This window comes from Zingiber officinale, chromosome 2B (genome assembly GCF_018446385.1).
Source record: "Zingiber officinale cultivar Zhangliang chromosome 2B, Zo_v1.1, whole genome shotgun sequence".
In the NCBI taxonomy this organism is placed as follows: Eukaryota; Viridiplantae; Streptophyta; class Magnoliopsida; order Zingiberales; family Zingiberaceae; genus Zingiber; species Zingiber officinale.
Genome location: NC_055989.1, coordinates 71,975,628 through 72,047,716, shown reverse-complemented (window position 1 = coordinate 72,047,716; position 72,089 = coordinate 71,975,628). Strand labels below are relative to the sequence as shown.

Below are 72,089 nucleotides of genomic sequence, written 5' to 3'. Positions count from 1 at the left end.
TGCAGCTCGATCAGTTTGTCCCACAGCTCTTTAGCGTCTTTATGTGGTCTGGCCCGGTTCAGTTCTTCTCTTGTTAATCCGCATTGTAAGGTGTTGATTGCCTTGTTCTCTGTTGATGCCTTCTTCTTTAAGTCTGTTGTCCATTCTTCAGGATCCAGTAGATTCCCGGAACTATCTACTGGTATTTTGTAGGCTCTTGTGACGCTCAGCCACTGGTCGAAATCCGTCTTGGGATATACTTCCATTCGCTTCTTCCAGTACGGGAAATCATTCCCGTTGAAAAGGGGAGGTCGCAATGTGCTGAATCCCTCGATCTGTGACATTTTTAATCTGCACACAAAAAAAACAAATAGAGAGGTTCCAAGACTTGGTCTTGGATTAGTAGTGCGGGAAGAATTAAATAAAAATAACTAAATTGGTGTTGCACCAATTTAGATGTGATTACGACGGAAGGAGATTTCCAAAAAGGTAATTATACCAGTTTGGAATTTTATGAAAAAAAACTAAAATCCGAAAATAGAAAAAAAATTTAAAAACAAATCACCCCCTTGCCTGATTGGTGGTTGCACCAAATCAGAGCGGTACCTGCTCTAATACCACTTGTTGGACCGCGATGTTTCGATAGAGGGGGGGGGGGGTGAATATCGATTACAAAAATTCTTTCGAAAAGAGTTAAACGCAGCGGAAAAATTAAGCAATGCTAACACAGACCAATTTTACTTGGTTCGGAGCCTGTGTCGACTCCTACTCCAAGGCCCGCACTCATTGAGTGCTTTCGGTGGGCAATCACTAGCAATTCGAAATTTATTACAAATTAAGTACAGAAAATGCTAATGAAAATAAAAGAAATACTGACAAAGGAATAAATCGAAAAGGAAAAGTGTGTTGTCGGAGCTTCGTTAGCGTCGCAGAAGCGTAGAGCAACAGAGCAAGCAGTAGAAGATCTTCTTGTCAGTTGTTGTTTTGAGCTCCACCCCTGACCCTCCTTTTATATGAGGCTCGGGGCGCCCGGATCCCTTCCGGGTGCCCTGGTGAGATGTGGCAGGTCCAACCAGCGAGCTCCATGTGGCGACGACGCTATCAGGATAAAATTGCCTCCCGGGCGCCCGAACCTCCGGGTGCCCGGACCACCTTTCTCTAGAGATTCCTTCTCCTACAAGACAAGGTTAGTCTGAGATAAATATATAATATGTTTCCTGCAAAACAAAGTGTTAGCACAGTTTTATAAATTCAATATCAATAGTATGACTTAAATTCCGTCTTTCCGAGACCGGAATCTAGTCACGATCTCGACTTAGATATCCGAAATGGATCTAAGCCAGATCGACGCCTAATGTTCCCTTCCCGGGAACGCGTCCTCACAGTCACTCCCTTCCAGTGACTTACCTTTACTCACCTGTCAAACGTCCGGTCAGCCCTTCGACCCATCTGGACTTCTCGCCAGCTATCCGGTCAGCCTGTCGACCTAGCTGGACTTCTCGCCAAGCGTCCAGTCAGCCCGTCGGCCCGCTTGGACTTCTTGCCAGCTATCCGGTCAGTCTGTCGACCTAGTTAGACTTCTCGCCAAGCGTCCGGTCAGTACGTCGACCCGCTTGGACTTCGTGCCAGACATTCGGTCAGCCCGTCGACCTGCCTGGACTTAGCCTGCACACTCGATCAGAGTGTTAGATAACGACACACCTAACTTAACCAAATTTGTCATTCATCAAAACCTGAGTTAGACCGTTAGTGCTAACCGCACCAACACTTACATTACCAAGACTACATACTTGGACTTACACCGCCAAGACTCACCCTTGGACTTTCACCTTTGCCAAGATCTCACTTAGACTTTCCTTATTGTACTTGCATTCTGCATACTTACAACGCATATCAAATAGACAACAAATAACCTAACTTAAATCTTTTCCCAAAGATCAAAACCTAGGATCACACTGATTGCTCCAACACCTTACACTATCTGTGTCTACTATACCAATCCCAACTTAAAAATTCTATACCAATCCTGTAATCATAACCCGGTGACAAGCCAAAACTCTTCGGGATTTCCTACTCAAAGCACATTAGCTTTCCATGGATAATAGTTAATGGTGCAGCCATAATCCTTTAATAATTTCATTCATCTTCTCTGTCTAAGGTTCAACTCCTTCTGAGTGAACAAGTTCTTAAGTTTCTTATGATCTGCAAAAAATCTGATCTCGTATAAATAATGTCTCTAAATTTTTAGCGCGAAAATGATAGCTGCTAACTCCAAATCATGAACTGGATAATTCTTCTCATGAGCTTTCAACTGATGAGAAGCACATGATTCTACTCATTCATGTTGTATCAAAACTACACATAATCCTTGATACGATACATCTATAAAGAATACAAATATGTCTTCACCAAAAGATAATACCAAAACGGGTGCAGTTATCAGCTTTTGCTTAAGCTCCTAGAAATTGGCCTTGCAAGCCTCTATTCAAGTAAATTTCATTCCTTTCCTGATTAGTCGAGTCAACGACATAACAATGCTGGAAAACCCCTCAACAAGTCTCCGGTAATAAATATCTAGCTAATCCAGAAAACTATAAACTTCTTGTACTGATTTCGACTATTCCTAGCTAGTAACAGCCTCTATTTTCTGTGAGTCCACTAATATACCTCTACTAGAGACAATGTGTTTCAGAACTCATAGAAGATGGCCAGAAGTGCATTTACCAAACTTCAAATAGAGATGTTCTCGTCGAAGCATCTCCAGAATTATGTAAAGATATTGTTTGTAATCCACCCTGGAGCGGAAATTTATCAAGATATCGTCAATGATGAACTAATCCAAATACCCTAGGAATACATATTTCATCAAATCTATAAACACAACTGGGACATTGGTATGCCCAAATGGCATTACCAAGAACTCATAATGTTCATACAATGGGCATACTCAATCGTATATTCACTGGAAATGAGTTTATAATCTGATCACCAACTGTAAATCACCAACTGTAAATCACCAAATCTATAAATATCACAGACATGCTACTACCCATGTCACTATTAACAATAAATATTAAATAATAGACCATCAAGCCAAATATCGACTAATAAATTATCAGAAAATAACATATCACAATATCAGATCCCACAATATCCATCAATCTCAAACCATCCTCAACATCAATCAACCTTATAGCTTCATGAGCAATAATAAAGAAAATGGAAGGCATCCAACCTTCAACTCTCACTTCCAACAAATTTCAAGATTACCATGGTTCAACATCATGTGTATATGTTGTACCACTACAGGGATTATATCGAGTAGGGGAATTTATTACCGTATATTTTTTTATGAGGCAGGCCAGTCATATGCTCACAAATTTAACTTCTAATGACCAATTCTCTTCATTTCAAGTACTCAAATATCCATAATAAGGAAATAACAATCCAAAATTTAAAGGGTCACTTAACCTCTTGACTGAGAGTTAACCCATTAAGAGGGTATCTCCACAACTCTCATAATAGTGCCTATAAATGTCCTTCGACAAATGTCAATAAAAGGTCAAACACTCTGTGTGAGTACCCCGTGGAGATTTTGATGTGATCAACTAAGTCAAGTTAGATCCTATTGTGGTTTGATACCTTGTGTCTAAGTGTGCAGGAACTTAAGATCATAAGAAGTCAAGTGAAAGGCGCAGCTAGCGAGAAGGACAACACGGGAGAGAGTCGACGGGCTCGATGCGTCCGAGGGACGAGGTGGTGCAGAAGAGTACGCTGGTGGACGAGAAGGAAGCGCACGACGTTTCTGAGGGACGAGAAGTCGGAGCGGAAGACTGTTCGAAAAGGTCGGAAACTGGGTTCGGGTGAGCCCTATTCCGGATGGCCAAAATCACCCAAGCAAGCGGAACTGGAGCAAGAGCCTGAACCAATAAGTCAACTAGGAAGTTGACTTCGGTAAATGGCAAAGGGTTCAGTCGACCGAACGACTTGATCGGTCAATCGAACCCCAGTACAAAGAGAATCAGAATCCAGCTCTCGGTGAAGGCTTGATCAGAGGGATCGGTCGACCAAACCGAAGATAGACTGAGACCTAGTCGAGCGAGTTGATCGGATTAGATGAGGAAGAGACCATCGGCTGATCGGTCGACCGAACAGAGAGATTGGTCGACCGAATGCAGGCGCTATCCAGAGAGGCTGCATCTGGACGGAAGGTCGGGCAAGTTCAGCAGGTTCGATCAACTGAACTAGGGGATTGGTTGACTGATCCCGATCGAGTCAAAGCTTGATCCCGAAGATCAGGGGATCTAGATCAGGCTTGAACTGCTATATAAAAGGGGCTCAGTTAGCTACTTCGATAACAACTTGTAATTCCTTTCTTTCTGTTCTACTATTGAATGTGAAATGTTAACGTTGTAAGAGGTTACTCCGCCCGAAGGAGATCTTCATAAGTGTGCTTTATGTTCTTTGGAATAGCAATCTTCTGATTGCAAACCAAGTAATTCTTTTTGTGTCTTTGTCATTCTAATTAGTCTCTTAACTTTTATTACAAGTGTTCTTAATTTAGCTATAAGTCGAGAAAGAGTTGAGTTTGCTTGTGCAGGACAATTCACTCTCCTCTTGCTAGCCACCAAGGGACCAACGATTGGTATTAGAGCAAGGATATTTCAGAAGGACTAACCGCCGACCGAAACAAAGAAACCAATGGTCGGACCAAACCTCGTTCCACCAAAATTTGAGGGAGAATTCGCACATTGGAAACGCCGAATGGAGGTATTTCTACAAACTGATTTTGAGATTTGTTTAATAATCAAGTATGGTTTTGTAGTTCCCATGGATCAACATGGAGAGGAGAAGGAGGAGAGTCTTTGGACAAAGAAAGAACAAAATGATTCTGTAACAAATAACATAGTGTAATATCACTTGCTGAGTGTGCTGCCACCTCAAGAAGTCAACTATATCAGGAGCTGCTCGTCAGCCAAAGATCTCTGGGAGAAATTCCTGGAACTCTATGAAGGCACATCCAAAGCAAAGCTCACAAATGAGACATACTTCGGAACAAACTAACGAATATCTGACTGGAAAGAGGTGAGAAGGTAGCCAATCTACACACAAAGATCAAAGAATTAATCACCGGACTCGAAATCCTCGGTGAAACGGTAACCAACCGAGACTTGGTACGCTACGCACTCAATGTCTTTCCCAAGACTCCAGAATGGGCCTCCATTATCGACGCCTACTACATCTCAAAAGACCTGGAGGTAAGTACCCTAGAGGAACTCTTTTCTACTTTAGAATTACATAAAACCAGATGTGCAGGTACAACAAAAGAGTCAAGCTAGATTATGACACTAAATGCAATCAAAAAGGATGATCCTGAGTCAGACTCAGAAGGTGATCAAGAAGTTTACATGGTAAGAAAATTTAGGAAATTTTTTAGATCAAACAAATTTAAAGAAATGCATAACATAAAAAATCCAAGAAATAGGAGAGTTCGATGCTACCCATGTCAAAAGGAAGGACACATAAAAGAGAACTGCCCAGAACTCAAAAAGGAAAAAAGGCCAGATGCCCAAGTAAAACAAGCACAGGAATCTGAAAGCTACTTGGGACGAAAGCTCATCATCCGACTCAAAAATAGAAGAATATGTCAGACTAGCACTGATGGCGAGCCATGAAAAGCAAAGCACTTCAGAATCCAACATCAATGAAGGGGGAGCAACTTCATATGAATGTAGCGAAGTAGGGGGAGAGTCAGGCTTCAAGTTTCAAGTCTGATATGGTAAGTGAGGTATGCCTCTTACCTCCCGATCAACTTTATTTTGGTATTAAATCTATAGCAAAATAAATGTGCAAATTAAAATGTAAAAATGATAACTTGAAAAAGGAAAATGCAGAAATAAAAAGTATTTTAGCAAAATCATGTCTAATAGAAGACTTTGAAAAAAAAAGTAAAACTTGAAAATGCTAAATTAAAGGAACAAATAGAAAACTTAAAAAATTCTGCATGTTCAAATGTTTCTGCTTCAAATTTTAGAAACTATAAAGGATTGAGTTGGTACTATAGATTTCACAAAGGTCAAATCAGAAAAGTGACAAAAACTTATATCCCTAAAAAATACTTAATTAACCCAGTAGGAAGGAACCTATATTGAATTTCGAAATCATGCCTAAATTAAATTATTCGCATGCTCTAATTTTTATCTAATATTGTTAAATAAATTTCTTAGCATGTTTTCTGTTAGAAATTAATTATGATTTAATTATTCCAAGAAATAAGATGTTATTACACAGCATCAAAAAATTTAATGTTTTTCCATATACTTTTTCTATGAATTTCTGAAGAAAAAACATAATTCTTCAATTTATAAAATATTTTTCTGTACTTACAAAATTTATTTTTCTGTAAAAGGTTGTAATACTCTCTATCCAAGAAAAATAATATCAAATTTTGTGAATTATTTATCCATATACCAATTTTTAATATTTAAAATTCTCGTCACTAAGTTTCTAAAAGTTTAATTTTTCTACACAACTACTTAAATTTTATTTTAACTAAAAAAATTAATTTTTTTAAGTTTTTTATTTACTCGTGCAAATTTTTTCTCTCTTATAAATGACTCTGATTAATCGTTTTCATAATTAATTAAATTTTTTACCAACTAGACTTTCTTTTAAATTTATTTCTTAATCATTTTAAGTTTACCCCTATTTTTAATGTGATCAAAGGGGAAGAATTAGAAGTTAAGTTTAAGGGGAAGATATATTTTTCACAAACTATTGTCTTAAAACTTGAATATTTATTTCATGTCTTATTTTACCCTAACTTAACTTGGGTTGATTCACATCAAAAAGGGAGAGATTGTAAGTACCCCGTGAAAGTTTTGATGTGATCAACCAAGTCAAATTGGGTCCTGTTGTGCTTTGATACCTTGTGTCTAAGTGTGTAGGAACATAGGAGCACAAGAAGTTGAGCGAAAGACGCAACTAACGAAAATGACAGTATGGGAGAGAGTCGACGAGCTCAGTGCGTCCGAGGGATGAGGTGCTACAGAAGAGTACGCTGGCGGACGAGAAGAAAGCGTGCGACGTTCCCGAGGGATGAGAAGCCGGAGTGAAAGATTGCTCGAGAAGGCCGAAAACTGGGTTCAGATAAGCCCTATTCTGGATGGCCGAAATCACCCAAGTAAGTGGGTGATCGGTCGACCGAACCCCAGTACAAAGAGAATCAGAATCCATCTCTCGGTGAAGGCTTGACCAGAGGGATCGGTCAACCGAACCTTGGGATTGGTCGACCGAACCTTGGGATCGGTCGACCGAATCAAAGATAGACTGAAGACCTGGTTGAGCGAGTTGATCGGATCAGATGAGGCAGAGACCATCGGTCGATCGAACAGAGAGATCAATCGACCGAACGCAGGTGCTATCCAGAGAGGCTGCATCTGGACGGAAGGTCGGGCAAATTCAGCAGGTTCGGTCGACCAAACTAGGGGATCGATCAACCGATCCCAAAGATCAGGGGATCTGGATCAGGCTTGAACTGCTATATAAAAGGGTCTCAGTCAGCTACTTCGATAACAACTTGTAATTCCTTTCTTTATGTTCTACTATTGATTGTGAGCTGTTAACGTTGTAAGAGGTTACTCCGCCCGAAGGAGATCTTCGTAAGTGTGTTTTATTTTCCTTAGATTAGCAATTTTCTGATTGCAAACCAAGTAATTCTTTTTGTGTCTTTGTCATTATAATTAGTGCCTTAACTTTTATTACAAGTGTTCTTAATTTAGCTTTGAGTCGAGAAAGGGTTGAGTTTGCTTGTGTAGGACAATTCACCCCCCCCCCTCTTGCCGACCACAAAGGAACCAACACTCTGATTTGAGATATAAACTTCAAGATCTTGGGTAAATGATCATGAGATCAAGGTCTTGAACTACTTGATGGAGACAATGTTAGAGAGTTGACTAACCATTTTCTTGTAACCCATTTTACTACCATTTCTCTAACTAAGGTTCAGGAACCTCTAGTGATGAGCCATGCACACAAGGATAGAAGAGTATTATCATTAAATAGCTTGTCGAAATAACTATCAATCGACGTTCTGCCCCTTGAAGATCATCATCTGATATTTCCTACTCAGTGACGGTTGAACCTCATAAGTGTTGAGTAACTAACACCACCTTCTCCGCATCATTGCGAATCATATATCCGAATATGCCTTCTAAATTATCCAACCATGTACATACAATCTCTGGTCAAAGATCTCATGGAATAGTATACGTCGATCCTCTATAGATTGGAATGGTATGCAGCTAATTCATCCTTTTCTACATCAATGCTAAGTCATGTACTCAATCATGCCTTCCAGGTTATCTAACTAAGCACGAGTAACCCAAGGGTCAGAATCTCCATGTAATAGTATAAGTTGGCCCTTCACTAGCCAAGCTAATAATAAGATCTGTCCCTCACCCAGCTAGTAGTAGCAAGAGCTGATATCACTGGTGGTATGGTAGGAGCAGGTGATGGTATGGTTAGAGGACCTGCATATAAGGCCATAGATCCCAATAATATACATATATGATAAATGAACATGTATCACTAATATCTGGTATACGCAACAACCATAGCTAAACAAATATGGCATATCACAGGCATATACACAATAGTATCTTCAAAAATATGCAACATGCATCATACATGCAAATGATCATATATGTGTGACTCATATACACCACTCTAGCTACCACAACATTTGTGTGGTTGAGTGAGAAGGACTATGATAACTACATACGACTCTAATTACCACTCGATCGGGCAGGATGTAAAGTAGCTATTTAGTTACATAACAAGGAGGTCACTATCTACACCCAATTCTAACTACCACTACTCCTAAGTGGCCGATTGGGCACTTAGGGCATGCTGCACCCAACTCTAGCTACCACTACCCCTAAGTGGCCTTGTGGGCAGTAAATATGACTAACAGCTCTCTCGCCTACAAGGGAGACATAGTCTATCAGCATGCAAGCAATGCAAAGAGGTGCACGATGTTAATATCCATGACTCAAACACAGTCATCATCAATGCATCGGCATGATAACTATAGGTACATCCATAAACATGATCCATCAAGCATATGTATCTGTATGTATAACAAGATCCAACAGGTATCTACCAAACAACATATATACCTATAGTTCAGCTCATACACGAGTGTATAATTACAACATATGAATATATAAAGTATGAGACTGTATCCCTTTGACCTCTAATAAATATTTGACGGACTCGACCCCTGATTTTCAACTCAATATCAGTTGGTGCCATAGAAAAAAAAAATTATATTCTCTATGTTAGGTTCGGGTCATGTACTGTCAACTTGTCATGTCCATGGACATCCTCGACCACGACTGCAAATAAGGTTGACTCTCTAAGTGTCATCATGATAACACCAAGTCAGTGCGTACCCACTAGACATTCAACTAGCCTAATAGTAAACTAAACAAGGTAGTGAATCCAAAAGGTATAACAACACTAGAAATATACCTCATTTTCTATAGCTCGGAGATGTCTTGCCGCTACTTGATCCCAAAATTTGAAAAGGCACATCAAGGAAACAAATCATGGAATTCGAAACATAGAAAATAGTTATCGTAAACCTATGGATCTGATACCAATAAATTGTCACCCCGAGAGAGTCCCTTCCCAATAAATGGGCAGCATCTCCCCTCTTATGATAACATATGGAACCTAGATACAATGTCACAAGGTAGTACAAGAATAATATCAATAGCCCATATGGCTAGAAATAATCATAACCATGCAGTTGTATATGTAGCCTACACAGACAGAAATACAATGGAAGTCAATGAGATAACACAGCGTAAAGCACAAAACTACTGACCTGCGAGTCAGCTCAGCTTACACAATGATAACAAAGCGAATACAAGAAACCACATAGCTAAACTCCAAAATCAAGCCGAATTACTACAATGTCAAATCCACAAATTCAAAATACAAGTAAAGCAAGAAACACGACAAAAGAACCATCCTCGGATGTGACATGGGACTGGTAGTCAGGATACTCCAAGTGGCCTTGTACCATCTACCTATTACTTAGGGAAAAGAAAAGTACAAATGGGGTGGTGAGTCCAAATAACTCAATGGGTATAAGACAAATAGTGGATGAATACAATAAATATCTAGAGATTTAAATGTATACAGTCTTATAGGGAATAATCAACAAGCATAATAGTAATACAACAGAACTACTCGTATCTACTAAAACATCATATATGGCCTATCCAACTAATAATAAATAGGCTAATGCCAAGTACATACAGTAGCATACATATCTCAACCATATGTAAACATATCACAGACATATGGATATAGTTAATCACAAGCATATGCAAACACAATATCATATACATATGCACAGCATGATCACTCCCGCCCACCCCTCAGCACCACGACCCTTGTATGGTCGAGAGGTCGGGACAATGACAATTGTACACACTGCCAACAACCACTACTCTTGAGTGGTGTGAGTGGACAGTTTGCATAGTATCTATCTAGCTACATAGCAATGGAGTCTCTGCTGCTAGCAACTCCAGCAACCACTACCCCTGAGTGATGCGAGTTGGGCACAATAGGACAAGCTACACTCACTCCAAGCACACTACCCCGAGCGACCAAGTGAGGTCAATGACTCTCTCAACTATAGGACCGAAAAGATGCTAGAGGGGGGTGAATATTCATCACTTTTTCTAAAATTACAAGTTAAAATAAATACAGCGGAAAAGAGAAAGAAAATGAAACAAGCACTAACACAAGTAATTTTTTAATTGGTTTGAAGTCTTCGATAACTCTTACTCCAAATTTCACACTCGTTGAGTGCTTTCGTTGGACAATCATTATAATATCGAAAGGATTACAGGAATTTAAGTACAATGTTATAAACAAAAATATTACCGACAACAAGTAGAGTAAAAGCTTGAGTATCAGTTATCGGAGTAGACTTTCGGTGTCATAGGAGTCTTCTCGGAGCAGCGCGCAAGAACAAAAGTCGTAGCAGATGATCTTTTTAAGATTCTGGTCAAACCCTCCTTTTATAGCCCTATCCAGGCACCTAGATCCACCCTCGAACACTTAGGGTGCGTTTGGTTCAAGTCATCATGTATAACCTTGGTTATGTGATTACCAGGTAATCACATAACCAAGGTTATAGGGAATAAAACATAACCAAATGTTGTTTGGTTCAACTAAGGTAATGCAATAAAAACTTGTTTGTTTTGAAAGTTTTAATGGATACCCTACTTTAGTATTTTACCGTATTACCCTCAGTTACAAAACTAACTATACATAATATTATTATTATTATTATTATTATTATTATTATTTTTTTTTTTTTTTTTTTAATGTTTTTTTACTTTTCTTTTTCTTGTATATTTTTTTACTTTTTATGTGTTTTTTTATTTTTTAATGTTTTTATATTATTTATATTTATATTTTTTATTTTTTTACATTTTTTTAATTTTAATTTTTATTTATTTATTTTATTTTTAAATTTTTAAATTTTTATAATTTTTTTAAAAAAATTTTTAAAATTTTTAAAAAAAATTTTAAAATTTTTAAAAAAATTTAAATTTTTTTAACATTTTTAAAAATTTTATTTTTAAAATTTTTATTTTTTATTTTTTTAAAAAATTATTTATTTTTTAAAAAAAATAAATTTTTAAATTTTTTAAAACATTTTTTTTATTTTTTTACATCTTTTTATATTTTTTTACATTTTTTCTCTTTTTTTCATGTTTTTTCTTATCGGAGGGTATTTTTGGTAAAAAAAATTCGTTAACCCCGGAATCAAGAAAAACCTTAGTTTTCTAAGGTTTTCCGATTCCGGGCTGCATGACCCTTTTGCTGACGTGTCGGGCATGAAACATTACTTGGGAATCATCAAATACCTAAACCAAACAAGGTTTTTGTTGATAACCTTGGATGGATAACCAAGGTTATCAAGAATAACCCCGAACCAAACGCACCCTTAGAGTGTGCTGAAATGGTTGCACCTCGTCGAAAGTCTATCCCGCAGACTTTATCCACCTACGAGCACCCAAATCGGTCCGGGCCCCCGGACTGGTGATGTGTGTTGGCTAGTCGACGCCTCCAACTTAGTCACTTACCTGGGCACGTATCCACTTGTCTGGGCACCTAGAGCAACTCTGAGCGCTTGGACAAGCTCCGGGCACCTGGATATCCCTTTTCCAAGAATTGACTTTCTGCAATACCAGGTTAGCACAAGAAACACTAATATAATTTTTGACAGTCTCCGGATTGTCCGATCCTAACTTTGAGTTTTACTGAAACTCTAAGTCGAACCGACACATTTTGTTCCCTCAACCAGAAACGTGTCCTCACTGGATCTCTCCTCCAGTTGCTTACCTCCACTTATCAATTGCAAACTTCCTTGATATTAAGTCCCTTGACCCACCAGGACTTCCTTTCAGATCTCAACCAATCTGGACTTCAGCCAATCGTCTGTAGGATCGAAAAGAATTTAAATATCTCCACAATAGCATGATATTGTCCACTTTGGGCCTAGACCCTCATGGCTTTGCTCTTGGGCTCTCCCCAAAAGGCCTCATGCCAATGGAGATATCTTTTCTCTTATAAACCCATGATCTTTCCTTGCAACCCCAACAATCCCCCCTCAAATAAAGGACCATAGGCTTCCCACATCCGATCCTCGACCCACCAGGTCTTCCTGAACATAGGAGCCCCCACTTTCTTTGTTCGAGGTCAATATTGTACAGACCATAGCTCTTGTGCACAGTCGGCGATTAAACCTTCTGGCAATCCGGGCTCTGATACCAATTGCAGGATCGAAAAGAATTTAAATATCTCCACAATAGCATGATATTGTCCACTTTGGGCCTAGACCCTCATGGCTTTGCTCTTGGGCTCTCCCCAAAAGGCCTCATGCCAATGGAGATATCTTTTCTCTTATAAACCCATGATCTTTCCCATGTGTTTCCAATATGGGACTATGTTTGCAACCTTGCAACCCCAACATCGTCTAGTCCTCCCCGACCCGATTAGACTTTCTGCCAACTATCTAGTTCTCTCTGACTCAGCTGGACTTCCTGCTAATCATCTGGTCCTCCTGACCCGACTGAACTTCAGTCTGGTGTCTAGTTCTCTAGACCCATCAAGTTCATATCCTGCATAATTGGTAAAAGGATTAGATCATAACATAATCTAACTTTAACCTTTATCATACATTAAAATATGAGTTTGATCATTAGCGTAACCTGCACTAATAATCTCTCCCTTTTTGATGTAATAATAACTTAGGTTAAAGTTAAGAAAATAAAACCTGTTTTGACTAATTTAAAATACTATACATTAAGTCTAAAAAATATGCATTAAGTTCTAAATCCTATGCGCTAAGTCTAAGAAATATGTAATTTAATCCCCCGGTCATATGTTAAAAAAAAATAAAGTAAAATTTAAGTGTTACATTTAGAAAATCAATAAGAGGGTTGAGTGTAATATATAGTTTTACAAATATATTAAAAATTTACAAATAAGTATTAAAATTCTGGCATATAAATCTTGTAAATATTTTTTAAATGAATTTTCAATGTTTTAACTTTACAAAAGTGCTTTTAGGGAAAAATATTTCCAATATATTTTTCAACATTTTCAAAAATATTTACAAAATAATTTTTAATTTCTTTCAAAATAAAGTTTCTCAATAAATATAAATTTTCAACTCTAATGAAGATAAGATTTTTAAAATATTTTGTAACACAAATTTCAAAACATTTTTTAAAAAATAAATTTTCAAGCATTTCTTACATTATTTTTCAAACAAAATAAATTTTAAAGTAATTTTAAAAATATTTTTAAGGCAATTTTCAAAGTAATTTTTAAAAGAGTTTGTAAAGTAATTTTCAAAACACTTTTAAAAATAAGTAATTTTTAAAAAAATGTTTAAGGGGCACTCCCCCTTAATTACGTTGAAGTTAGTACAAAGTTAAATAAAGTTGAGATTTAATTAGAATTATTCTTTGAAGAAAAGATAATTTTTAATTAGCACTAGTTTTTCAAATTAGGACTTAAATAAAGCAGAGTTAAGATTTTAATTAACGTTGAAGTCGAGGTTTTAATTAAGTTTACAATTGAAATTTGATTAGATTATAAGTTATGATAATTGATAAAACAATTCAATTGAGATAAATTAAATTTAGATTAAAGTTTTAATTAGGTTAAATTAAATTAAATTAAATTATATTAAGGTATTAATTAAAGTTAAAATAATTTTCAATTAATACTAACCCAAATTATTAATTAAGATTAAATTATTAATTAAATTTAAATGTATGTTAAATTTTAAATAAATTTAATTGAATTTAGTTTATCATTTTAATTAAATTGAGTCAATGTTATATCTTTAATTAAATTAAATTTTTAATTACGTTAGATAAAGGTTTTAATTAATATATTAAGTCAAATTCAATTAAGTTTTAATTGTTTACTTATTATTTGTTTAATTATTTAAATTAAGTTTTTATTTTCCATTAATTAATTTTACGTTTGTTTTTAAGATAAAATATTTTAAAAAATATATATGAAATAAATTATAAAATATTTTTTTAATAATTTTCAAAATAATTTGAAGAATTTTTGAAAGATTGTTTTTTAAAACATTTATCAAATCATTTCTAAAAGGATTTTTAAAAAGGTTATTAAAATAATTTTTAAAAGATTTTTAAACTAAGTTTTAAAATAATTTTTAAAATATTTTAAAAAGAGTCTACAAAAATAATTATTAAAAGATTATATTAAATAGTTTTTAAAAGATTTTTAAAAAAGCATTTAAAGGATCTTTTTAAAATAATTTTTAAAAGGGTAATTAAAATATTTTTAAAAATATTTTTAAAATAATTTTAAAAAGTTTATTAAAATATTATTTACAAGGATTTTGAACAAAAATTTATTTTATTTTTACATAAAATTAAATTAATTTTTAAAAGGGTTTAATTTTAAAAATAAATAATTTTTAAAGGGTTTTATTTAAATAATTTTTAAAATATTTTTTAAAAAGATATTTTATTATTATTTTTAAAATGATTTTCATAAAATAATTTTTAAAAATATTTTTAAACTAACTTTTAAAAATATTTTTAAAATAATTTTTAAAATGATTTTTTTAAAAAAATATATTTTTAAAGAATTTATTTAAATAATTTTAAAAATACTTTTTTAAAATAATTTTTATAAAAGTGTTTTTTTAATAATTTTTAAACTAATTTTTATAAAATATTTTTTAAATGGGCTTAAAATAATTTTTAAAAACGTTTTTAAACTAAGTTTTAAAAGGATTTTTTTTTAAAAAAATATTTTTTAAGGTTTTTTAAAATAAAATTTTAAAAGGGTTTTTTATATAATTTTTAATGATTTTGAATATAATTTTTTAAATCTTTTTTAAATTAAATTAAATTAATTTAAAATGTGTTTTTAAAGTTATAGTTTAAGTTTAATTACGTTAATTAAGTTTACACTTAATTTAATTTTAAAGTTTGATTTAATGTTTTCGTTGATTTTTTAAATTAATTAATTTAATTAGAGAATTAAGGCAATTTAATTTAATGGTTATGTTTAATTAAATTTTAATTCATCTCCCCCAATTTTCATTTTTAATCAAGGGCATCCTATAATTTTATATGATGATTAGTTATAAATTTTATTTTACAAATAGTTTGACTTTATGTTAGATTTAGATTTAACCGGATTAGTTAATTAGACATTTCAAAAATTGACTTCTAAGTTATAACAAGACATAAGGACCTTCTTGGGCATTAGAGCAATGATTATTTCTAGACAAAACATTTTTTAGAATTATATATTAACCTTTTATTGAAAAACTTTGATCTAACTAGTCCACTTAGCTAAGTGATTTACTTAGCATTACTTGGTTTTATTGAAAAACAAACGCTAACTAGTCCACTTAGCAGGCTTTGGTCTTAAAAACAAACGTAAAATTAATTAATGGAAAATAAAAACTTAATTTAAATAATTAAACAAATAATAAGTAAACAATTAAAACTTAATTGAATTTGACTTAATATATTAATTAAAACCTTAATCTAACGTAATTAAAAATTTAATTTAATTAAAGATATAACATTGACTCAATTTAATTAAAATGATAAACTAAATTCAACTAAATTTATTTAAAATTTAACATAAATTTAAATTTAATTAATAATATAATCTTAATTAAGAATTTCGGTTAGTATTAATTGAAAACTATTTTAACTTTAATTAATACCTTAATATAATTTAATTTAATTTAACCTAATTAAAACTTTAATCTAAATTTAATTTATCTCAATTGAATTGTTTTATCAATTATCATAACTTATAATCTAATCAAATTTCAATTGTAAACTTAATTAAAACCTCGATTTTAACGTTAATTAAAATCTTAACTCAGCTTTATTTAAGTCCTAATTTGAAAAACTAGTCCTAATTAAAAATTAACTTTTCTTAAAAGAATAATTTTAATTAAATCTCAACTTTATTTAACTTTATACTAACTTCAACGTAATTAAGGGGGGTGCCCCTTAAACATTGCTTTAAAAATTACTTATTTTGAAAAGTGTTTTGAAAATTACTTTACAAACTCTTTTAAAAATTACTTTGAAAATTGCCTTAAAAATATTTTGAAAATTACTTTAAAATTTATTTTGTTTGAAAAATATGGTAAGAAATGCTTGAAAATTTATTTTTTAAAAAATGTTTTGAAATTTGTGTTACAAAATATTTTAAAAATCTTATCTTCATTAGAGTTGAAAATTTATATTTATTGAGAAACTTTATTTTGAAAGAAATTAAAAATTATTTTGTAAATATTTTTGAAAATGTTGAAAAATGTATTGGAAATATTTTTCCCTAAAAGCACTTTTGTAAAGTTAAAACATTGAAAATTCATTTAAAAAAAATATTTACAAGATTTATATGCCAGATTTTTAATACTTATTTATAAATTTTTAATATATTTGTAAAATTATATATTATACTGAGTCCTCTTATTGATTTTCTAAATGTAACACTTAAATTTTACTTTATTTTTAAAAAAAAATATGACCGGGGGATTAAATTACATATTTCTTAGACTTAGCGCATAGGGTCTAGAACTTAATGCATATTTTTAGACTTAATGTATAGTATTTTAACTTAGTCAAAACGGGCTTTATTTTTTTAACTTTAACCTAAGTTGTTATTACATCAAAAAGGAGGAGATTAGTAGTGCAGGTTACGCTATTGATCAAACTCATATTTTAATGTATGATAAAGGTTAAAGTTAGATTATGTTATGATTTAATCCTTTTATCAATTATGCAAGATATGAACTTGATGGGTCTAGAGAACTAGACACCAGACTGAAGTTCAGTCGGGTCAGGAGGACCAGATGATTAGCAGGAAGTCCAGCTGAGTCAGAGAGAACTAGATAGTTGGCAGGAAGTCCAATCGGGTCGGGGAGGACCAGACGATTGGCTGAAGTCCAGATTGGTTGAGATCTGAAAGGAAGTCCTGGTGGGTCAAGGGACTTAATATCAAGGAAGTTTGCAATTGATAAGTGGAGGTAAGCAACTGGAGGAGATATCCAGTGAGGGCACGTTTTTGGTTGAGGGAACAATATGTGTCGGTTCGACTTAGAGTTTCAGTAAAATTCAAAATTAGGACCGGACAATCCGGAGACTGTCAAAAATTATATTATTGTTCCTTGTGCTAACCTGGTATTGCAGAAAGTCAATTCCTAGAAAAGGGATATCCAGGTGCCTGGAGCTTGTCCAAGCGCTCAGAGTTGCTCTAGGTGCTCAGACAAGTGGATAGGTGCCCAGGTAAGTGACTAAGTTGGAGGCGTCGACTAGCCAACACACGTCACCAATCCGGGGGCCCGGACAGATTTGGGCGCTCGTAGGTGGATAAAGTCTACGGGATAGACTTTCTGTTGGAGCAATCTTGCTCAAGACATTACTCATTGTTGATGTTTGATTAAATTAGTTTAAGTTGGGCATTAATTATGATCTAACATAAGTATTGAGTGAGCAGATATAAAGAGAAGACCAAGTATGAAGACTGGGCAAGGAAAGTTCCGGAAGTGCGATCTGTTGGCAAGATAGAGACTTAGCATGACAAAGCCAAAGGTAGCCCTTGAAGGCAAGCGCAAGGATGAGGAGTCATGGAGACGGAAGCATCCTAAGGGCGCAAGGCTGAGGGAAGGTGCTTGGAGGCATGAAGTCTAAGCTAAGGAAGTATTCCAAATGTGTAAAATAATGTATGTCTTAAACTAGACGTTTGCTGTAAATTTCAAAGATATAAGGTACCAGTCGACTGGTACCCACACCAGTCGACTGATACCAAGATACAGAATGGACAGAAGGTCGGCAGATAGATTGGAGTCAAGCACCAGTCGACTGTTGCTAGTATCAGTCGACTGGTAGACGACCGTTATGAAGTAGCGGCTCAAAATCTCATCAAATCTTTAGTGTCATTGAAGCCCATCAGTCGACTGATATGTATACCAGTCGACTGATGTCGGGAAAACTATAAAAGCTACTATCAGAGCTTGAAGAAAGACAACTGTTCAACGATTGGAAAAAGTGCTCATCAAGTAATCTTCAAGTCTACAAATATTCACTCTCTTCCTTCTGATTCTAATCTTCATTTTTGTAAAGAGGAAGAGGAAATTGTGCAAGGGTTTCTCCACCTTCGATTGTGATTCGAGAAGGAGAAGTTTATAGTGGAGCTTGATTGTGTGGGTGTGTGCCTTGGATTAGTCACCTCAAGGAGGTGGAGACCAAGTAAACCAAGGAGTTAGCATTGTTCTCTTGTTTTCTTGTATTTTCTTTATTTCTATTTGCTTCCGCTAACAAGATTGTAGGCAAAATCGAAGAAAGGCTATTCCCCCCCCCCCCCCCCCCTCTAGCCAATAGTAAAGGTCCTATCAATTGGTATCAGAGCTCGGTTCGCATCGGAAGACCTCACCGTCAACCGAAGCATCAAAATGGCATTTCAAGAGGGATATAGCACCGCAAGGCCACCCTTCTTCGATGGGAACGACTCTGCATATTGGAAATGTAAGATGGAGTATTATTTAATGAATGACATTGAAAATTGGTTTAGTGTTGTAGATGGATTCGAGATGCCAAAGGATGGGTCAGGAGCTCCTCTTTCAACCAAGGATTGGACAAAAGAGATGGCAAAGAAGGCTCAAGCAAATGCAAAGGCTACAACAACCCTACAATGTGGACTCTCAAAGGAGTAACTAAGCAAAGTAGGACCATTCAACTTCACCAAAGAGCTTTGGGAAAAAGCTCATTGAGTTAAATGAAGGATCAAGAGAATCAAGGAGAGCCAAGAGAGATCTCTTGTTGGGGCAACTTCAAACTTTCACTATGAAGTCCAATGAGACCGTGAGTCAAATGCACGGTAGATTCAAGAAGATAGTGAATGGACTTCATGTAATAGGTGAGAAAATTGACAATCGAGACTTAGTAAGGTATGTTCTCCAATCCTTTCCTAGAACCACCTTATGGGCATCAATGGTTGATGCATATAAGGTTTCTAGAGATCTTTCTTTAGTTAAGCTTGATGAATTGTTTTGTGAGTTTGAACTACATGAACAAGCTAATGTGGTTTCAAAAGAGAAAGGTATGGCTCTTGTTGTAGAAAAGAAGGAAAAGAAAAAGAAGAAAGAAAAGGTGGAATCCTCATCATCCGAATCTGAGCAAGAATCATCGGATAGTGATGATGAAATGTTGGCAAGTGAAGTGGCACATTATGTTAAGAAGATGATGGGAAGATCAAGGAAATTCACAAGAAAGGATGTGAAGAGAATGTTCCAACCCTCAAAAGGTAAAAGTAATCAAAGTTCAAATTTTAACCCTAATGTCATTTGTTATGGATGTAATAAGAAAGGACATATCAAGCCAAATTGCCCGGAATTAAAGAAGAAAGAAGAAAAGGAGAAGAAGAAGGAGAAAAAGAAGAAGGAAGCCATGGTGGCCCAAGCTACATGGGATACACCAAGCATTGACTCATCGGATGAAGATGAGCTATGCCATGTTACTCGACATATGACATTTATGGCTTTTGAAGATGACAAAGAAGAGTCAAGTCAAGAAGAAGTGTCAAGTGAAGAGGATTCATCAAATGAAGAGTCATCAAGTGAGAAATCATCGTCAAGTGATGATGATGAGGTAAAAGAATTTCCCAAAATAGAATTTCTCTATAAAACTATTGCTCACCTCAAAAATACTTATGTCAAATCACAATCTAAGGTAAAAACCTTGAAGGGAAAACTTAGGACCATTAAAGTTGATACATGCATGTCTAGTGAGTCAAATGTGCTCAAGGAAGAAAATGAGAAATTGAAGAATGATGTGATTGAATTAAGAGCATGTTTAGAAAAATTCACAAATGGATCCAAGTATCTAGATATGATCATTAGAGATCAAAGAGCCGTTTACAACAAAGCCGGAATAGGGTATAGACCTAAGGAAAAGGAAGTTGCATATATGTCTCTCATCAATGGTACTAGAAATGATGCACTTAGAAACAAAGTTACGAAAAATCTTAAAGGGAAGGTAAAACAAGCTTGGGTGCCTAAGAAATATTTGAATGATATTTCCGAATCTAGTGCATGGGTACCAAAGAGTTGTGTGTTTTATGTTTCTTAGGTAGAGGAGAAGAAGGATGCAAGTATGTGGATTATGGATAGCGGTTGCTCAAGACATATGACAGGTGATGTGAGCAAGTTCTCTACAATAAATTATATAAAGAAGGGAACGGTATCATTTGGGAATAGTGGAAAACTCAAGATTATAGGTAAAGGTACAATTGAGGTATCATCTAAAATTATCATTCATAAAGTCCTATTGGTTAAAAGTATGAGGTTTAATTTGCTTAGTGTTAGTCAATTATGTGATGCCGGATATAATGTGGAGTTTCATCCCGATAAATGTTTAGTTAAGCACAAAAATCTTGAGAATGTTGTGCTAAAAGGATTTAGAAAAGCAAATCTTTATTATATTGATCTTTCATATGCTTCTAATCCTCCTATTAAGTGTTTGATATCAAAAGAAGAGGAAGGATGGTTATGGCATAGAAGACTTGGACATATCAACATGAGAAACATAGCCAAGATAGCCAAGATGGATCTAGTAAAGGGACTACCAAAGATCAAGTACATCAAGGACAAATTGTGCGATGCATGCCAAGAGGGTAAGCAATCAAGGTCATCACACAAAGGTAAAACCTTAACTAGCACTTCATTACCGTTAGAATTATTGCATTTGGATCTTTTTGATTGTCATAGAACACCTTCTTTGGTAGGTAACAAATATTGTTTGGTGATAGTAGATGATTACTCTAGATATTCTTGGGTTTATTTCTTGAAACATAAGGGAGAAACTTTAGAAACAATTATGGGATTTGCCAAGAGGGTAGAAAACTAAAAGAACCTCAAAATTGATAGAATTAGGAGTGATCATGGAGGAGAGTTTGAGAATTTGAACTTTTCTAAGTTTTGTCTAGAAAATGGCTACAAGCATGAATTCTCTTGTCCAAGAACACCTCAACAAAATGGTGTAATGGAGAGAAAAAATTGAGCTTTACAAGAGGCGGCTAGAACCATGCTCAATGCATACTCCTTACCAAGCTATTTGTGGGCCGAAGAGGTTAATACCGCTTGTTACATTCAAAACCGTGTCTTGATTCACAAGTTTTTAGGGAAAACACCTTTTGAATTATGGAATGGAAAAATCCCTACAATTCACTATTTTAAAGTCTTTGGTTGCAAGGTTTATATTCTCAATACCAAAGATTACTTAGGAAAGTTTGAGGCCAAGTCCAATGAGGGAATTCTAGTTGGATACTCATCTACTAGTAAAGGATATAGAGTATACAACAAAAGAACTCAAACCGTTGAGGAATCATCCAATGTTGAGTTTGATGAATCCACTAAGACTTACCCTAGGAAGTTCTCTATTGACAAGGATATAATTGAACATAACCAAATCATTACTCAAGAAATGAAAAATCTACAGTTAGGGGGTATTGATCAAGGGGGAGGAAGAGATGGTTCGGATGATGAAAGAAACAATGTAAACAATGACCTTTTCAAAGATGATGATTCGATTATCTCAAGGACCTTAAGGCACCATCAAGATCATCCTATTAATCAAGTAGTTGGAGATGTGGCACAAGGGGTAAGGACTAGATCCTACTTTAGGGATCATACTAGTCAAATTGCTCTAATATCACAACTTGAACCAAAAACAATTGATGATGCTTTACTTGATACGGATTGGATTTTAGCAATGCAAGAAGAGTTGAACCAATTTGAAAGGAGTGATGTGTGGGAATTGGTTCCAAGACCTAATGATATTACAATCGTCACAACGAAATGGGTTTTTAGAAACAAGTTGGATGATCAAGGGAGAGTCACTAGAAATAAGGCTAGGTTGGTAGCTAGGGGTTTCAATCAAGTAGAAGGACTTGATTATGATGAAACATATGCTCCAGTAGCCCGATTAGAGTCCATCCGAATGTTATTAGGATATGTCGCTTACATGGGTTTTAAACTTCATCAAATGGATGTGAAATCGGCTTTCTTAAATGGGTTCATTAAGGAAGAAGTTTATGTAGAGCAACCACCCGGATTTGAAAGTATAGATTGCCCAAACCATGTTTATAAGCTTAAGAAAGCATTATATGGGTTAAAACAAGCACCCCGGGCTTGGTATGAAAGACTTTCATTCTTTCTAATTTCCAAGGGCTTTAGAAGAGGAACAATTGATCCAACATTGTTTTTAAAGTCTAAAGATGGAGACATTTTCGTTGCCCAAGTCTATGTTGATGACATCATTTTTGGCTCAACAAATAATGACCTTCTTCATGATTTTATTAAACACATAGAAAGTGAGTTTGAAATGAGTCTAGTTGGATAATTGAGTTTCTTTTCGGGATTACAAGTAAAACAAACTAATGAGGGAACCTATGTTTACCAATCCAAATTCGCTAAAGAACTCATCAAGAAATTTGGGTTGGAAAATGCTAAAGGAGCAACTACCCCTATGGGGACAAACACCAAGATAGATAGTGATCAAGAGGGAAAATTAGTGGACCCAAAGCAATATAGGAGCATGATTGGTAGTTTGCTATACCTAACCGCTAATAGACCGGATATATTATTCGTGGTAGGAATGTGTGCAAGATACCAATCATGTGATAAAGAGTCACATTTAGTAGCAGTAAAAAGAATTTTGAGATAGATCAAGAGCACTCTTGATGTGGGGCTTTGGTACCCTAGAACTAGAAATTTTGACTTAATTGGGTATACCGATTCTGATTATGCGGGTTGCAAATTGGACAGAAAGAGTACTAGCGGTGGATGTCAATTTCTTGGACCTTCTCTTGTAAGTTGGAGTAGTCGAAAACAACCTTGTGTGGCATTGTCCACAACCGAGGCCGAGTATGTGGCAATGGGTGGCTGTGTAGCCCAATTACTTTGGATGATGCATACCTTGAAGGATTATGAGCTACATTATTCCAAGGTCAAGGTCTTATGTGATAATGTGAGCACCATTAATTTAACCAAAAATCTCGTACATCACTCTAGGATAAAGCACATTGAGGTAAAACACCACTTCATTAGAGATCATGTGGCAAGAGGCGACATTGAACTACTTTATGTTGAATCCAAATCTAATCTTGCCGATATTTTTACCAAACCTTTACCCGAAGTGGAGTTTATCTCTATCAGAAGAGAGCTTGGTCTCTGCCTTATAGAATAATAACAGATTTAGCTTTTCATGATCCCATAAATTTAAAAGCTAAATACATACTTGAATGTATCTCACAAAGACCTAGGATGACTTGCTTGTATTTAGACATCATGTGAGATATTAGGAAGATGCATTTGGTTCATCATGTTAGTTATGATGCATGATGTTGAGCCAATATGACATCTAGTCACATTGATCCTTAATTGGACCAATCATTGGGAAGGCTTGTGCAAAATTAATGTGTACATAGCCCCTTGAACATGATTGGATATTTCCTTAAAAGATACAAGTATCATACCCTATTGTATGCAATTCACGCTGACATGGAAAAATACCATATAATCACATGCAAGAAGGGAACCTTGCTCTAACATAGGTACAGCACCTATAGGAAAGTCCTAATTGGAACTTTTACTCAAGGATATACTACATAATCTAACTAATTTTGAAGTTTGTGTCAATATTGGGATCTGTGATAGACATATTTTTATGTATATTTTTCTCAAGTAGACATGATTCAAATAGACCTCTCCACAAAATTTGAGTTTTTTCTGAGTTCTGTAGAATTATCAGCGAGTTTCTGAAATTTGGGTCAGAATTTGGCAAATATTGGTATCAGTCGACTAGTGCAGATACCAGTCTACTGGTAACAATAAATTTTTCGAACAAAATGGTTCTGTATGTTTCTGTTTTAGGTACCAGTCGACTGATCCTCAAATCTTTATAACTTTCCGCGCGGCAGGCGGCCCGATGGAAACCCTAGTTCCTTCCGCCGCCTGCTGTCGCCTGCGTTCCAGAGCGGCTCGTCGACGTCTCCTGTCTTCTCTGGCCTCCTAAACCTCATCTTCTTCCTCGATCTACCCTTATCTTCCCTCTTTGCCCGGTTTGTTTCTCTTGCTGTCTCTCAACGCCAGTCCTCTTCCCCCTTTGCTCACCACGACTGCTTCTCAGCTATGGAACAAAGGTAATCCCTCTTACACGCTTTCCTCAAGTTCAGTTGTGATCTAAACCCTAATATTTTGCTGTTCTATGTCTGTTCCTGCTGTGTTCTTGTCTTCTTTTCATTTGGGGCTGCATTTGGATCATGTGCATTGCATTTCTACATTTAGGGTTAGGCAAAAACGCAGGGCTGGTGAGGGGACCTCCCGGCAGTCCGCTCCCGTTCCCTCAATGGATCGATTTCGCTCCGAAGCCGCACAGCAACGGTTTGCGAATACTGATTTCGCTATGATGCCCTGTCGGTATCTAAATCAGACCTATTTTACTGAGATTGTGCTAGATATCATGGATACTATTCTATACTTTGGGTTGGATAAGTTAGTGCATTGCATGCATATGGTAAATCTGGATTTGTGTAAGGAATTCTACACAAATCTGCAACCTAGTGCTAGCGGAGGTTATGCATGGGTGTCTCGTGTAGGTGGTGTCGACATTGAGTTCTCTCCCAACATTCTTTGATCTTTATTAGAGTGTCGGACTTCTGATAGCTCCTTTACTTGTTTTCCTACGGTTGTTGAGCCCTTCACTGATTCATTCTCTCATTTGTCGGTTGAAGTGATACATCAGTATTACTTCAATGCCCCCCCCCCCCCCCCGAGCTCCTCTGCAGTGTATCTTCGATGCCACACTCATGTCTGCCCGCAGTTACATTCTTTATAAGATTGTTATTGCGTGTATCTTACCCATAGTCACTAGGGGGCAAGCCAAGATTCGGCTACCCCATCTGGTCATGATGTATGCTTTGGAGCACCGGCTCGACATTGACATTTCCCTTCAGGTCTTTGAGTCCATCTTGCACTTCTCTAGTTCTATCCATGAGAAGTTGTACATGCCTTACTGCCACCTCCTGACTTCTTTCTTTGCATCACGGCATATAGATGTCATGAGGGGTCAACAACATCAATTATCTAAGGACTATGATTAGGTCGGGGCCCGCCAGCTATCTCTTGCAGGGATTGAGAGACGCCATGGGTGATGGTATGGCGTGCTCAGGCGGCGGATGATTCTGACGATGAGGAGGAGGCGGACGTACCTGCTCCTGCACTGGCACCGGATCCAGCTCCTATGACTGTCGAGGCTCGATTGACTCAGCTAGAGGAGACAGTACGCCAGGGGTTTCAAGAGTTTCGTGGGTTCCGGCAGGATTTGATTGCTTCTCAGCAGCGTCAGACAGAGGTGTATGCGATGCTGCAGCGCTGGGATCTGACATACTAGGCTCCTCCCCCTCCTCCTTCCGGTGATGATCACTAGGATGCTGCTTCTGGGTGTTTAGTTAGTGTCGAGATATGTTTTGATTTTGATAGCAATATCTTTTGTTTATCTCGAACACTTGGTTTTCTGACTATGATGGGTGTATGCTATTATGACATTTTGTGACTAGCGCTTATTATTTGTTGATGCTTCTCTATTTCTCTATTGATGTTTTGTGAGTTCCTCTATGCCCGGTTGTGTTTTCTTTTATTCTCTGTCATGTGTCCCCATCTATCTCTTGCTCTTAGAGGATATCCTGGATTCAGGGGGAGTTGTTAGCATATTTCTTTATCATGTTTTTGTTGTGTGTCAAAAAGGGGGAGACCTGGATGGTTTAAGTTAGATATTTTGTATGCTTATGTTTCATTCATGTCTTACGTTATATGTAGATACCTTGTATGCTTATGCTTCATTCATGCTTCATGTTATATGCTTCGTGGATATTATCATGCCTTATAGTTATGGTATAATTGAAGGCCAAACTTAAACAAATTTTTACCAAATATCAAAAAGGGGGAGATTGTTGGAGAAATCTTGCTCAAGACATTACTCATTGTTGATGTTTGATTAAATTAGTTTAAGTTGGGCATTAATTGTGATCTAACATAAGTATTGAGTGAGCAGATATGAAGAGAAGACCAAGTATGAAGACTTGGCAAGGAAAGTTCCGGAAGTGCGATCTATTGGCAAGATAGAGACTTAGCATGACAAAGCCAAAGGTAGCCATTGAAGGCAAGCGCAAGGATGAGGAGTCATGGAGACGGAAGCATCCTAAGGGCGCAAGGCTGAGGGAAGGTGCTTGGAGGCATGAAGTCTAAGCTAAGGAAGTATTCCAAATGTGTAAAATAATGTATGTCTTAAACTAGACGTTTGCTGTAAATTTCAAAGATATAAGGTACCAGTCGACTGGTACCCACACCAGTCGACTGATACCAAGATACAGAATGGACAGAAGGTCGGCAGATAGATTGGAGTCAAGCACCAGTCGGCTGTTGCTAGTATCAGTCTACTGGTAGACGACCGTTATGAAGTAGCGGCTCAAAATCTCATCAAATCTTTAGTGTCGTTGAAGCCCATCAGTCGACTGATATGTATACCAGTCGACTGATGTCGGGAAAACTATAAAAGCTACTATCAGAGCTTGAAGAAAGACAACTGTTCAACGATTGGAAAAAGTGCTCATCAAGTGATCTTCAAGTCTACAAATATTCACTCTCTTCCTTCTGATTCTAATCTTCATTTTTGTAAAGAGGAAGAGGAAATTGTGCAAGGGTTTCTCCACCTTCGATTGTGATTCGAGAAGGAGAAGTTTATAGTGGAGCTTGATTGTGTGGGTGTGCCTTGGATTAGTCACCTCAAGGAGGTGGAGACCAAGTAAACCAAGGAATTAGCATTGTTCTCTTGTTTTCTTGTATTTTCTTTATTTCTATTTGCTTCTGCTAACAAGATTGTAGGCAAAATCGAAGAAAGGCTATTCACCCCCCCCCCCCCTCTAGCCAATAGTAAAGGTCCTATCACTTTCGACGAGGTGCAACCATTTCAGCACACTCTAAGTGTCCGAGGGTGGATCTAGGCGCCTGGATAGGGCTGTAAAAGGAGGGTTCGACCAGAAGCTTAAAAAGATCATCTTCTACGACTTTTGTTCTTGCGCGCTGCTTCGAGAAGACTCTTATGACACCGAAAGGCTACTCCGATAACTGATACTCAAGCTTTTACTCTACTTGTTGTCGGTAACATTTTTGTTTATAACATTGTACTTAAATTCCTGTAATCCTTTCGATATTATAATGATTGTCCAACGAAAGCACTCAACGAGTGTGAAATTTGGAGTAAGAGTTATCGAAGACTTCAAACCAATTAAAAAATTACTTGTGTTAGCGCTTGTTTGATCATTTTCTTTCTCTTTTCCGCTGTATTTATTTTAACTTGTAATTTTAGAAAAAGTGATGAATACTATTCACCCCCCTATAGCGTCTTTTCGGTCCTATAGTTGAGAGAGTCATTGACCTCACTTGGTCGCTCGGGGTAGTGTGCTTGGAGTGAGTGTAGCTTGTCCTATTGTGCCCAACTCGCATCACTCAGGGGTAGTGGTTGCTGGAGTTGCTAGCAGCAGAGACTCCATTGCTATGTAGCTAGATAGATACTATGCAAACTGTCCACTCACACCACTCAAGAGTAGTGGTTGTTGGCAGTGTGTACAATTGTCATTGTCCCGACCTCTCGACCATATAAGAACCGTGGTGCTGAGGGGTGGGCGGGAGTGATCATGTCGTGCATATGTATATGATATTGTGTTTGCATATGCTTGTGATTAACTATATCCATATGTCTGTGATATCTGTGATATGTTTACATATGGTTGAGATATGTATGCTGCTGTATGTACTTGGCATTAGCCTATTTATTATTAGTTGGATAGGCCATATATGATGTTTTAGTAGATATGAGTAGTTCTGTTGTGGTATTACTATTATGCTTGTTGATTATTCCCTATGAGACTGTATACATTTAAATCTCTAGATATTTATTGTATTCATCCACTATTGTCTTATACCCATTGAGTTATTTGGACTCATCATCCCATTTGTACATTTCTTTTCCCCAAGTAATAGGTAGATGGTACAAGGCCACTTGGAGTATCCTGACTACCAATCTGACGTCACATCCGAGGATGGTTCTTTTGTCGTGTTTCTTGCTTTACTTGTATTTTGAATTTGTGGATTTGACATTGTAATAATTCGGCTTGATTTTGGAGTTTAGCTTTGTTGTTTCTTGTATTTGCTTTGTTATCGTTGTGTAAGCTGAGCTGACTCGCGGGTTAGTAGTTTTGTGCTTTACGCTGTGTTATCTCATTGACTTCCATTGTATTTCTGTCTGTGTAGGCTACATATACAACTGCATGGTTATGATTATTTCTAGCCATATGGGCTATTGATATTATTCTTGTACTACCTTGTGACATTGTATCCAGGTTCCATATGTTATCATAAGAGGGGAGATGTTGTCCATTTATTGGGAAGAGACTCTCTCGGGGTAATAATTTATTGGTATCAGAGTCATAGGTTTATGAGGCCTATTTTCTGTGATTCGAATTTCATGATTTGTTTCCTTGATGTGCCTTTTCGAATTTTGGGATCAAGTAGCGGCAAGACATCTCCGAACTATAGAAAGTGAGATATATTTCTAGTGTTGTTATACTTTTTGGATTCACTACCTTGTTTAGTTTACTATTAGGCTAGTTGAATGTCTAGTGGGTACGCACTGACTTGGTATTAGCATGATGACACTTAGAGAGTCAACCTTATTTGCAGTCGTGGTTGAGGATGTCCATGGGCATGACAAGTTGACAGTACATGACCCAAACCTAACACAGAGAATATAATTTTTTTTTCTGTGGCACCAACTGATACTGAGTTGAAAATCAGGGGTCGAGTCCATCAAATATTTATTAGAGGTCAAAGGGATACAGTCTCATACTTTATATATTCATATGTTGTAATTGTACACTTAGAGAGTCAACTTTGGCAAAGCGTTTGTTTTTAAGACAAAGCCTACTTGGTTTACTTAGCTAAGTGGTTTACTTAGCATTTGAGTAGTATCAAGATGGACGAGGAAATTACGGTTGATTCCACTTAGCTAAGTAAACCAAGTAGGGTACGTTTTACCCTACTTGACTTCCAAGACCAAGTTTCCCTAACATATTATCATCTCACTCCATCCTGATACTAGGTTGGAGAAAAGTCAAATTATCTTTTTAAATCTAATTCTAAATGCCCGATTGGATAAGTTATGCTTTTGAGGTGTCAACTAATTTGGTGCCTCCCTTAAATTATAGAATTTTTGTTTTCAATTCAAATTAATTTTAACTTAGATTTAATTAAGTATATTTAAGTATTTAAGTTTTAAATTTTGAATTAATTAAGTTGGTTAAATTGTCTTTATTTAAATAAGTGTACTTTTCTTTTAATTTTGAATTTATTAAATTATCATATTTTCTTTATTTTTAAAATTTATATTATTAATTGAATTTATTAAATTAGTTTTATCTACATTATTATCCTTAAGATTTAAATTTTAATTATCTTTGTTTTCAATAGAAATTTTGAGATTGACATTATCAAAATTAATAAATATTTTATTAAAATATTTATTAATTTTATCTAGATTGTTATCATTTTTAAATTTAAATTTATCTTAATATTTGAATTATTAATTATTTCTAAATGTTTATGATTTTTATCAACGAATTTATTTAAATTTAAATTTGTTAAATTAATTAAAACTGAATTTTTAGAATTAATTATATTTTTAGAATTAATGATTTTGTTTTCTAAATTATTAATTGATTTATCTAATTCTGGATTTGTTGAATTAATTACATTTAAATTTTTAATAATTAATTTATTTAGTTTTGAATTTTTTTAATTCAAAGAAATTTTTATTAATTAGATTTTCAGATTTATTTAAAATATTTATATTTAAATTTTTAATTAAGTTTGATTTATTCGAATATATTAAGTCATCCAAATCTAAATTATTATAAGGAGGAATTATTCTATCATGGTGGCAAAAAGGTAATTCGCTCACCCCGCGCCCTCGCCAATCGGTCTCAGGATCAACACGGAGGAGGTAAATCACGGGAGCTACTAGTCCGAATAGTAACTAGTGCATAGGGGAGAGCAGGAACCTGGCTACTAGCCAGGATTTAACCCCCAGACCTCACAGTGGCAACACCCCATGCACTAGCTACTAGTCCATCCCGAGGAGACGAGACTTATTCTATCATGCACCATATTAGGGTTATTTTTGTTGGTGCGGTTAGCACTAACGGTCTAACCCAAGTTTTGATGAATGACAAAGTAGGTTAAGTTAGGTTTGTTGTGATCTAACACTTTGATTAAGTGTGTAGGAGAAATCCAGCTAGGTCGACGGACAAACCGGATAGCTGGTGCGAAGTCCAGATAGGTCGACGGGCTGACCGAATATCTAGCACGAAACCCAACTAGGTCGATGGGCCAACCGAATAGCTAGCATGAAGCCCAGCTAGGTCGACCAGCTGACCGGATAGCTGGCACGAAATCCAGCTAGGTCAACGGGTTGACCGGATAGCTGGCATGAAGTCCAGGTAGGTTGACGGGCTGACCAGATGTCTGGCAAGAGGTAAGTAAAGGTAAGTCACTGGAGGAGAGTGACTGTGAGGATGCGTCCTAGTTAAGGGATAGTAGGCATCGGTCCAGCTTAGGTCCATTTTGGATCCCTAAATTGAGACCCTGATTAGGTTCTGGTCTCGGGAAGATAGGATCTAACTCATAAATCTATATAAACTATTTATGTATATATTTTTCTAACTTTATGTTTTAGATACAAATGTAGAGCTTTGAATTCTGCATGCGTAGCAACTGACAGAGCTTGATTCCGAGTTCGGAATCAAAAGTTATGGCTTTCGGAAGATTGTTGTGTCAAACAAGTAGTTGGAGGTGCCACGGATCAGCCAGATTCGAACTCTCCTCATCTGATCTGAATTTTTGGAATCTGATAAGTTCTGGAGACCCTCCAAAGGGCTATAAAATTAAAGGAGGAGTTGAGCAAGCTTCAAGAATAGAACATTCATACGTGCTTCTACGCATCCAAACGACTTTCCGACTGCTCTGGGCTCCTGCTACGAAGCTGCTGCGCTCGACAATTGCTCCGAGGAGTTCTGATCGAGCCCGGCAGACAGGCATCAACACGAAGTGCTTAATCTTTTGATCCTTAAAAGTGTTAGTAAAATTTCTTTTATTGTACTTAATTATTATAAAAGGCAAGTGCAGTGTGTTGCACTTGGCTTCATTTTTATTGTACTCGATTCTCTCTTCCGGGGGTACCGGAAGAGATTTTTAATGGATTACCCATCGATAGGTCTGCGAGACCTGAGCCTTGGAGTAGGAGTCACCGAAAGCTCCGAACTAAGTAAAAATTGCCTGTGTTTTTTCTGGTGTTGCTTTTCGTATTGTCTTTCCGCTGCGTATACTCGTGTTTTAAAAACCAAAAAGGTTACTTCACTTAAAGGTTACGCTTTCAAATGGCTTTTGCGCTCATCCAATGAACATAAACTTTTTATCTCTTGATCTTCCTTTTGATTAATGATGTATTAATCTCTGTTAATATTCATTAATCCTAATGGTTAGATTTAGTATATTGGATTAACCATTAACCCAATAAGTCATTAACCCAATAAACCAATGAGTCTAACTCATTACTCAATGAGTCTAATCTGAATTCTTTCAAGGCTAACTCAATGTGTCTAATTCGGATTAGACTTAGCCATATAATCCATCTCCAAATCAACATATTCCTTGTGTGTGACCCAATAGAATCTCATAACGTTAGTAATGTATCTAAAATCATTTTAGATACATAAGCAATGAGTGACATCGAGCAATGCATCATTGCTACCCAAGTGACGAGAATGTCAAAATTCGACATAACCTTTCTATGTCTATTATCTTGTATAACTTGGTCCTTCTATCTTTGATATCTAGATTGATCAATGAGGCATAGACTGTGTCATCCTCTTATAAATCTTTGTGTTTTTTGATCTCTAAGTAGACACACTCAATCAAATATGCTCGATATCTCATATTGACTCATTTGAGCATGACCATGCATTCTTGTGTCCTACTTAATCAGAGGGCCCATAGATATCACTTCCGTCATATGGAAAGGATAGATCTCATCTACATCACTCATATCCATCCGCATAACTTATTGTATACCCAGTGATCGACTTTATAGTCCACCTTATTACAGGTGGTGTTTACCGATACTAAAGTACACAACTCCTTATGTAGGGACCATAGTGACTTTAGGTCTAAGGACTATTCATACCAATAATTACTATAAGAATGTTTATGACACTCATATGATGATCCATGAAACATTCTCATGGCGGGTCAATTCAATACATATTCTCTAATATATATCCATGTGTCAATGTGATATCTCATATCCATGACTTATGGGATTAAGTCATCAATTGACCTATATGCTAGTCTCAATACATTAATATTGTCCTTACATATTAATGCTTGACTAGGAATAATTAAGAGTAGTATCTATACATATCTTCAGTCTTCCACTATCAATTCAACCAATTAATATGTTGTAAACTAGAACCTACAACCTTAGGGCATTATTATACTTATTCATCTGGCATAGATTTGAAGAAAATATAATAACCAAAACTTTATCTTTTATTAATGAAATATGATACAAAATATCCTAAGTCAATCAACTCTTGATTAGCTCTTAGGGCTTACACTAACAGTATGCATTCTTGTGCTTTTTTAGTCTGCATTTAACATTGTTAGGTAAAATATTACAAATTAACTTACTTACCTCTTTGTTCAATTCTAAGTGCCCATAAGATTTTTTTAATATCAGTAAATTGTCAAAATTTAGACTTCCTAAGAACCATTCCATTACTTACCTCCAGTAATTGAAATCTTCTTGATCGCATGGTGGTGGTTCGTTGACATTTCGGTCGAGCATTTCTTTATTCACCATTTTTCAATACTAAAAAAAACTCGTAAAAATTCTAAGACTATGTCTTGGGATAAATAGCGTGGGAGATAAAGAAATAAGGCTCGAATGGTGTTGTAACAATTTTGAAGAAAAATTAAAAAATAATGATAAATTTGTCAGAAGAGATAATTGTACCAATTTTGACTAATGGTGAAAAAATAACAATTGGAAAAACAGTATATATATTTTTTTTCAAAAACTATTCCCCCTACTCTATTGGTGGTTGCACCAATTCAGAGTGACCTCACTTTGATACCACTTGTAGAATCGAAAAGATGTTAGAGGGGGTGAATAGCATTCGTCACTTTTTCTAAAATTACAAGTTAAAATAAACACAGCGGAAAAGAGAAAAAATGAAACAAGCACTAACACAAGTAATTTTTTACTTGGTTCAGAACATTTGATGACTTCTACTCCAAGGCTCACACTCATTGAGTGCTTTCGTTGGACAATCACTATAATATCAAAAGAATTACAGGAATTTAAGTACAATGTTATAAACAAAAATGTTACCGACAACAAGTAGCGTAAAATCTTGAGTATCAGTTGTCGGAGTAGCCTTTCAGTATCGTAAGAGCCTTCTCAGAGCAATGCACAAGAAAAAAAGTTGTAGTGGATGTTCTTTTTAAACTTCCAGTTGAACCCTCCTTTTATAGCCCCATCCGGGCGCCTATATCCACCACCAGGCGCTTGGAGTGTACTGACATGGTTGCACCTCGTCAAAGTCTATCCCGCAGACTTTATCTACCTCCAAGCGCTCGAACCGGTGACATGGGTTGGCCAATCGACGCGCTCCAACCCAACCACTGACCTGGGTGTCTATCCAGTTGTCCAAGCACCAGGAGCAACTCCGAGCCCCCGAACCCTCGAGGGCCCGAACCTCTAGGCGCCTGACAAGCTCTGGGCACCTGGACATCCCTTTTCCAGCAATTGACTTTCTGCAACACCAGGTTAGCACAAGAAACAATAATATATAAAGTAGAATAATTTTTGATAGTCTCTAGACTGTCTGATCCTAAATTTGAGTTTCACTGAAACTCTAAGTCGGATTGATGCTTACTGTTCCCTCAACTAAAAACGCATCCTCACTGGATCTCTCCTCCAGTTGCTTACCTCCACTTACCAATTACAGGCTTCCTTGATGTCAAGTCCCTTAACCCACCAGGACTTCCTACCAAATCTCAACCAATCTGGACTTCAGTCAATTGTCTGGTCCTCCTCGACCCGACTGGACTTCCTACCAACTGTCTAGTCCTCTCTGACTCAATTGGACTTCCTGCGAATCATCTGATCCTCTTAACCTGACTAGACTTCATCCTAATGTTTGGTCCTCTAGACCCATCAAGTTCATATCCTGCACACTTGGTAAAAGGATTAGCTAACAACATAATCTAACTTTAACCTTTTTTATACATCAAAATATGAGTTTAATCATTAGTACAACCTGCACCAACATCAACCACAAGGGAGACATAGTCACCAGCATTCATACAATGATATAATTAGCAAGATACAAATAATCATCACTACAGATATAGCAAACAACTATGCCACAATAAATCCAGCATGTCCAACAGAGTACATGTATATATAGCAATCAATGTAAATAAATAAGATATCCAGTATCTACTAAATATCATAGATAACAATGAGAGGCTATATAAATATGGAATCGATCATGTCAAAGATTAAGCAGGGAAAGTATCAAACTCAGGTAAAATATGAGTAGAGTCAAGATAAATACAACTACTATCCGAATATAGCTCATGCACTAAGGTCAAAGTAAACAAGTCAAAAAGTACCTGCCTATAATGTGTGTAATCCTGTTAGATAACTCCCACGTCATGATGCTCATCTCAATCAGTGTCCTACATCAGCATATGAAATTTAGCTACCTTTATATGAATTAAATAACTGAATCAAATTCCCTAAACTAATTAGGGTAGCCTAATCGACAAAATGATCTTCGCCTATGCTCTGAATAAATGTTTAGGTCTCTCTAATCTCATTCTTCTCATTAGATTAGGTTTAATCCTTAATTAACCCTAATTACTTCTCAATTACATTGGATTAGCTAAGACATAAACATTCCACACCCAATTTGGATTTAAGTTATTACATGAATCAACCTAAAAACTCACCTAAATCTGATTGCACCTTTATAGACTCATAGTCGGAGAAGGTTGATGCTAGAAATTGGTGGTCGAAACTAAGTGAGGCTGCTGACCACTAAATCAGATACTCTAAATCAGTAATCTAGCAATCAAACACTCAAATCTACAGCTAGGGTTAACCTGTTACCTCAACGACACGTAACTTGGCTCTGGCAGTTGTGAATCTAATCCCAGCAGCACACAATGCCTCAAGGATCACCGACCTACTATGGTGGTCGGGATTCTATCAGGAAGATGATCGCTGCAGCCCTAGATCTGCAACCAGCATGTCGATCAGATCAACACAGTGGCCTGTGATCAAGTAGGGAAATGAACAAAGATAAAGTGGCACACTATACCTTCTCGTGGCCGGAAGAGTGGCGATCGCCGGGTATTGCCGGTGCCTGCGATCAACGATGTCGGTGATAGGAGTTGTGGCATCCCGTGGCAAAGAGGGGGAAAAAGAAGTGGTGTCTAGCTGAATCATGTTAGGGCACAGGCTGGCCACTGCTAAGCCGACCAAGGGAAGAAGAGGTGACACCAGTAGTGGCTCACGGCAAATCAGGAGAGGAGGAGGAGTTAAGGCGCGGCTCGGTGGGACTTGCGAGCTACCGTTGCGTGGGTCAACTCCTGGTTGGGGCCACCGCCCAAGGAGGAGAGGCTAGTCCAGGGGATCAGCAAGGCTCGGCATCGAGTGGTCGGCGTCGAGCGGTCGACGTCGCGAGAGAGGAAGCGGTGTTAGGTGAGCAGCGGAATCAAGACTGCAAGGAGGTGGAAACGACGTTTTTAAGCTTAGGATACTATAGCATAGGTTATATACTTGGGATTTGATGATTATAAAACTAGTTTTTCCTTATTTATACGATTAATTTTAGGAAATTAAACATTTCCTCATTTAAATCCCTTTTAATCTCGTTTATCTCATAACCATGTCGTACAGACTCAATTTAAATTCCAAAAAAAAATTAAAATTCCTAGTAAATTATTTAGTGTTATTTCTCATACAACACTTATTATTTAATTGGTGTATCTTGCAAATAGACTAAGGGATGTGATTATGAGGCATGTGGGAGTCAAGTCCTAGAGGAACTTCCCGGCCTTGACTACCACCACTATTTGTTGACATGACCGGCTTTAGTGTCGGCCGAGAGTATATTGAGAATCGTGCTTAGAGGTGGGGGAAGCCAAGTCTTAGAGGAACTTCTCAGCCTTGACTGCCACCTCCTCTTAACTCTTGATCATCACGTCATCGTGGCCATTGACCTTCCATTATTTCTAGGTTCCTCCTTTATGCACCATATCAAACTGCTTTTTGTTTTTATCTTTCTCTTCTTCTTCCAGTTGACGACCGCAATGTTGGGTCTAGTAAACTGGCCTTTGTTTCATCCGTGAGAGTGTTGGAGAAATGGTGTTGGTGTAGGTTGCACTAATGATCAAACTGAGATTCTTGATATATAACAAAGGTTAAAGTTAAATTATGTTGTGATCTAATCTTTTTACTAAGTGTGTAGGATATGAACTTGATAGGTCTAGAGAACTGAAACACCAGGTTGAAGTCCAGCTAGGTTGATAGCTAGTACGAAATCTAGATAGGTTGAGATCTAGCAAGAGGAAGTCCACAAATGGTAAGTAAAGATAAGTAACTAGAGGAGAGCTCCAGTGAAGACGCATCCCCGATTGAGGGAACAGTAGGCATCGGTCTGACCTAGGGTTTCAGAGAAACTCAAAGTCAGGATCGGACAGTCTGGAGACTGTCAAAAATATTATTACTATTATTTTCTATATTATTACTTATTGTACCAACCTTATGATGTAGGAAAGCAAAAGCTGAAAAAGGGTTCCAGGCGCCCGGAGGTGGTCCAGACGCCAAGGCAAGGAGGTGAAGCAGTGGGTGACTGGCTGAGGTGGTGCACATTGGTTAGCCGGCACACGTCAGGTCTAGGTGCTCGGACCAATCGGGGCACCCAGAGAATGATAAACTTCAGAGATAGAGTTTCGTCGAGGAGCTGTCACATTAGCAACCCAGGCGCCCGGGGGTGGTCCAGGCGCCCGGGGGTGGTCCGGACGCCCGGAGGAGGATAAGTCAGCGACAGGTTAGGCCCTCTTGGAGGTGCCCGGGGGTGGTCCGAGCGCTCGAAAATGACCTATAAAATGGCCTTCGACCAGAGCCTTCAAAAAATCAATCGCTACGAGTTTGGTTCTCAAACGATGCTCCAAGAAGCTCTCCACGACACCAAAAAGCTACTCCGACAACCGATACTCAAGCGTTTACTCTTCTTGTTGTTGGTAACATTTTTTGTTTATTACATTATACTTAAATTCTTGTAATCTTTTCGAGCTTATAGTGATTACCCAACGAAAGTACTCAATGAGTGCAAGCCTTGGAGTAGAAGCCGTCGAAGGCTCCGAACCAAGTAAATTGAACTTGTGTTAACGCTTGTTTCTTCTCTATCTCGTTTCTTTTTTCTTAGTTATATTTCTACTGCAAACATATTTTCAAAACAAAAAGAAACATTTTTTAAAATCACGTAATTCACCCCCATCTCACGTGCTCACAATCCAACAAATGGTATCAAAGCATAGCCGCTCTGAATTGGTGCAACTACTAATCGAGCTGGGGGTTATTTTTTTAAAAAAAATTATATATACTATTTTTGAGTAAAAAATATTCTTACACCTTTTTTCTAATTTTGTATTTCCATTTTTTCACCATTAGTCAAAATTGGTGCAATCACTTCTTCGGCTAAATTTGTCATTATTTTTATTATTTTATTATTTTTTTCTCAAAATTAATGCAACACCACTCAAGCCTTATTTCTGTATCTCCCACACTACTTACCCTAAGATAAAATCTTAGAATCTTCGTGAGTTTTTTTAGTATTGAAAAATGGGGAACAAAGAAATACTCAAGCGAAATGTCAATGAACCACCGCCATACGATCAAGAAGATTTCAACTACCGGAGGAGAGCAATGGAATGGTTCTTAAGAAGTCTAAATTTTGACAACTTGCTAATATTGAAAAATCCTTCTCGGGACTCAGAATTGAACAAAAAGGTAAGTAAATTAATTTGTAATATTTTACCTAACAATGTTATATGCAGACTAGAAAAGTATAAGAATACATACGAGCTTTGAACTCAGTTAATTAAACTTCACAAGGAGTCATTGGAGTTAAAGGATCAAATCAAAATTGAATTCAGACTCGAGTCTAACCCAACGGAGAAGCCTACTAAATTAGGGGTTGTATCTAAGGTTAATTTACCAAAAAAAACGTTGTCAGTAGAGAATTAAATAATGTGCATGATAATTTAGATAATTATGAAATTACGCCTAGTATGGTGCATGATAATCTAGATTTGCATAAATCGAATTTAATTGATAATTCAAAAAATAAAATTATTAATTCTAAAAATTTAATTAATTCCAAAATTTTAATTAATTTAGAAAATTCTAAAAATTTAGATTTAACTAATTCAACAATTAAATTCAAATTTAAATAAATTAGTTGATAAAATATTAAAAATTCAGAAATAATTAATAATTTAAATATTAAGATAAATTTGAATTTAAAACTTAAAATGATCAAATATATCTAGATAAAATTAATAAATACCTTAATAAAATATTTGATAATTTAGATAATATCAATCTAAAATTTCTATCCAAAATAAAGATAATTTAATTAATAAAAAGTAATTAAATTATTAACGCCCTGGAAGGGTCTAAGAGCCTGAAGATCCGGGCACCCCGAGTGGGTCTAAGCATCTAGAGGTTCGAGCACCCCGAGTGGGTCCAAGCGCCTATATGTGGTTGAACCTAGCCACGTGTGCAGTTGAATTGGTGCACTCTGATTGGCCAATAAACGTCAGAATCCAGGCGCCTAGGACTGGTCCAGGCGCCTAGATCAGGATAAACTTTGGTAGATAGAGTTTCACCGAGATCACGCCACATCAATTTGATAGGGGCACCTGGGACTAGTCCGAGCTCTTGGATAAGGGTGGAAAAGAAGTTTTGACCTACAACTTCAACATATCATTCCAAGCAACTTTCATACTTGTGCACTATTCCGTAAAGCTCTCCACGACGTCGATATGTTGCTCTGACGACACCGCCTAAGCTTCTTCTTCTAAATCATCAGTATAATTGTTGCTTTTAATTGTACATTCAATTATTATTTTTAATCATTCGAGCGATTTTTGAATTGCCCAATGAAAGCACTCAACGAGTGCAAGCCTTGAGTAGAAGTCGTCAAAGGCTTCGAACTAAATAAAAACAAAAAGTATTAGTGATTGTTTTTCTTTATTGTATTTTCTGCTACATTTTCTAGATTGTTTTACAAAAAAAATAAAAAAGTGACTCGCAATATTCACCCCCGCCCCTTCTAGTGTATTTTACAATCGTACAATGCGTCCTTCAACTAGACTCAAAGGTGAGATTTATGGTGTGATGATTTTCTATGACCCCCGCGTATCCTGTGGGTCAGGAGTCATGTTGAGTTGTTTGTCAAAGTCAAGATAAGGTGGAAATGCATGGGGATCTAAACTCATCCAAGGAGGGGCTCAGACCTAACCAGTGGCATAGCCAATTGTAGCAAAAGGTGGAATCCACCACTCCAGCGGCTCCCACATGGTTGGCCCCATGACCATCTGTGAGGAGGTAAATCGAGAAGTTATAGTTGGCCACTGCAGGGGAGGGTTGTTCGTTCGACTTTGCCAAGAATCAACCCCTGCCCATTGTAGCAAGTTTTGCCCCGGAGTAGCCAACTCAACCTTGCCTCGGGGGGCAACCAGTGGCACAGCCAAGATTTTAGGCTAGTAAGGGCTATTTAAAAAAAAATTAAATATTTGTGTAGATCAATTTTCACCATCCAAAAGTATAAATTTCAAATTTAAGGAGCTAAAAATTAATTTAAATTAGCAAATTTTGATTTTAACCCTTGGTTCTAGTTGAAAAATAATCCATCAATCTCCAGAGCTTATCTATTACTCAAAGTCTAAGAATCATTTGTCATTTTATTTTCTCATAATATTTAGCATATTTACATATGAGACTTTCATTCCGATCTAAATAATTATCTTAACTAGTTACCTAATAAAATAAAATTTATAACAATCTCCCTTTCATTTACATTATGCTCGAGGATATTCCTTCTTAGTCCAGGATCACTAGGATATTTATTTGAGTCAGCATCAAGAAGTGATGAAGGAGACAAAGGAGGAGGAAATAATGGAGGGTAGATGCCTTGTTTGAAATAGATTCATGTCGCATATTCTTAAAATACCTTAATATTATTATTTTATCTAATTAATCATTAGCATAATATTTTAGAAATATAATCACTTAATTTAATGAGTATCTTTTTCTAACAATTTAAAAATAATTAATAAATAAAATTGATAGCAAACAAATAACATAACTAACAAATAAAAATATAAATATATGAAAAATTAAAATTATATATTTTTCAACACTCAAATACATAAACGAAAGAAGCAAAAAAAATCAATAAAAAGTGTTTGTCGTGGAGCGAGCGTAAGCAAAGCGACGACAGTGGCGTTGGCAGCAAACTACATTGACGGTGGCACTGGTAGCAATAGCATGCGGTGATAATGATGTCATAGTGACGTGTGTGGAGGAGGATTTTGAAGATAAAATTAGAGTTGAAGAAAAAATAAGGAGGGGATTAAAAGAAAAAAATATTCTAAGGAACAAAAGGGAAGAAAGAGGAAAAATGAGCGAGAGAGGGGGAAAAGAAAAACGCAAGAGAGGAAAAAAAAACACGGTGGAAGAGAAAAATAAAACACGGAGAGAGGGGGAAAATGAGAGGGGGAGAGGGGAAAAAGGTGAGACGGGAGAGAAAAAAAATAGAGGGTTTTAATGGGTTTTTGTGAAAAGTCTAGAAAATTTATATTTTATAATTAGATTTTTTTTTTTGCGCTGTGTATGGATTTTTTAACCTCACATAGCTATTCCCCTGGACCTAACTCACCTGGCCTCATGTGCTCATCCCCAAAAAATTCAAGCTTGATTGAATATCGTTTATGAATATCATTTTAATACACTGAGTCCCAGATTTCCGCATCCTTGCTCGGCCTCATATCCAGACATCCTCCATGATTCTATATCAACCCCAGATCTCGACATCCTGACTTGGCATCAGCTGTTGATATCCTCCATGATTTATCTCAATTTTAAATCCCGACATCTTGGCTCGATCTTAGCTGTCGACATCTTCCATAATTCTATCTTGTCTTAAATCCCAACATTCTAACTCAACCTCAGGTCCCAACTTCATCTACTTTTAAAGTCACTTTGAAATAGCTTCATCTCCTCATCTCCACATCCTCAAATCCAATCTACACCTGGCATGATTTGGTTATATCATGTGAAGAGTAGTGCAACCGTCTCATTGTTAGGATTATTTCTCCGTGAATATTTCAAGGTACGTGGTGCCGGTTGAATGGAAATGTAATTACTATGTTGTCAAAATTGGTCTCCTAGATGCTCTCTTATGATTGCGTATCACTTCGTTAAAGGAAAGACAACTAACACCTCCTTTTGACTAGATTCTTTCTTTTCCATCTTCTTTTCGCATATCACCTCAAATAAATCCTAACTTGAGTGTTTAGTAGCCCGGGATCTATTTTTCAGCTAGTCTAACTCTCTCTCCGAGTGTCTCTCATATTCGTTCTTCCTCTTTATCAAAGGCGCCCGGGGAGAAGCATGTGTCAACTAGTTCATTGAGTGATGGTTTGGCCATTCACGGAATTTGGCCGAAACACCGACAATGGCTCCAAATGCAATGCAAGCTCAGCCCTCGGATCCAGAGCAGCAGGGTCAACAGCGTCAACAGGGTCAAGCTATCCCCGTAGGAACTCAATCGGTGCAGCACAACTCAAGGGAGATGGTGGAAGTTGGAGGTGGGTTGATTAATCGGTTGTTCTCACAAGATCATGCCTTGCAATTTATCTTGTTAGACTCTGACCATGTTGCATTAGAAGCGGACGATGTGGATTTGATAGTGGATGCCATGAGTAATTGCTTGGTCGGACGATTATATTCGTTGGGCGGTTCCTTGGATGGCCAGCAATCAAAGCAACAGCCAACAAGGTTATGAAAGGAGGAATTTCCAGTAGATCAGCACCGCAACGCCGAGGAGATTGGGCATCAATTTGTTCGTGCTTTTGATCTAAATCTCGAGATCTCCTTCTTCTTGGCGTGTTCCAAAAGTTCTTCAACTCATAATCGTCCTCTGCAGATCTTCAGTGCACCTTCTTCTTCATCTTCTCGTCGCTGGATTCCTTGGAAGAACAAATCGCGGAGAAACAGTTTCAGAATGCAGAATCCAGTGGAGTTTGATTGAGATTTACCTTTATTGCAAAGGGAGAGAAATTGGATTGATCTTGAGATTGTTTGATAATCATGATTCTCTTTCTTCGTTTGATAGAATTGATAGCAGAGCAGAGACACGAAATGGCGCCTGATTAAAAAATAAAATAAAATAAAAATGAATTAATTCTTTTTGGATAATAAATGAAATGGGGCATACTGCAAAATTAAAAGGGCGTCAAAATTAATAATTTTAAATTTAAAAATAATTGATTTTAGGCCGGAGATCCCTCCCGCCTATTACAAAATTAATAATTCTTTTTGAACGGGAAAGGGGGCGGCGGATCCCCGTTCAGTCCAGCATTAGCCCCCGCCGCCGTCTCCTTCCTCCCGATCACCTCCTGCCCTCCGCCTCCACCTCCCTTGCCACCGCCGCCGCTGCCGTCCTGCATTCCTCCCGCCTGCCTGTCTGCGCTTCTCGAGAGATCTCTCGAATGACCGGCGCAAGCGAAACGCAGATATTGCATACAAAGAGGACAGCGGGATCTCCTCCAACATATCTTTTAATATTGGACGTGAATGCTCGACTCAGATTCGCATAAACGCCAGGTGGCGGTACATCAGTAAGCATTGTAGTTGCGTAAGATGTTACTGATTAACGTCTGAGGATAGCTCTTTTATGTTAGCTACTTTTACTAACATTTTTAAATAACAAACATATGAATATTGAAGAAGAAAATTAAAAAACTCAACAGAAAAGGGCAGTAAAAGGAATGGAATTCTGACTGAAAAATTCAAGTCCAACAATCTGAAACGAAGAATTAGCTAAAAGAAAGAATGTGCATTCTGAAAGGAAGAACATTATTAGAGTTTACGAGAAAAGAAGATTGGAGAAACAAACCACCGTGGATCCATCCCATCAGTCCGTGGCGGAGAAAGAAGAACTGCCAGCATCAGATTCCCCTTTCTCATGAACCATGTCCCATAAAAAGTTGGTTACAAATTCTTCATAACCAGGCATCTTGGAGTAACCGGGGAAGTAATTGATGTCGATGATGAAGTAATGGTCGCGGGCATCCGCATCCCTTATCATGTCGAAGTTGAAGAGGCGCAAGCCCGTAGCCTGCCGCAAGCCCCTTGCTATCTTCTCCAGAAAGCTCAGTGGAGGCAGCTCTGCTGCTTCTACATCTTCGTCATCGTCATCAACGTCTTCAGGGTTCTGACAGCTCGATGAAGGAAGCTCTGCCGCTTCAAGATTTTCAGCATATTCGACGTCTTCAGGGTTCTGATAGGGTCCAGGGGGTACACGAGAGTAAGTAAAGGGAAAGAGATCATCGCGGCGTATGTCCTTGAGGGACTTTCTTTTCACGCACTGCACGTAATTTCCTGCGACGTAGACTTTGAAAACGACCCCGCCATGATTGACGAACTGCTGTAGAACCATGGGAAATTGGAGCCATGGCATGGAAAAGATAGTACCAAGGCGAGAGGTCATCCTGTGTGACTTATTGCTTGTGTTGCAGCGGACGGGCTTGACGATGATGGGGAACCCGAGGCGGGACTCGATCGTCTCATAGTAATTGTACAAGACATTGTTCTGGTTGTAGATCATCATCTGCTTTGGGACCCCGAAGGTCTCTGTTCCAGGAGGTATATTGATATGGGAGACGAACTCCCGCATGGTAATACGGTTGAGGAGGAAATCGATATTGTGGAGGGTTTGGTCGACGATGGGGACGCTGGGGTTCTTGGCTCTGAAATCGATGAGCTGGAGCCTCCATTCTTGGTGTACGAGCTTGTGGATCACGCAGTCGAAGGGGCCCTGCTCGATTAGGGGCCGCAAGGAGTCGATGCGGACGGGATCAATGCCGTGGTCACAAGCCGTGGCCACGAGAGAGGGCCGGATGAAGCTCTCCTCCTTCTTGGGCGAGAGCGCGTAGCCCACCACGAACCGACGATCGGAAGGCTCCGCCATGGCCAGATAGAGATCCAAACAAACAGGGCCGTAAACCCCCACCTCGATCCCCGATCGCAAGCGAAGCAATTAAGCTGCATTATCGAAGAATCAACCAACAATATGTTGCTCGACGGAAATCACAGATAAACTCTTGAAAGTAAGAAAAGATTCGGGGGTTCATACCTTTTCCGATCGCTATGCAAAAGCAGAAAAGAGGACTGGACTAAGACAATCGACGGAGGGAGAGTTTGAGAACGGCGATCCGAGAGAAACACAGATCAAAATTCTTGAAAGCAAGAAAAGATTAGGGTTCATACCTTTTCCGATCACTATGAGAAGAGGACCGAGAGAATCGACGGAGGGAGAGTTTGAGAACGGCGACCGAGAGAAGTAATTTATAGCAGAAGGGAGTCGGGTGTGAGATAACCCTCGCGGTCACTCGACGCGGCTGTAACCTCGGCGACCGGTGAAATGAAACAACATGGAGCGGTGACCGGAATCGGAGTGGTCGTGTCCGTTGGATCGGGATTTGACGGAGATGAGTGTTTCCGCGAGGAGGCAAAACAAAAGCAAAATAAGAAAATATTATTTTCTCTTATTTATTTGAAAAAGGAGTTTGTGATTTTAATGGAATACGCTTATATGTTTTGCAATTTTCTTAAACAATAAATAAAAAAGAAAAAAATAATTTTGGACCACAAATAAATTACAAAAAGAATACAAATTAAACGTTTTAAACGACCATTTTCACTTTTGTAATTAGTAAAAGGAAATAAGGGTGGAATAATTTAACTAAATAGACCATTAAACTATATTTACATGGAAAAATTAATGTTTATAACCCATTTGATTAGTAAGAAGAAAATAATGAAAGAAAAGTAATTGATTATAACCCATTTGATTATAATCCATTTATTGCACTCTATTTCTCTATTTAAGAAAAACAATTGAAGTACTTTGTCGATCATGTGTACTTATTGACTTGAGAGACAATCGACTATGAAGTCTTATAGTTTAAAAGGGGTGAATGAAAGTAAATAATTATTATTATTTTTCGGAAAGTAAATTTTAAAAATTAATTCTAATGAAGTCCCCAATTTTACCATTTTAATCAATTTAAAAAAAATAGAATTATTTTTTTTTCTTTAGTCAGTAAAATATATAAGTAAAATGAGTACGAATAAAATTAGTTTAGTTCTAGATTAGAAATTGGTCCAAAATTATAATCGAAACTAAGTATATCGGATTCTTCGAAACTAAATATATTAGTTTAGCTATCTAGCTATAGCAACATCAGCCGACAATTTCTTAGGCTCTCAAACTCTCATATGCGTGAGAGTTATTCAAAGGAATTTTCTTTAAATAAGTATGTGACGTCACGAATAGAAACGGTTGATGATCATGCGACTCCAGACTTACTAGTTCTCCACAACTGAAGCGCTCTTCTTCTCTCTATTAGTTCTCCACAACGGTAAATGTAACCTCCAAGCTGACATGTTTTACCACTCAAATATGTCCACTCTCGAGTAGAAATGGTCATCCCTCTCCATTGGTCCTCCACTAAGGTAAACAAATTAGAATAAAACTAAACCACTACTTCTCCATTGATTCTCAGATACATTTTATGGCAAATTCCTTGGCACTCTGAAAGGGTGTCGGCTCTACAGAGTACACAAGTTCATGCTACATCACACTCAATATCATGATGTACTTTCAAAAAGTTTTAGCTGTCTAGCTATAGCAACATCAATCAACAATTTCTTAGGCACTCAAATTAACTCTCATATACGTGAGAAGAATTCAAAGAAATTTTCTTCAAATAATTATGTTTCGTTATGAATAGAAACCGTTGATGATCGCGCAGCTCCAGACTCATTAGTTGCTCAGTTACTAGCACATCTGATGGAATCTTTTCTGATTCTTAATTTTTCACCTTCAGCACAAGAAGTTTCCGTGCGAACAACAATGAGGATCATTCTTTTCTGTAAACTACAGTCGGATAGGCAGGATCCCACATGTTCTTCTTTACGTATGTCATGGTTTCTTCCTAGAGTTAAAATAGCAATAATCAATGGAGATAAGTTCGTGAGTAAGATATAACAAATGACAAAATTGAAGATTGATTCACACCGGTGTGAGCTTTTGAAGTTCCCGAGGGTCCATTTCGCGGTACCCTTCAGCCAGATCTTCTGCTACAGCTTCCCTGACTACAGCAGCTGCTACTTCCTTGGTTATGTCCCTGATGCTGCAACCATCATACACGAGCGAAGAGATGAATGCTTGGAGAGAAGAATGGAGAAGAAAGAAAAACTAAAAAAGAAAGTGGGGGAGAAAGATTTATAAATTGTTGTGTGCGCGGAAAGAAAGTGGCAGAGGATAGGACGTTCGGAAAATGGAAATGCTTCTTTTCAGAATTGGAAAGAAACTTTCTTCCTCGAAATTATCTACCATTTCTCCTCCAATTACCACTTGTTCATCCTGCCTTCCCTTCCATGAACACAGTCAACACAAGCTCATGATGCCAGAGTAGCACCCGAAGGAAATGCTCGCACCAAAGCAGCTTGCAAAGGAGCTGCTCACAGCTCTGCCAGAGTAGCCTGATGTCGAGGGCAACAGGGAGGACTGGGAGCTCGTAGGGTTAAAATATTCTTTCACCAATCTCCCTCTCTCATCCCAAGTAAACAACTTTTTATCTATCCTTCTTCCCTATCTACTTTCAATCTGCCCTAGTAAGCAAGCCAAAGAGTTCGAAATACTAGTCAATATTTGGCACAAACCTGGATATGGAAGGATATATTATTCCGTTCAGAACTTCATCGTCTTTCATGTATCCGGCCAAACTGATCCATGTGTCAGGTAATGGTAAAAAAAAACATAATCGATAGAAAGACTGAAATCTCGGGTTATGAAGACTACCGTTCAGCTGCAGTCTGAAGCATGCCATCTGAAATAACCCTCGCTCCAGACAAAAGAGTGCCAAGGCCAATCCTGTAAGATAATGTGTTGTGTTAGAAACAGAAAACTAATATAAGATGTTATTTTTTTTTAAGTAAAAAAGTCAAAACTCAACTGACCCAGGAAAAAGATACATATTGTTTCCCTGGTTACAGTGACCAATACCATTTCCTGCAGAAATAAACAAGTCAAATCTTATGATCATGAGAGGGTATACCAATTAAACAAAATTATAATCTTATTGAAGAATCTGTCGGTCCCTAGCTATTATGATCATGAGAAATATCAACAAGAGTGTGTAAATGCCTATTGGCATATTATCTACTATGCTGTAGCTGACTTTTGTGTTGTCTATACAGTCAGCAACTCGATCATTTGCACATAATGCTTGAAAGAAAACACTAAATGAAAGTTCAAGCAGTTAAAAGAGAAAAATTATAGTCAACTGGTCAAAATTTTCTTCATTTGTCTCAACGCAAGATTCCTGGAACACTTGAATAACAAATATACAAAATCAGATTGCCTTGGTGCTTTTAGATCTGGAGACTGAAGACAGCAGTGTTAAATGTGAGACTTTCTGAGGAAAACTGGACAACGATCAACCACCCTAGAAAAAGATGACTTTAGAGCATGTCCAATTCCCAGTCAGCTGTATCAATTATTTCTCAAATCAAGGAACAGAACTTAGTTCAGCTATAACTCTAGAAGTGTGAAGCCCCATTTTGCATCTAAATGCACAACCTCAGCTCGAGCTGGATCTAATGCACACTCATGTTTGATTAGAATCAAATTGTTTAAAGCTTGCGCACTTAATTCATAACTTAAACATCAGCCAACATAAAGCACTTAATTCATAACTGATGCGCCTAGGCAGAACATATACGCACCAGGATCAATTGTCCAGTCAACTTAACAGATTGGTTGTTTAGATTGGCTATATATATATATGATAGTTTTTAGTTTAGAAAGTAAACCAAATTGCAATCGAACCCAAATGAAATTTTTGGATTTGATATTGGTTTATAGCACAAATTGGCCATCAGTGAGAAATGATTTCCCTCTAAATATAACCAAAAAAGAAACAAATATCTTCCAACAAATTCAATCATTTACCTGCACAATTACATGTGGCCAGAATAGTAAAGACATTTGACCAGAATAGATATTATCACAATAGTAGTTACTCCAATATTACCATTTACCTGCACAATTACATGTGGCCACCAGGTGAAGACAGCTTCCATAAATTCATCAATGACTGAAATGTAATCCTCACCATCAAGATGATGCTCTTGAAGTCCTAAATCTATATGATGATCCATTTTGTACATAGAACAGCAATTAAACTATGAAACCTTTATTAAATATTCAAACAATGTTAACAATGAAAAATCAAATCATCTCAAATATTTAAGGAGAAAAAAGTCCAACTGTAAAGTACATGATTTGATTTTTATTAGATACAATAATCAAAGACCATTCTAATTATCTAAAAATATAGACTGTTGTAAATATCCACCATTTGATTCATTTGTAGGTAATGGAGGTTGGATAGGGTAAGATGATTTCCCCTATTTATACAAAAATCTGTTAAAAAATTAAATATTTTTCAATGGACCTTCTGAGTGAAATTTTGTTAAATTGTTTTCATTCTTTACTATAAATTTAAAGCTTAGATGATTCTCCTCAAGAAGTAAAATAACATCAATATTACTAAAATATTGAATAAATATTCAAAGAATGTGAAGGGTTTATACAAAATAATACATATATTATCTTAATATTATGAAATTTAGATTTATGCAGCCAACATTAAATAGTTGGTATAAACACAACTTTATAATGATGATCATGAATATTATAATATTACATTATTTTTGCAATATAAATAACAAATATTTAGGATTAAAATATATTGCAGTAAATTATTTAATATATCAATGTTTTGTTAAATATAATACATTTCAGTGTTTCTCGCCCTTGGTGCACTTATATTCAACTATCTCTTTTATCAAATGCCTTGGCTGTAAAAATTATTTTTTATCATGACTTTGGTAAAATCATTATAGATCTTATTGCACCATTTAGCTCAATGGAAGGCAATATCATTAGAAATACTAATATTTGCTCCATTAGCAATACTAATATCATTATAAAACTTAATACACAGAATTTTCTTTAGTCCTCCTTCACACCTAACATGATAACACCTTTCGCTGGGAGAAAAAAAGTTGAAAGATTACACGACTTCAGGTGTTACTTTCAGATACCAGGTAGACTTCAATCGATGGCATGGATATGCCAGAATGATTTAGAAGTTGATATATCCGTTCCCACTAATGATTTTTATTTCTATAACAATGGATTATAGATCTTTACACGGCTCAGAGTTCACCTACATATAGGTCTCCTCTAACAAGTTTTTTTTTTGAATGTAGAGTATGATAGAAGATTCTTACAAAGTGGGTCACGAAGGAGCTTCTCATTATTAGTTCCAACATCAATCATCACAGGAAGAACCTACAGTGTAAACACTGAATGGAGAAAAGAGGTTGCTGCTGACAGATTTGTTGAAATCATATTTTAAATGAGGCAATTAGCAAAAGAAAGAAAACTATCATAAGGAACTATGTGAATATGTTGGAATAGGGAGTGAAATCATTCAAATAAGGAAATGTAAGAAAGTCAATTTGCGATTTATTATTCCCATTTTTGAACGTGACTAAGTGTTTTTCTCTTTTCTTAAAAAACATATTAGCTAATATAAGGTCATATGCTATCGCAAAATCTAATAGAGTTTTCCCTTCCTCATTTCTCATTCCAAACCCATAGCTCTCATGTACCCTCTCATATTCCTCATTTCATTTGGTGGAATGTTTTATAATATTTCATCTAAGTCGTCCCAAAACCTTGATTTAATAGCTTCATCTAATCCTACTTGCAGTGCATATACGCTAATTATGTTCATAGTTTCTTTCGCCACTATTATCTTAAGGGCTATAATTCTATCCCCTTTTCTAACTACTCCTATAACTTTATCCTTTAACGAACTATCTACAACAATACTCACTCTATTTTTTACTTTACTCTTTCCAGTGTACCATAACTTAAAACCCGAGCTCTCTATCATCTTTGCCTTCTCGCCTACCCATTTTATCTTTTGTACACAAAATACTAATTCTTCTCCTAATCATCGTATTTACTACCTCCATTGATTTACCAATAAGGGTTTCTATGTTAATGTTCCAAATCATAGATTATTAGTTTTCCTATCATATTTGTTCTTATCCAACTTATTGTGCGAGAACTTTTGTCTATTTAACACTACACCCAAATTCTCATGGAGATGTAGCGGTCCTTGCCGATATGTTACAGTCAGACCCTGCAACACAAACTATTGCATATTTAGCACTACACCCGAGTTTTGGAGATGTAGCGATCCTTGCCAAGACATTACAGTCGGACCCTGCAACACGTTACTTCTGGGGAATAACCTAGCATTAGCACAATAGTTTAATGGATTCATTCATTAATATTTGTCATAGTTTTAACGCTAGGTGGCAACCTAACACAACCCTCCTCTTTTATCTGGGCTTGGAACTGGCCATGACCGGTCATCATCTATTTGGCCAACAAAAAGTTTAAAGCATATGATTTGGATTTTGGCATAAGAGATCATCGCAGAACCAAAAGAATCAACCAATTCAAAAAAAAATGTCTAGATTTATTTTCCTAAATCAGATAAAAGAAGTAAATTTAGTATGTTTGTCAAAAGAGCAAGTTATTAGGAAACAAAAGCAAAAATAATTACTACACTTTAAAAAAAGTTCAGGTTATGGCAACTATCACAGCAATGATACAGAAAAATAAAAATAAACACCTGATCAGCTGGCCAGTTATAAACCATAGACATCATCTCTCCACGATGAACTGCACTGAAGTACATACCACGGGGTCTTCTAAAAAGACCACTATAGTTCTGACACACAAGACCCACCGTGGGTGTATAAACTATTGGTGCATACTCTTAGATATTTTCAACTAAAACCTGCACATATTAACAAGTGCACAAATCAAAACACCGTCCGGAGCAAAAGATTAAAATAAATGAAGATTTGGGCAATAGTAGAAAGTGCTTCCACATCAATTAACTGTACATTAAACAGAAATAAATTTAAGAAAAGTAATGGGATAAAGAAACAAGTGCCATATATGAACATGTTGACAGACCCTAAATTAGCACCGTAATGAAGGGTTACTTTGATAATTCTACAGAAATTTTGAAAATACATGATAGCGCATTTCTCTACATTGTGTAGAAATTGCTCTCGACAATGGAGTGTCTGGTGAGTTGATTTTGATAATAGTTAAAAAGGGTAATAACATAAGAAAAGAAAGGTGGAAGTCAATGCAGTAGAAAGCAAATAGACACTCATGGGGATATGGTGGAACTTCTGCAATAATCAAAAAATAATAATTAAAAAAAAAAGGTAACGTGCAAATTCTAAAAGCTAAATTTCTTCTAATTCTCACATGAATAGTTAGTTACGCAAAACAAATTTAAAAAAAATATAAAAAATTGTAAAACAATCAACTTCTCCTGCGAGAAAGCAGATAATTCTTTAAAACAAAGAGTGCAAATGTAACTTATGATACACTTGAAAACTCTTAACAACAATGTGTGAACTATCTAGAATAGAATGTCTTGTCAAATATCTAAAACTCACTTTGTAGTACATAGTTTCATTTCGGTCATGCAATCTATTAAGAATTCGTCATTTGGCCAAAGCATTGGTGTCTGATGGTCCATCCCAGGCATTTACTTAGAATCTTTTTAAATCAACCACTGTCAAAAAGGAAACTATGACTTAGAGACTATGGAAATATAATAATGCGATAGGATACAAATAGAAATATAAAACATGTTAGGAAAGTTTTTATAATAATGTCCTTTCCCTCTTCCTCCCCCTCCATTTTGTCTCCCTCCCCTCCTAGTAGCAATTACCTTAACACTAAAATTGAATTGACGCAATGCTTTGACGATCAAATGCAAAGAAACAAACAACAAGTGCCATCAATTTGAGTAATTAGGCCAAAAATCAAAGCCTACATCAACAGAGAGAAGAACTCATCTTTTGTTTTCTCGCCAACTCTCCTAAGACTTCCAGAGCACACCGCTACCACTCACACCCAACCCACAAGCATAAACAAGGCCTTCTATTTGTATAAAAGAGAGGCAACATTTACTAGCACAATGTAACCAGTTCAAGACTGAGGGGAATGGCTAGCTGAGACAACACAACTAACTTAGTAGATATCTATAGAAGTTTAAACAGTACACCGGATGAACACTCGTGTTATCAAAGTTGTAGAATATGGAAATTATAGTAATCAGTAAACCAATCGCAACAGAACAAAAAGACCCCCCAAAAAAAAAAATACAACTATTTCGTGAATGATGCGTGAGTCTACTCCCAACGAACTAAAGAACTGACTTCCGACTAGAACACAAAACGTAGAAAAACGTGTCAAAAGGCATACTGAAGCGCTCAATTTGCTGCTGCGGTGTCATATGATTTGGAGGAAGAAGCCCGCGAAGATCCAGGCGATCCCTCTCAGTCATCGAGAAAGCCGTGCCCTGACGAGTATCAAATAAACCAACAACCAACTCAATCCAATCAAACCACAGGAAATTCAAACAACCACTTGAAGGGCCTGATGCGCGATTGAGTACCTTGTTGAACCAGGGATCGTGAAGGATGTCGAGGCTCCGCTTATGGACGATGGTGGGGCGCGATCCCTCACAGGTGGTGAAGGATCTCGATGGATCACCCGCAGCTAGAAGCTTCATCCGCTGAAGGATCTGAGAGGAGGACGAGGGCTTCCGGAGGAGCCACGGCAGAGAGGAGGAGAGGGCCATCACCGACGAGATCTGCCGAAGGAAAGCGGACTATTTGCTCGGCGAAGAAGCGCTGTGATCTTTCGCTAGATATTTAAAACAAATAATTAAAGAGGAAATTATATTTTTATTTTATAAAGCGAAAAAATAATTATTTAATATTTCATCATTAAGAAGAAAATTGGAAAATGGAGAAAAATCCCCAATCCTATTCTTAATTTTGCATACAGTCCCTCTATCTAAAAAATTTTGTTTCGACTCCCTACATGCAAAGTTTCCTTTGCTTCAACTCCCCTCATGTAAATATCATGACCTAATTGCCCTAAAATTTTTTAGGTATAAAAAGTCCAAGAATGAGTATAATTTCTCCTAAATTCAGTATCATTTAAACAAAATTTAGTATATTTTCATCCAATTGAGTACCATTTAAAGAAAATCGTGTATATTTTCTATCAAAATTAAGTCTCATATTTTTTTAGGTACAAATAGTCTAAAAACGAGTATACTTCCTATTAAATTCAGCACTTTAAACTAGAATCGAGTATATTTTCTATTAAATTGAACACAACTTTTTTCTTAATATAATTCCTCCTAAATTCAGTACTATTTATCATTTAAAGAAAATTTAGTATATTTTTCATCCAATTGACTATCATTTAAAGAAAATCTAATATATTTTCCATCCAATTAAGATGAAAAAAGAATCGTACTCAATTTGATAAAAAATATACTAGATTCTAAATTTAATGTACTGAATTTAAGATGAATTATACTGATTTTTGAACTTTTTATACCTAAAAATATCATGGGTAATTAGGTAAAAATGTTTGACTAGGGAGTGAAAACAAAGAATTTGGGAAGTAAGGACTGCATGCAAAGTTATGTTTGTCAATGGGAACTGCATGCAAATTTTCTCACAGATATATATATTTTACTATTTTATTAAGAAATTCTCAAAAATTACATTTAATTTTTAGATTTTCTAAAAAGCATATTTTTTTTATTTAATACTTTATTCAAAGAAAATACTACTGGTATATAAACATTTGATTTTCAAAAATAAACGCTACACTAATTTTGATTTTAGGATTTATACAATATTAAAGTGGTATTAATTTTTAAAGTATAATATTAATATGGTGTTATTAGTGGGAGAAATAAAATGAAAAATAAATGCTCCTTCGAGCAATCTAAAAATTACGTACATTATTTTTAGAATTCGACGACGGTCAATTGTCGTATTTTATTCCTCAACATTTTAAAATGACATAAAAAAAAGAATATTTATATGGTCTATTCTATATATTACTCGATTTAAATATCATTTTAATATGTTAATTTTAATGTGTTTATTTATAATAATTATGCATTTTTTATTCCTTTATTTTTAATTGACATAAAATAATTATTTTTTTCATTTAATATATTTGTATAATTGTGCGAAGTATAAAGCCTATTAGGTAGGAAGTCAAAACTAAGTGTCTAGAGGGGGTTCATCATCATATTTTAAAGGTAAAAATGAAAAATGATGCACTTTATTTTAGCCTTTTCAAAATAGCATTTTATTTAAAAAAAATATATTAAAAGTATGTTTTTATATTTGTTATTGAAATATTAGTAATTATGATCATGCACATATGTTGCATGTGTAATATAATATATGACCCCATAGGTCATTCGAGTTGGTATGTGATGGGATGCTTGCCACATGAGGTCGCGGGGTTGAAATTCGGGGTAGTCGGGGCGTAAATCCCCGGTCCTTGTGCAACTCATCCCACCTACCACATGTTTACTCAGGATGCTATAATTTACCTCCCTCATGATGGCCTTGGGTCGGGTGCGGCCAGGGCGCTGAGGGCGAGCGATTTCGCCTTTTGCCACATGCGTAATATAATATATAATCATGTGTAGTAAATAAATATTATATATTATCATGTGTTGAAGAATTCTTCTACTTACAATATTGTATTGTCAATTATAAGAGGTGGAATTAAAGAAAATCATGACATATATATTTTTTATATAAAAAATCATGAGAAAAAATTACTAATAAGTTTTAAATTTATCTACAATGTGAAAAGAAAAAAATAATATTAACATAATTTAATTATAAATTTCACCCCAACTAATTATTAATTCTTAATTAAATAATAAATAATGTAGAGCAATAGTCATAATTGTTATAATTATAATAATTATTATAACGTGGGATAATTATAGTCATAGTGTAGCTATTATGATTGTAGTTACTTTCAAAATGCTACCATTCATATAAATATTAAAGTTATTCATCATAATTTTTTACGAAACTACTCATTAGTTTAGAACTCACATTCAATAAAAAAAATAAATAAATACAAACTCACACATAATAAATAATAATATGAATGTTATAAAATAAAGTATGTGGATGCCCATAACCCCCAATAACTTTATAAATTCTCTTATCTACATAACCTATCATCTTTTAAATTCCTAAGTTATGTAAATTCATGAGGAGTTTCAATATGATTATATACCTATAAATACATATGTATTCATTTCAATAAGTAAGAAAAAGAGAAAAGGTTAATAATATTTCCTTTTCATATGCAGTTACTTATATAATTTTATAACACGTTATTAGCACGAAAAATTCTACTTTTTCTTTTAAATCAGTCATAGGTAATATCAAAAAAAATGTATAGATATATTTATATATATATATATATATATTCTCAACCAAAATTATTCACATGCCAAGAAGTTAAATTTATAGTTCTTGTATCATTTATTAACTATTATCCAATTAACTATTAATTAGTTACTTTTTGTATGATTTGTAACGTTTTAAAAATTTTACAATATTTTATAGTTAAGTAGTACCAAATCATCTTTTGATTATGATACGTATATGGCTTGAGGGGCATAGGAGGAAATAGGGTGAGGAGGAAGGGCAATTTCGTCAAATCACTGTTTAGGGATTTAGAGGAGGGGGAGGCTTGGTTCGTGGGGAGGTTTTTTCCTTCGGGTTTTTTCCCTGCTTCCGCCGCCATCACGACGCAAGGGAGACACAGCCGGCACCAACGCCGGCCATTTGCTGCCACCTCTCCTTCTCCTCACCGCGCCATCGCCGCTGCTCCCTTTCGCGCTGCCACCCTCTAGCTACGGCCGTCGGCGACGATCTCCCCCCTTCTTCCTTCTCCTCTCGACGCCGGCGATGACAGCGCTGCTTCCTTCATCCTCCTCGCCATGCCGTCGTCGGACAGACCGGCCACTGCCCCTCTCATTCTCCTCACCCACGCGAGCCGGTCTCAAATGCCTACACCGTTTCCTCGTGCGATGCCGCCGCAGCCACCTCTCCCCTGCACACTCCGCCTCTCTTCCTCCTCGCGATGTCGCTGCTAACACAGCCGCTTTTCTGCCTCCTAGCACTTCTCGTCGAAGTCGCCCCTCTCTCTCTCTCCTTCCCCTCGCCAGCAGCACTCCTGCCTGCACCTCTCCTCAGGCCGACAACCTTCCGACACTCCATTCCTTCTCGTTGTTTGGAGAGGCTACTGCCGCCTTTGGTCCTTGCGCAGCCAACACTTTCATCAGCGGCCAACGGTGGTCGTCGGCCGGCCGCACAACCCCCCTCCACACGCTGGTGGCCCAGGCGCCGCCTCCATGCTACCTCCCTCTCCCTCGGTCGTCAGTGGCCCAATGCGGCCTCCTCGATACGGATTTGGCGGGTCCCTTAGCACCGAGCTGGCCACTATTACTATGGTCACTGATTTGAGCGTCTTCCGGTCCTGTCGTGTGCCAACCTTCGTGCCATTATCTCGTTCCAACTTTGTATGTTGTGGTGCTTCGGCCTTCGTGCCTTGGTTATTGTTTGGCGTCACTAATCTAGTCATATTTCGCTCTTGTTGTTTTCCCGATATGCGTGTCGGTGTTTCATCTCGGCCTGCATGCCGAAGTCATGTCCCGGCCTACATGCCAATTTTGTGTCCCGGCCTGTGTGTCAATCTCGTTTTCCAGTCCACGTGCTGAGTTCGTGTCCCGGCCTGCGTGTCGATCTCGTTTTCCGATCCACATGCTGAGTTCGTGTCCCAACCTACGTGCCGTCAGCACCTCCTGCCCTGTGTGTCGGTGTCTTATCCCGGTCTGCATGTCGTCTTCCAGTGTCGTGCTGCGTTCCGCTTCTCACCGTCAGATCCAGCTCTCCATCCCAATCGGGCATCGTCTATTCTTCCGGGTCGCGACAACTCGAGCAGCGTCCCATCCGAGGGCGCCCCCCTGGGCCAAGGTACGTTCCTCGTTCATATTTCATATGCATCTTCATTATTTTATGCTTAATCTGTTACTTATATGTTCGTTGGATCTGCCTTGAGCCTCGGGGTACTAGGGACCGGGGGGACCCTGTCGCTGGCTACAGGTAGCGCTGACCAGGGGACTTCTGAAGACTCGGTCAACATAGAAGTCATCTCAGCATACCCCCCCTCCAGGACGTCGCGATTCGATCAATATTCTGCCCACCTCGCCCGGCGGTCCGTTTGACTCAGATTCTAGACATGATCAGATTATATCATGTTTTATCATTTATTAATAAATATATATGATGCACGATAATTATTATTAATAATTTAGTTTTCTTTGTAATAGATTCTTACTATGTCGAATCTTTCAAAGTTAGAGTTTGTGGCTCTTAACATTTCGAGAAAAAATTTTCTATCGTGGATTTTGGATGCTATGAGTCTTGGAGACACCATAAAAAGATAGAAATAAGGAATCTTTACAAAATTATGCAAAAGTAATAATATTCATTCGTCACCATCTTCATGAAGCATTGAAAATTGAATATTTGACAATTAAAGATCCACTTGAGCTATGGAATAATTTGAAGGAAAGGTATAGCCATTATAAAACCATGATTCTTCCAAATGCTCGTTATGAATGGATTCATTTACGTTTACAAGATTTTAAATCTTTAAGTGAATATAACTCAGCAATGTTTAGAATTAGCTCAAAATTAAAATTATGTAGTAAAAAAATTACTGATGAAGATATGTTGGAAAAAAACATATTCTACCTTTCATGCATCTAACATGCTCCTGCAGCAGCAATATAGAGAGAAAGGTTTTAAGAAATATTCTGAGTTGATTACATGTCTTCTGGTGGCTGAGCAAAATAACGAGCTTTTGATGAAAAATCATGAGATCCGTCCAACTGGTGCTAGTCCAATCGCTGAAGTGAATGAGATAACTGGTAAAAATGATAAACGATAGCACAGACAAAAATTTCATCATGGACATGGCCGTGGCCGTGGCCGTGGCTATGGCCGTGGCCGTGGTCGTGGCCGTGGCCGTGGCCGTGGTCGTGGTCGTAGATACGGAAATGATCGATCTCAAGAAAATCATGATGGTTATAATAAAAGAAACTGTCACGCCCCCGAGGAGTCCCTGTCCGAAGAAATTTCGGCAGTATCTCCCCTGTACGGGTGACAATTTACAGCATTACTACATACAAAATATACCTCAGCCACACTCGGCTGGAATATATATACAAAATGAAATAAACACAACCACGCAGTTTAACCAGCCTACACGGCTGAACGTAAACACACAGCAGCGGAAGACATAAAATGATACGAACGTAAAACCAACAACGACACTAACAAAAATACCTGTCATCACAGACTTGATCCAAAATTCATATCGACTTATTGAAAAATAGAATACACAAAATCAATATACCACCCCAAACGATAACAAAACCAAAACGAAAACTATCCTCGAGTGTGACGTAGGACCCAGGACTGGCAGCCGGCATCTCTCCAAGCATCCATGACTCATCTACTTGTTACCTGGCGAAAGAAAACCATTTTGTGGGGTGGTGAGTATTGGAACTCAGCGGGTATAGAAAAGATAGTGCATGAACATAATCAACCAATAAAGAATACCCACAAGGAATACAGTCTCATAAGAGAATAGCAGATACAAAAATAAAACCATGATAAAGGTTCATACCTGGAACCATATCCTAGGCTAGATATAGAAAGTCAGAAATTGTACTAATCTGCTACAGTACTGCTCATAACTACAGAGATAATGGGTAAGGTATATAAACATTTCCAATTAATAAACCAAGGTTTAATCACCTACAACGTGAGCATATCTTAACATAAGACAGCATATCAACATAAGTGAACAACATCAAGAAGCAACGGTAGCATCAACATACCACAGCAGCATAAGTAAGCAATAACAATATAAGTAAACAGCAGCAGCCAAAGCAGGCATAATAACAGCGTATGCACGGATGATCACCCTGCACACCTCTCTGCACCATGACCCCTATATGGTCGAGAGGCCGGATCAATGACAACTGTACCACCCAAAGGCCGCCACTCCCGCGAGTGACCGGATGGACAGGTGCTGAGTAGCTAACTAGCTACACAGCGAAGGGGGTCCCTGCTGCTCGTACTCCAGCTACCACTCACACGAGTGGCCGAGTGCGGCACGACAGGACAAGCGGCATCAACTCCAGCTACCACTCTCTCGATTGGCCGAGGATGCGGCATGCATGCAATGACATGATGCAAACAATGCAACAGTCATCATAAATATGTAAGTAAGAACGGGTATGCTACATGAAGCCAGCATGCTCAATATCGTACATAAATAAGCAACAGTCAAAGCATACAAACATGGTATCTAGTATCTGCTACTGATCATGGACAACAAGAAGAAACTGTATAGATATGGAAACGAATATCTCAAAGATCACGTGGAAGTATCAAGCGCAGGAAAAATAAGAGTGGAGTCAAGGTAAACAGTCCTTAACCAAAATAGTTCATGCACCAAGGTCAAAGTACTAAAAGAAAACAAAGCAAGAAGTACCCGCCTTTATACGTAGATTGTGTCAAGTAGTCTCACGCCGAGACGCTCATCCCGAACCAGTATCCTGTAACATAAAATACATAATATAGCTACATTCTATTATGAACCAAATAGCTAAACCTAATCTTAGCATCATTATCCTCAAAACAATTCCCCTATCTTCCAATCGATTCAAACAAACCGAAGCCATCATATAAAACAAACCCACATTGAAATCTTGCTACCCACCTACTAAAACTGTCCACGAAATTTAGCAAGCACAAGCAAGCGTTCACATCACCAAAATCGAACCAAAAGTCCCCATAATTATTTTAAAATCCCAAAGCTGTCATGGAGCCACAAGAAAAACATCATAATCGAACTACCACCTATGTATTCCGTTTCGGAACCAACATCTGAAATTATCATGAAGAAGCAACGCATCATCAAAAACCAAATCACATTTACCGCAATCTGATCCAAAAATCAGAGGTCATTGTGAAGAAACAAGAGTAGCCTCAAAGCAAATTACAACTACTAATTTTTGTTGGGAAGCAAGAACAATTAACCGACTTGAACCACATCCTCTTAATCTGAGCCAAAATCAAAAATCCTTCCAAAGGCAGTGCAAGAAAACTAAACCGATCACGAATCTCTCAAATCTATTCAAAAATCCAGAGTTAACTCAGACAACCAAGACCAAGAACAACCACGAAATTGTTTTACCACCTCCAAATCTTTCAAAAAATTATACCTACCCAGAAGAAGCGAGAACCATAAATGAAAAGATTACAATCAATTAAGTCCGTCCTAGAAACTTCAGCCTAACATAAAGCACGACACACAACACCACGGATTAATTCCCCTTGTCCCCAAATCCATCCTGAAATCTAGTGTCATCACAAGGAGCAAGATCGTGATAAAGAACCAAATCCCCACCATCCAAACCATTCAAAACCAAACTATCCAGTAGGAGCAATGCAAGGAAGACAAATCTAGTTCTAAAACTTTTCAAATCTGTCCCATGGAATCAAAACCGCTATAGTGAATCAAAGCATATCGGAAACCCATCACAAACCTCCAATCACGGAGCATAAAATCGAACTCAGAAACTCAATAAAGAAACCGAGACGCCCTTCGAAAATCATTGTGCATCCAACTCCCCATCTTCCTCCTAAAATCTACACCTACAAGATGGATTACACTTGCCTTTTCTCACAGTTTGGAGGAGGAATTTCCGCTTCAAGAGAGGAGTGTTGGAGAAGCGGTGGAGAGGTGGAGAACTCAGCGTCGCCAAGATCAGGAAAGGGGCGGCGTCTTGGTGCTCGCGCGTGAGAAGGAAAGGTCGGCGACGTCCGAGGTGGCTCGAGGAAGATGCGGCGGTGAAGGAGAAGAGGGATGGGAGAGGGCACCAACGAGATGGCCTTCAACTTCTCTCCGGTGGACCTCGTTGTCGGCGGCAGTGGAGGTGGGGGAGGGTGACGCGAGGAAGAAGAGAAGGGGTGAGATCAGCATGGGAAGAGGAGAGGCGCGCGCGTGAGGTTGCTAGGGCACGGCAAATTTAGGTTCTTATAATATAAACTTAGGTTTAGATAAATTAAAACGTAAGTTAGTTCCTCAATCAACTGCCATAATTGGGTATTCCAAACGGACCTTTTCCAAAACCTATAATTTTATCCCCTCAAAATACGTCATACGAGTTCCGATTAAATCCTAGAAAATTCCTAAAAATTCCAATAAGATTATTTGCCCATTAATCTTATTATTTAATTATTATCTGGTTCGGTATTTTACATTCTCCCCCACTAATAAAAATTTGGTCCCCAAACAAACAATAACACAACAACTCACCGGAAGTGGGTTAACAATAATGTTCATCAAAAGTGGACAAATGACAATGGTAAAAGGGTTCAAAGTGGACAAGATAATGACGAAAAGAAATCAAAAAATTCATGCTATAGATGTGGCATGAAAGGACATTGGTCACGTACTTGTCGTACGCCAAAATACTTTATTGATCTCTACCAAGCCTCTTTAAAGGGCAAGATAAAAGATATAGAGACAAATGTTGTCTTTCAAGACAATAATAAAATTGTTGGTCCTTCTATGACAACATATTTGGTTGCTTCTGATTTCTTTGCAGATCCTGATGGAGGAATAGACAATTTGACTGGAAATGAAGATATTTATGAAAATGTCTAAATCAATCAAATATTTTAAAATAAATTAGTTCATTTGCTATTATGTTTTCTTTTACTAATCTTTTAGTTGTTTCTCATTATGTATATCTTTTGTTTTAATGAAAAATATCATGGCTTTTGGATTAAATAATGAAGATTTATGCCTTATTGATAGTGCAACGACACATTCTATATTCAGAAAGAAAAAATATTTTTCTTATTTAGAAATGGGTGAAAGTAATGTTAATACAATATCTAGTACTACAAATATTATTGAAGGTTCTTGAAGAGCTAATATATCATTATTTGGAGGAACAAAATTTGTTATTGACAATGCATTGTTCTCTCCTAAGTCTCAAAGAAATTTGCTAAGTTTTAAAGATATTCGTCGAAATGGATATCACATTGAAACATATGATGAGAATATTGAATATCTCTATATTACAAAATTAGTGTTGGGTAAGAAATATATATATGAAATATTACCCGCTTTCTTATCTGGTTTGTATTACACAATAATATATGCAGTAGAAACAAATGCAATAGTAAACATGAAGTTTATTGATTTAAATGATTTTATACTTTGGCATGACCGATTGGGGCATCCTGGTTCTACAATGTTTCAAAAAATTATCAAGAATTCACATGGACACCCATTAAAGAACCAAAAGATTCTCCAATTTAATGAATTCTCATGTTCTGCTTGTTCTCAAGAAAAACTTATTATGCGGCCTTCACCATCTAAAATTGGAATTGAATCCCTGCATTTCTGGAACGTATACAAGGTGATATATGTGGGCCTATTCACCCACCATGTGGACCATTTAAATATTTTATGGTGCTAATTGACGCCTCTACAAGATGGTCACATGTATGTTTATTATCAACTCGCAACCTGGCGTTTGCAAGATTGCTCGACCAAATAATTCGGTTGAGAGCTCAATTTCTAGAATATTCTATCAAGAAAATACGTCTTGATAATGCCGGTGAATTTACATCCCAAATATTTAACGACTATTGTATGTCTATTGGAATAACTGTTGAACATCTTGTTGCTTATGTTCATACACAAAATGGTTTAGTTGAATCATTTATTAAACATCTCCAGTTAATAGCTAGACCATTGATTATGAGAACTAAGCTTCCTACATCTATTTGGGGGGCATGCTATTTTGCATGCAGCAACACTTATACTTATCAGGCCAACCAGTTATCATATATTCTCCCCTTTACAATTAACTTTTGGTCAAGAGCCTAATATATCCCATTTGAGAATATTTGGATGTGCAGTATATGTGCCAATTAACCCACTACAATGCACTAAAATGGGACCCCAAAGGAAATTGGGAATATATGTTGGATATGATTCTCCTTCAATTATAAGATATTTGGAACCAATGACAGGAGATGTTTTTATGGCGCGATTTGCTGACTGTCACTTTAATGAAACAATTTTTCCAAAGCTAGGGGAGAAAATAAACAGTTTCCCAAAGAAGTCACTTGGAATGCATCATTATCGCAATTTGATTCTCGTACAAATCAATGTGAACTTGAAGTTCAAAGAATAATACATTTGCAAAATATTGCAAATCAATTACCTGATGCATTCACTGACTTGAAGAGAGTGACTAAGTCACTATACCAGCTATTAATGCTCTGGCTCATATTGATGTACCAATTGGGCAATCAATTAATGAGATTACAACTCGCCTGAAGCGTGGTAGACCAATTAGTTCTAAAGATAAAAATCCTCGAAAAAGGAAAGGAGCAACTAATCAAGATGTTCATTTGGAAGCGCCTAAGTCTTCTATAGAGACAACTGACATAACTTTTGATAAAACTCCAGAAGAGGTCCAGATACTTGAAAATAATGAAGAAATCTCAATAAATTATGTTAGGACAGGGAAGAAATTAAATCGATCAAGATTAGTTATTAACAATAAATTTGCATACAATGTAGTGCTAGAAATTATTTATGAAAAAGATGATCAAGAACTTAAATCTATTGAACAATGTCGTAGTATGCATGATTGGCCAAAATGGAAAGATACAATTCAAGAGGAATTAAACTCACTAGCAAAACGTGAGGTTTTGGGACCTGTAGTCCAAACACCAAAAGGTGTAACCCCCTGTAGGGTACAAATGAGTTTTTGTACGAAAGCGAAATGAGAAAAATGAAATCATAAGATATAAAGCTCGTTTAGTGGCACAAAGTTTTTCTCAAAAACCTGGTATTGATTATGAAAAAACATATTCCCCTATAGTGGATGCAATCACATTTCGATATCTTCTTTGTATGATAGCATAAGAAAAGCTTGAAATGCGTTTGATGGATGTAGTAGCAGCTTATTTGTATGGAAAACTTGATAATGATATTTATATGAAAATCCCTAAAGGGCTCACAATGCCAGAAGCATCAAGTTCAAATTTTAAAAATATTTATTCCATTAAATTACAAAGATCTTTGTATGGATTGAAGCAATCTGGACGTATGTAGTATAAATGTCTAAGTGATTATTTGGTGCAACATAAATATCAAAATGATCCAATATGTCCATGTGTTTTTATAAAAAAGGATGGACTAAAATTTATCATTATTTCTGTATATGTTGATGATTTGAATATCATTGGAAGTCCTGAAGAAGTTATACATACAGTTGATATCTTAAAAAGAGAATTTGAGACGAGAGATCTAGAAAAACAAAATTTTATATTGGATTACAAATTGAACATTTTGTGGATGGAATTTTTATCCATCAATCAGCTTATACACTAAAGGTTCTAAAATGATTTTATATGGATAAAGCTCATCCATTAAGTTCTCCAATCGTTGTTCGATCGCTTGATGTGAACAAAGATCCTTTTCGACCTAGTGAAAATGGTAAAGAACTGCTTGGTCCTGAAGTACCATATTTAAGTGTAATTGGTGCATTAATGTATCTTGCTAATAATACAAGACCAGATATAGCATTTGCTGTAAACTTATTAGCAAGATATAGTTCCTCTCCAACACGTAGACATTGGAATCGAATTAAACATATATTTAGGTATCTTCAAGGTACCATCGATTTGGGCTTATTTTATTCTAATATGTCTACTTCAGAGTTAATTGGTTATGCAGATGTAGGATATTTATTTGATCCACATAAAGGTCGATCTCAGACTGGTTATTTATTTACATATGGTGGAGCAACCATATCTTGGAGATCTATCAAACAAACCATAGTCGCTACATCATCGAATCATTTTGAAATACTTGCAATACATAAAGCTAGTCGGGAATGTGTTGGTTGAGATTAATGATTCAACATATCAAGGAAAAATGTGGTTTAACTACTAATAAGAAAATTTCAACAATATTATATGAAAACAATGCGACATGTATAGCTCAATTAAAGGAAGGGTATATCAAAGGGGATAGAATTAAATATATTTCACCAAAGTTCTTCTTCACTTATGATCTACAAAAGAATGGTAATATTAAAGTTCAACAGATTCACTCTAGCAATAATTTGACAGATTTATTTACTAAAGCATTACCTACAACAACATTTAAGAAATTAGTGCATGGTATTGGAATGCGGTGATACAGAGATCTCAAATGAAATTTCAAATAGAGGGAGTAAATTTTCACTATACCATATTATGTTGTCTGGTAAATTTATAGTGATACAGTTGCGAAATGACGTACTCTTTTTCCTTACTAGGTTTTTTCCCATTGGATTTTTCCTAGTAAGGTTTTAATGAGGTGGATTCCTTAATTACAGGCATCCAAGGGGGAGTGTTGTGAAATAAAGTATATGGATGCCCATAACCCCTAATGACTTCATAAACTCCCTCATCTACATAACCTATCATCTTCTAAACTACTAAGTTATGTAAATTCATGAGGAGTTTCAATATGATTGTGTACCTATAAATACATATGTATTCATTTCAATAAGTAAGAAAAAGAGAAAAGGTTAATAATATTTCCTTTTCATATGCAGTTGCTTATATAATTTTATAACAATGAATAATTTTACTAAATTCATTTTTATCAATTAACTATTTACAAAATATATAATTGTAAAAAAAATTATCATATTTTTAATTTATTTATTATTAGAATATTTTTAAAATATATTTTTTTTTATTAATAAGTGATCAATTTAGATGTTAATTTAAATGGATAGAAATGATATTGGATGAAAAACAAAACAGCATCCTTTATTTTTGTTATCATTTAAAAGGTATTTTATTTTTAAAAAAAAAATACTCTATTTTTTTATGGCAAAAATTAGAATGGCATCCTTTTTTTAATGAATCGTCAAAGGAATAGGAATACCTTATGTTAATTTATTATCATAAGATATTATCATATCCCTTTAAAATGATACAATTGTCATCCACTATAAAATAGCAATTTATTTTCATTATTATATCTCTTATATTTTTTTTCATATAAATTGACGAATTGTAGCAGTTACAATTCAGTTGTCATATAGTTATAGTAGCTACAACATAGAAAAAAATTAAGACTAAAATTGTTTGGAGCATTCGAAAATAATTTAAATAATGTTTCTTAAGCTTGAAACCTGGCCGTTACGAGTTCCACCCTTATAACAAGTTATTGATATTTGAACAAGTTACGATTTAATATATTGTGTCTCTCATAATTCAACAACTGAGTTAGAGAGTTCAAAATGACAATATACGACAAATCTGTGGATTCGTCATCAAATTAAAAATGAAAATAAATGTGTAAAAAATGATAGATGGATCTAGAAAGCTCAGAATGACATAAAACTCATTCTTATGTATTCATCTAGTTCTCCTGATTATATAAATATCATCAAATATTAATTTTACTAAATATATTGAGATCGGTAATTTATTAATATCAAAATGACTCTAACATATTCAATCAATAACTCTTTTTATTACTTTTACTAAGTCATAAGTTGATTAAAGTCCATTACTTAGCTATGAAAAAAAATATTTTTTTGTCAAATTGGTATTTAAGGGTAAGGATATAATCAAAAGAACTAAATGAATATATAGGAATTTATTTTTATGTCATTTTAAGTTCTCTAGGTTCATCAATCGGACACGAAGACATTTTTTTATTTTTTAACATTCTACTATGAATCAATTGATTCATCACAGATTTAGCAATGAATCCACATATTTTGTTGTAGATTGTTACAAAAAAATTAAAATAAAAAAAATGTATCTGAAATGGCAGATGGATCTATAAAGTTCGAAATGACATGAAACTAGTTTATATGTGTTCGTCTATATCAATTTGATAAAATATATTGAGAATAGTGATTTTTTGAACACAAATGTATCTGAAAAATCAAATTTATGTTAAAAAAAAACCACTGCTCTTAATATATTTGGTTTAATTGATATTTGAGGACATTTATATAATTAAGAGAACTAGACGAATATATAGGAATTAGTTTCATGTTATTTTGAGTTTCTAGTTTCATCAACCGAACACGAAGACATTTATTTTTAATTCTTTTAACATCCTGCGACGAATCCATTGATTCGTCATAGATTTGGCGATAAATCCAATGATTCGCCACATATTTGGTGACGAATCCATGGATTCACCATCAATTCCTAAACAAATTTAGTGACCAAAAGTCCTAAAAAATCTCAACTCACCTAATTCCCACCCCCCCCTGCAGTGGCGGAGATTCCTCTCCTACAATGATTTTTCGCTAGTAAGCTCCTTCTCTCTCCCCTTGCCCTTTTCTCTCCTCTCAGACTAGCAGCCAGGCTTGGTTGGCTACAGGTGACCGCGGTTGGCCTTGGTTGGTCGCGAACAACCTCGGTTGGTTGTGATAATCACACTAAATTATATCTCACCGCAAGACTATTAAATGTTAAGACAGAGAATAATGTGTCACAAAATTTAATGATTTTGTTTAAGTTATTGGAGAAACATTGCTGCGTGATCACATACTGCCCAATTTTTATAATATGAAAAAACTTGTGAAAGAATTAGGTCTTCCGGTGGAAATAATTGATATTTACAGAAATGGTTGTATGCTATATTGGGGAGATAATGAAGATACAGATGTTTGTAAATTCTGTAATTAACCTAGGTACAAGAGCACCAAAAGGAGTTAACAATGATGTAAATCATATAGTACTATTTTATTTGTCTTTAACTCCTAGGTTATAAAGGTTTTATGAATCAAAGACAATTGTTGAATACATGACTTGGCATGTAATCATCAAACAGAAGAGATGTTAATGTGTCGTCCATTAGATGTAGAGGCGTGAAAAAATTTTGATAGAATATATCCGAAATTTATGAAGGAAATTCGAAACATTAGATTAGGTCTTTGCGCTAATGGATTTGCTCCATTTGCTGAATTAAGAAAAAATTATTCTGGTTGGCTAGTTATCTTAACTCCATATAATCTTTCACCTGGAATGTGTATGAAAACACCCTATATATTTTTAAGGTTGGTTGTGTCTGGTCTACAAAATCTAAAGAAGTTAATAGATGTTTATATGCAATCACTAATTGTAAAACTGAAACAGCTATGGGATGAAGGTTTTCCTACATACAATGTTCATAATAATCAGATGTTTGTAATAAAGGTTGCTCTTCTTTGGACCATAAATAACTTTCCGACTTATGGGATACTATCGGATTGGAGTATTATTGGAATCTTAGGATGCCCCATATGTATGGAAAGATCAAAGTTAATTAGATTGAAACACAAGAAGAAGTTGAGTTATTTTGATTGTCATAGATAATTTTCACTACCAAATCATAATTTCAAAAAGAATAAAGATGAATTCACTAAGACTAGAATTGAAAGAACGCCTTCATCATTGAGATTAATAAGTGAACAGATTTGGTTTAAAGTGTTTAACTTTCCATCGGTTATTGAAGATCCACATAGTACATACAACACATAAATATGAGAGTACATATAAATGGACTAAACAGAGTATATTTTGGGATTTACGATATTGGTTTAGTCATTTGATTCATTATAATCTCGATTTAATGCATATTGAGAAGATTGCTTTTAATAATTTGATAAAACAGTGATGGATATCAATAGAAAAAACCAAAGCCAATTTGAATGCAAAAAAAAAAATATGTGACTCCTTTATAAAAGACTCACTCTTGATGTCGATGAAAGTAGTAGGGGACCAATGTCAAAGGTAGTTTATGTAAGTACCCCGGATTAATTTTGATATGGTCAACTAAGTTGAGTTAGTTCTTGTAGTTTTGATATCTTATGTTTGAGTGTGCAAGAACTTAAGAATACAAGAAGTCGAGCGGAAGACGCAGCTAGCAAGAAGGATAACCACCATTAGTAGCTTGAGTGAGCTCTACCATTGCATGTATATAAAAGGAGAGTCGCCACCACTTACCTTGTGAGGTTTATTTTATTAGCATTCTCAGTTTATCTAGTTTGGATTAAAGTTATCATACTTGTTAATCAGTGTATGAATTGAATCCATGAATATTTGGGTCATTGGAATTTGACAATTCTAGATAACTTTCTTCCATGATCTTCTAAACATGATTGAGAATTGTTAGGGAAATGCATCTTCAATTGTTTTATTATTTTATTTACCTACACAAGACAAGTAAGAATAAGTGTGAGGGATTTGATAACTGACATTTGAACAGATTATTTTAGTGTTATTTCTTGATGTTTTTATCATCTTGTATCCAAAACTAGGTTTTTAGTGTGTTTCATGAGTTTGAATATTTTTAGTATTCATTTCAATTCATATTCATTTGATGGATATTATGACTATTATTTGATTATATTTTATTTTATAGGAATTGAGGGAGACAACAATTGAGGAGAAGAGTATCGGTTTGGTCCAATGATGATTTAGTTCAATTGTCAAATGGTTAGAAGAGAGAGAAGAAGAAGCCTAATTCCAAAGTCTAATTTTAACGGGCCGGATCTTCTGGTCCGCAATTTGCGGACCAGGGGATGGTCCATTGTATATGGACCATTGATTTGGATGGAGCCAACCTTTAAATTGGTAGGGTCCATCCAAATCAACGGTCTATAATAGTGGACCATCCCCTGGTCCGCAAATTGCGGACCAGAGGATCTGTCCTCCAATTTTAAAAGCCAAAAAAGAAATTTGCAATTGAACCGAATCAATTTGGTTAAGTGGTTCAATTCAAATCAGGGTCGGATAACTCTAAATTGCATTGGTTTAGTTCGATTCAAAATCGGTCTGGTTCGATTGAGGCTTTTAAAGGGGCAACTGGTTCAATGAAAACTTGTCTTGGGTTCACTGTTCTTCCTCATCTCCCGACGCCCCCAAATCTCCCGACTTCGCGATCTATTCCAAGCGGCGATGGCGACGACATTCCTGCCGGTGGCTGCAAGCGGTGACGGTGACCTCCGATTGTGCTCAACTCATCGGAGTGGTTCTTCGGTGAGTCCCCTTCTTCCATTTCTCCCTTGAATACCCTGCCAGAGCGGTTACAAAGGCTAGGGATTCAAGGCGTGCGGCGGCAGCGATGAGCTCCGATATTCTTCACCTCATCAGAGTGGTTCTCCGGTGTGTCCTTCACCTACTGACGTTCTTCCGACACCCTTGGCTTCCGTGGTTCGGGCGGGCAGAGGAAGAAGAGCGGCGATAGTCCACCTTCTTCTCCGGTGAAGCTCATCCCTAATTCCAGCACCGAGCGCTACAGAGGACTCCTTGCGGACGTGGTTTACGAAGGCAGGAGTTTTCCCCAGCTAACTCCGGTGGTCTACCATTCTTCTCCGGCAGAAAGCTCCAGTGTGCTGCCCTCTTCTCCAGTTCCATTCAAGTTGTTCAAGTCGATGTTGTTTGTGCAGGTGAGAGCAGTGTTGACAGGTGAGGATAACACCTCTGCATCTCCAATCAACTTCCACCAGAGTGGTCCAGCTTCGGGGAAGAGTCAATTCCATTTCCTGTCATTGACGCAAGCGCCAAAGCTGGTGGTTCCATTTCTTTGCCTCTGTGATGGATGTACAGGTTAAATAGGATATGTTATATATATGTTTGGAAATGAATAGAATGTAATTAACACGATAAAATGCAAAACTGACCAAGTTCTAAGCTAAATATTAACATGTTGGGATGAATTTGATAACAAAATAGTTTCGC

General features: G+C 36.5%; 2 protein-coding genes across 10 annotated transcripts; both read right to left on the bottom strand.

The window, feature by feature from the left end:
• Positions 1–44,046: 44,046 nt before the first annotated feature.
• LOC122048337 (inositol-tetrakisphosphate 1-kinase 1-like) lies at positions 44,047–45,102 on the bottom strand. The gene has a single exon (XM_042609919.1). It carries the CDS (start codon positions 45,100–45,102, stop codon positions 44,047–44,049), a length of 1,056 nt encoding a protein of 351 aa, XP_042465853.1.
• A 1,562-nt stretch (positions 45,103–46,664) lies between these two features.
• LOC122045859 (NAD-dependent malic enzyme 65 kDa isoform, mitochondrial-like) lies at positions 46,665–54,024 on the bottom strand. Of its 9 annotated transcripts, none has more exons than XM_042606256.1 (10): positions 53,774–54,024; positions 53,581–53,677; positions 52,767–52,885; positions 51,920–52,087; positions 49,153–49,345; positions 48,159–48,210; positions 48,001–48,072; positions 47,862–47,924; positions 47,215–47,329; positions 46,665–47,131 (listed from the first exon to the last, which is right to left on the bottom strand). In XM_042606256.1, the coding sequence occupies exons 6-10, from the start codon at positions 48,173–48,175 to the stop codon at positions 47,057–47,059; spliced, it is 342 nt and encodes a 113-aa protein (XP_042462190.1). In that variant the 5' UTR covers positions 48,176–48,210; positions 49,153–49,345; positions 51,920–52,087; positions 52,767–52,885; positions 53,581–53,677; positions 53,774–54,024; the 3' UTR covers positions 46,665–47,056. The 9 variants fall into 9 exon arrangements, with proteins under 9 accessions (XP_042462190.1, XP_042462188.1, XP_042462191.1 ...); XM_042606254.1 differs by having other exon boundaries at positions 49,242–49,345; XM_042606257.1 differs by having other exon boundaries at positions 49,153–49,241.
• Between the last annotated feature and the right edge of the window lie 18,065 nt (positions 54,025–72,089).

Bases quoted from the DNA above. Each gene is read 5' to 3' on its own strand.
- LOC122045859 (XM_042606248.1), bottom strand. From the start codon at position 50,547: ATGATTGATGTTGGAACTAATAATGAGAAGCTCCTTCGTGACCCACTT. The intron at 48,073-48,158 runs GTCAGTTGAGTT...ATTATCTTACAG, and splicing joins AATATGTATCTTTTTCCTGG to GATTGGCCTTGGCACTCTTT. The intron at 47,330-47,861 runs GTTTGTGCCAAA...TGATGGTTGCAG, and splicing joins ATATATCCTTCCATATCCAG to CATCAGGGACATAACCAAGG.
- LOC122048337 (XM_042609919.1), bottom strand. From the start codon at position 45,102: ATGGCGGAGCCTTCCGATCGTCGGTTCGTGGTGGGCTACGCGCTCTCG.